The following is a 71,098-nucleotide window of genomic DNA, read 5'->3' on the forward strand; positions in this document are numbered from 1 at the left end:
TCGATACAGACGTGGGGGTTTATGACATCACTTGGTCCGATGAGTGAGGAGATAAATATTTAATTGGGTCAAGTTCCGAAGAGGGAAAAGAAATATTATATAATCATAATTACGCAGATACATAGTAATACATATACATGTATGTGATCAATGGATGTTAATTACCCATGTTTATAATATAAATGAAGTATGTTAAATCTTTATTTGTAATTTCCAATGAAACCCCATCTCTCCCAAGTAACTTTTTTTTTGTTTTAAGGATAAATTTTTTACTTTAATTTCTTAGTTCTATGCTACTAGAATATAAGTTACACAACTTAACTTATAAGTAGGGTTTAAATAAATCAAGCATTCATAAATAAGTTTAGTGTTTAGCTTGGTAAGAATTTATTTATGTTCATTTAATAGACACAAAATCAATTAAATAAACAAACTTGAATAGCTCATTAAACTAAACAAACAAGCTTGAGTCCATTAACGAACCAAGTTTAAGTCAAGCTTGAATTTAGAGCTCGATGTCCCCAGGGCGTAGCACAGATGGGGAGTGCATGGTTCTGTGGCTAAAAGATCCAGGGGTCGATCCCCGGGGTGTCATTGCCTGGGGTTAACGTCTCCGCCATGCACTTTCCACCTGTGTACCTGCATTTACCTCCCTCCATATCTGTGGGACCGGCTCTAGGGGGGCCGCTGATGTGGCGGTTCCACATTTTTTTTTGAATTTAGAGCTCGATAATATCTAAATAAATTAAACTCAAGTCAAACTTCAAATAAACCTAAATTTATAAAAAATAAACTAAGTCAAGCTTGAACAATTATTTTAAAGGCTTGGCTCATTTTAACCTTTCTCTTAAAGCCTTTAGGTCAAAATTGATTTTCACTTATCAGTTGATTGATTTTACTCATTAGCCAATTGATATGGTCTTTAACACTATTTTTGTCATTAAACGATCTCTGAGCTTTCTGAATTTTATCTAATTTTGTTGATAATTCAAGCATCAGTTGACTGATCCATACGAGCAATTGATTAATAGTGATCAGTCGAATTGGCATGCTTCTGTTCAATTATTGATCAATATCAGTCGATTGATATCAACCATCAATTGATTGATGTCATCAATTGAGTCAAACAATCAAATTAACTTGCTTCTGTTCAGTTTTTATCAACATCAATCGACTGATATCAACTATCAGTCGAATGATGTCATTAGTCGAGTTGAACATTCGAATTTTAAAACTTTTGGTCAATTTTTAAAGTCATCAATCGACTGTTACTGTAGCACGATTGTAGCAAATCACTATAGCAAAACAATGTCCATGATTTATTGTAGTAGCACTATAGCAACACTATAGTAGCACTGCTATAATTTTAAGATTTTGGAGGTTTTATGTCCATTGGTCAATCGATATACCCTTTCAATCAACTAATACCTTTGTTTCAGCTTTATAAAAGTTGAATTCTTGTCTTGTCCGGTATGCAGTTGACATCAACCTACCAAAACTTCTTTTACTCAATATCTGGTCAACTTTGACCTATCGAGACTTCTCTTTGCCTAGCATATGATCAATCTTGACCTATCAGGGCTTTTCCGTTGCCTAACATACAGTTAACCTTGACCTGTCGAAACTTCACGACTCATGTCAACTCCCTGTTGGACTGCCACCAATTAATCGTGACCGCTTGCACTTTTTTCTTATGTCAATTCCATGTTGGACTTTCGATCTTCAAGTGGCTGGTCAACCATGACCCACTTGGTATTTTCATCTCGTCAAGTATTTGATAACCCCTAATCTACTTGAATCCTTCTTAACCAACTAACATATTGATTGACTGTCAACTATCCGGTCAGCCTTAACTTACTTGACATTTCAATAAACTAACATATTGATCAACATCAAAATCTCAACTTAAGTCAACTCAAGCTTGATCAACTTGATCAACCTTGACCAAGGGTTGATTGCGCGAACACTATATTCAAAAATAAACTATTTGTAGCGCTCTAAGAAGTTTATTAAGTCATTCCATTTTGTTAGAATTATTGTTTAAGTCATAGAAGGCCTTGTAAATGTCACAACTGTTGGGTCTTTGACGCCCGCTAGAAGGGGGTGAATAGCTTCCAACAATTGTTAGTCGTAGTAGAAACAAAAATACTAACAAACAAAAGGAAAGCTAACTTTAGAAAATAATAAACAATAAAGCAAACCAATACACGTTCGTTTAATGTGGTTCGAATATTAGGGCTCATACTCCACCGTGTGTCCGTAAGGTGGACGAAACCTCAATCCGCTAGTGGATCAATCCTCGACAAACTTCGGCTAGCTCGCATAGCTTCTTGTGTGTGGAGAAACCTCACCACAACTCACACAAGACCACACTAGATCACTTGAGTACTTGGAGACTCTAATTAGGATTAATCACCACTAATTTTATCAGCCTTAGTCAAGCACCCAGAGTTCTTTTAAATAGAGCTCGAGATGAAACACCTAGTTGTGTTTCCTGCCACCAGTCGACTTGTAAAATCACCAGTCGACTAGTCCTATACGGAATTCAACCGTTATATACCAACGGCTCGATACTAGTCGACTGATGGAAGTACCAATCGACTGATGGAAGTACCAGTCGACTGATTGAAGTATCAGTTGACTGCTACAGTAACTTGCTATAGTACCAATTTACTGTTTTCACAACCGTTAGACACAGAAATATTTTATGCCCTGGCCCAATCTATTGGTTTAGTTATCAGTTGACTGGTATAACCCTAATCCTAGGGTTTTGACCCTCCCGAGTACATTGACTCAGTACTCATCCTTGCCCGACCAACCTAGACCTAGCTTTCTAGTCTCCTCCATCAGCCTCGCGTCCCTTGGACGCCTCCTCATCCTTCACGCCTTGCCTTCTGGAGTTTCCTTCGGCCTTATCCTAGCTGTCGAGTCTTCCCTTGCCAAGAGGCTCCTCACATCCGGGACTTCAACTATTGTCAAGTCACACTTTGACTTACGATACCAAGGCTACATACTTCGACTTACACCGCTAAGATCACACTTGGACTTTCCTTGTTGTTCTTGCACACTCATAATACATATCAAATACAATAATAAATCTAACTTAAACCTTTGCCCAAACATTAAAACCTAGATACCTAGATTGCTTCAACAATCTTCCCCTTTTTGATGTTTGACAACCCTTTCAAGTTAGGGAAACATAAATGCAATAATAATACAAATAAACATGCATATCTACTCATGCATAAGTCATGGAACCTAACCCTAGGCTCCCTGGGTTTTCTTACAAGGGTGTGTAGGTTTCCTACTTAAACTCAACACTTCTTCCACTTTGTCATACATCAAAAAGAGCTCCTGCAATATCTCAATTATTAGACTCTTTAACTTTTAATAACTATAAACATCATGTATTAATCCCCTATAAGATTATATACATATTCACCATCCTTTTGGTCATTTCTTAGTGTTAAAACACATTTTTAGACTGTATCAATCGACTACCATTAATCTTAGTCGACTGTTCTCTTCAAAATGAGCTTACAGAGATATTTTATGCTTGTAAACGGTGTTACCAGTCGACTAGTAACTGTATCAGTCAACTGGTACACTATTTCAGTTAAAAATAATATTTCTGACTCAACTTCATAAATGTACAAGAAATTCCACAAATCTCTAAAAATTTTCAAATTTTATGAAAAGGTTTGTTTTACCAATGTCTATTTGGAAAAAATATATACAAAAATATATTTATCACAGATCTCAAGATTGACATTAAATCCAAAATTAACTAAATTGCTCAATTGAACTTTGACTAAAGTCTCAATTTTGGCTTCCTCTTGATGTATCTTCTCATACTAAACCATAATGCATTACTAGCATTAATTTATATGGCATCTATACATCAAAAGCTAATTTTCATGCAATATGAACCCAATTCATATTTCCATGCATGATATCATCCCAATTGTGCCAACCCATTAGGTTAGAGACTTAAGTCTGTCTCCTAACCACTTGATACATTTGATAACCCATCTACCATGGGTACCAGAAGCTCTTCCTAACTTTAGGAATTTTAATCAGTTCCCTAGGTGACTCATCTACCATGGCTACACCCACATGGTGTACCTTAGAAGACTTCTTCTTCTTAACTTTGGGTACCTCATCCTTTTCATAATCATATGCAACCCTTGTATATTTCTTATCATGGACCTTGGATGATTCTCCCTTGCCCTTGGTCATTCCTTCCTTGCCATTGTCATGTATCATCCTAGCACCTAACCTCCTCTTGGCCTTGGAGGGACTCAATTTGATATTTTTGGGTCTTTAACCACCCAAACACATATCAAGTCCTTTGTGTCCAATAATAAACTTATCTAGGACTTTCTCCATTTCCTCAAGCCTTGACTTCAAGACTTGATTTTCCAACTCTAGGATTCTAACCCTAGAGTCAACTTGTCCACCTTGGACATTCCGAGACCTACCCACCTCCCTAGGCATATGTCTCCTCTTCTTAGGATTAATGCCTAAGTTTTCAACCACCTTCCTCTCCTTAGGCAAGGTAGGTTGTTTCTTGTTAGGTCTAACCTTACATGATTTCCTAGAGTTATCTACTGTGTTAACCCTATTCCTATCATTGTACCTAAATTCATAATTATGCTGGGTACATAATTTCCAATATTCCTAACAAGCATGAAGGAATTTGAACTTGGATTAAATTTTAAAATAGGATTACCTTCCCTTTTACCTTTGAAGCTCCTACTTGACTTGAGTTCCTCTTCTTTTTCCATTTCTTCAAGTGCACCAATTTCTTGAGCTCTCCTCTCCTTGGGCACTTCGTGTGATAATATCCCCACTCATCACATATGAAACACCTAATGTGATTCTTCTTCTTGACTTCATCTCTACAACTCATGTTAGTTCTTAAAATAACTTTAACGGATTTAGAGATTACCTCCTTTGCCTTTTTGAGTGAAGGATACCTAGTCTTGTAGTGCCCCATCTTGCCACACTCAAAGCATTTGATGTGGTCCTTTGTGTTCTTCTTGGTAGTTGAGGTGGAGGATTAAGCTTCCAAGATCTCTTCTTCCTTAGATTGCTCTTCTTCCTCTTTACTTGAAGATGTGAATGGTTTCACTTCTTTCTCCCTTGAAGATATGGATGATACATTCTCATTTTCCTTCTCCTCCTCGAATGTTGAGCACGTGTCAATATCCTATTGGTCCTTCCCTTAGACCAATGAACCCTTCTCCTTGGGTTCCTCTACTCCTTAGAGTTGTGTAGTATCTTCATGGAGCACAATCACCTTGCTCCAAAGCTCATGAGCACTCTTGTGCTCACCTATATTCAATATCATATTAGGAGGTAATAAATTAATTAAAATTCTAGCTACCTCCTTATTCATCTCTGATTACTCCCTTTGCTCATTGGTCCAATACTAAGATCGGAGGTGTTTTCCCTTCTTATTGGTTGGAGTCTTAAATGACTCCTTCAATGTCATCTAATGGTTTCAATCCATTTGGAACCATGCCTCCAAGCACGACTTCCAGTAGTCAAAGTCTTCACGCTCATATGGAGGTGGGATTCGATGTCCCATCCGAGAGGTCCCTCCGACTCCATCTTCTTTTCTAGCAGTTGCTCCTTTGGCGATTAGTCCAACAAAGAGCAACCAAGCTTTGATACCAATTGTTGGGACCTTGACGCAACATAAACAAAAATACTAACCAACAAAAGGAAAGCTAACTCTATAAAATAATAAACAAGAAAATAAACCAATACATGTTCGTTTAACGTGGTTTGGAGATTAGGGTTTCTACTGTACGACATGTCCATAAGGTGGACGAAATCTCAGGGGGCGTTTGGTTTAGGGGAATAGGAGTGGGGAATGGGAATGAGAATCATTGATTGCCATTGTTAATGTTTGGATTATAGGAATAGGAATACAAATAAGGGAATGAATCCTTGAAATTGGGTAATAACTCATTCCCATGTACCTCCCCTTCAATGAGCCATTACCCTATTTTCATCAATCAAAATATTCCTTTATTCCAAAAATGCCCTTGACCTAAAACTAAAATTTTCTCCCTTAATATCAAATATCAAAATATATTTATTTATTTTTTCTTTTATATCACTTCTCTCTCCTTGTTCTCTCTCATCATATTTTCTCTCTCATCATATTTTCACACACTTTCTCTCTCCTTTATCTCTCCTATCACACTCTCTTTCCTCTCTTTTTTGTTTCTCATTACATTTTCTCTCTTATCATATTTTCTCTCTCCTCAATCTCTTCCATCGCACTCTCTTCCTTTTTTTTCTCATAATATTTTCTCTCTCCTCAATCTCTCCCATCACATACTTTTTTTTTTCTCATCACACTTTCTCTCTCCTCAATCTCTCTTATCACACTCCCTCTTTTTCTCTCTCATCATACTTTCTCTCTCCTCAATCTCTCCCATCACACTCATTATTCTCTTTCACTTTCTCTCTCATCATACTTTCTCTCTCCTCAATCTCTCTCATCACACTCTCTCTTCTTATTTTTTCTCATTATATTTTCTCTCTCTTCATCCTCCCCATCATACTTTCTCTCACATCTTATTTTCTCTCTCATCTTCTCTCATCATGCTCTCTCCTATCACACTCTTTTTTCTCTCATCATACTTTCTCTCTCTTCATTTTTTTTATCATCACACTTTCTCTCTCATCATACTTTCTCTTTCATCATTCTCTTTCATCATATTTTTCTCTCACATTCATCTTTCTCTCACATCTAATTTTTTCTCTTATTTTCCTTTAAGGGTAAAAAAGGAAATTTTGATTTATTCCAATAGAAAATATGTAACTAACCAAACATTACTTTTAAGAGTAATATTCATGCTCATACTCATTCCCATTCCACACTACAATGATTCCCATTCCGATTCCTATTCCTAGGAAAGAACCAAACGCTCCCTCAATTCGTCGGTAGATCAATCCTCGACAAACTCCGGCTAGTTCGTGTAGCTCCTTGTGGGTGGAGAAACTTTACCACAACTCGCACAAGACCACACTAGATCACTTGAGCACTTGGAGACTCTAATTAAGGTTAACCATCACTAATTTTGTCAACCTTAGCCAAGCACCCCGAGCTCTCTTAAATAGAGCTCGAGAAGAAACACCTAGCTGTGTTTTCCGCCACCAGACACCTAGTAAAATCACTAGTCGACTGGTCGTTTGTGGAATTCGACTATTACATACCAACGACTCGATACCAGTCGACTGATGGAAGTACCAGTCGACTGCTATAGTAACAATTACTATTTTCGCAACCATCAGACACATAAATATTATGTGCCCTAGCCCAGTTGACTGGTCCAGTTATCAGTCGACTGGTAAAACCCTAACCCTAGGGTTTTGAGCCCCCGAGTACATTCACTCAGCACTCGTCCTTGTCCAACTAACCTAGACCTAGACTTCTAGCCTCGTCAATCAGCCTTGCATCCCTCGGATGTCTCCCCGTCCTTCACGCCTTGCTTCTGGAGCTTCCTTCGGTCTTGTCCTAGTTGTCAAGTCTTCCTTTGCGAAGATGCTTCTCACCTCCAGGACTTCAACTATTGTCAAGTCACATTTGGATTTATATTGTCAAGACTATATACTTGGATTTACACCACCAGACTTCTCTTGGACTTTTCTCTGCCAAGATCACACTTGGACTTTTCTTGTTGTACCTGTATCCTGCATACTCACAATACATATCAAATACAACAATAAATCTAACTTAAATATTTTCTCAAACATTAAAATTTAGGACACCTAGATTACTCCAACAACAACTACTATATGACCCTAAACTATCTAAACTTCAAAATAGCTTATTTGTTGTGTTTCCTACAACCTATGAGGTAGGTCTTCATGTATCTTTGGTTTTAAATTTTGATCAATTTAGCTCCATATAATAATTTTGAACAAAATTACTATATCAACATAAACTACTTAAATTTCAAAGTTATTATTTTCCTTAGATATGGCAAAAGGTGATTCGATCACCCCAGCGCCCACCAATTCGTCCCTAGGCCAACACGGAGGAGGTAAATCACGGGTGGCTATTAGTCATTAGTACAAATGGCTAAAAAATGAAGGAGATTATGCTCGGTCACGTCGAGTTTTAACCTCAAGACCTCATGTGACAACACTCTATATCTTAACTATCGTACTACCCCGAATAGATATGTCATCCGATTGTTGTCTGAGTTCTAGAAGGTCATGTTGTAACTTTAATCAAAATTGTTACATGAGCTTACATTGCTCAATTTTCAAAGTTGATTATTCCTTTGTTGTAATCTCTAGAGTCTTTGAGTCATTTTGCACATGCTATTTCGTCCTAAAAGACCGTATAATTATTTTAACCAAAATTATTATATGAATCTAAACTACATAAATTTTAAAATTGACCCCTTTGTTGTATTTCGCAGAGCCTCTTGAATCATTCAACGTTGATCACTTATATATGTTGTTAATGTCTTAAGAGGCTATATAGCAATTTTATATATATATATATATATATAAAAGCATTTTTGTATTATTTGGAATCATTTACAGTGCATTATGTCTTCAATTTACATTGTTTATCAATTTAGCTCTATATATATAATAGTTTAATAATAAATTTCAATGAGTTATAGTGCTATATGACTTCCAGTGAAATTGGGTTGCCCTTGGAGGTATGATTAAGTGATAAGGGTTAGGGATAAGGGTGTAGTGGTTGGGTGGATTGTTGGGTGCTATTTGAAATTCTGTTCTGATTCTCTTATATAAAAATTTGTACAAGCACAGAATTTTTCCTAGCAACCCATGTGTTCTATAGAAGTTAAACTTGGATTGCAAACGATGCTTCACATTATTAATTCAAATTTAACTCATGTGTTCTTTAAAATTAAATCATATTACAGAAGTTGATTAAATATCTATTTCAAGGATTGACTTTCAGGTTAAACATGGCGAGGCACTCGGCCTTCTTGGATATGAGATCATCCACCACTTCCTTGACAAAGTCTTTCAAAGAAACTGAATATTTAAACTCCTTACATTAAACCCTAGGTTTAATTATAGAGACAACAATCGAAGCACAAAATCGATAGTCTTTTGTGTTGGTATTTCAGGATCCATACAAAGAACACAAATTAATTACGCAGTGGAAACAAATAAATAGTTATACCTTTTTTTGTAGCTTAAAGACCTCATGATCTTCTATTGTATTCCTCTCCTCTTAGATGTTGTGTGGACGACAATCTACCAAGACAACACCACCCGAACCTCTCCTTTGCTTCTAAAAGTTTCGGCCGCCAAAGGGATGCTATAATAGGAAACCTCCTTCTCTTCTTCTTCTCCTCCAAGCAACCGGCCACCAAGTGCTTCTTCTCTTCTTCTTCTTTTCCTTCGAGTCGTGACCACCATAAAAGAGATGAGCGTCGACCCTAGGAAGAAGAAGGGAAGAAGAAGTAGATGAATGTCGTCGGCCCTAAGGGAAGAAAACAAAGAGAGAAAAGGGAGAGGAGGGGACGGCCACCAAGGGAATAGAAGAGGAAAAAGTTAGGTTGTTTTTGAGGCACCCTCTACCCCTCTTTTATAATCCTTGGTGATTGCTAAAAAGGAAAGTTTTAATAACAAAAATTAAAACTTCCTTTTTAATCCTATTGTGGCCGGCCCTTCATTGGGCAACAAAGAAGGAAATTTTAAAATTAAAATCTCTCTTTTAAATCTTTTTTGGATAACTATACAAGGAAAGATTTTAAAATAAAATTTCTCTTTTAAATCCCTTCATGGATGGCTATAAAAGGAAAGTTTTTAAAATTAAAATCTCTCTTTTAAATCCCTTTGTGGATAGCTATAAAAGGAAAAATTTTAACAAAACAAAAACTCCCTTTTATTCCTATTATGGCCGGTCCAAAAAAGGAAAATTTTAAAATTAAAATCTCTCTTTTAAATCCCTTTATGGATAGCTATAAAAGGAAAGATTTTAAACATTAAAACTCTTTTTAATTCTTATGTGGTCGGCCCCTTGTTTGGGCACCCACCAAGCAAGGCTTGGCCGACCACATCTTGGACACCAAGATGTTCTTGGTCGGCCCTATCATGGATTAGAAGATGGGTTTTGGTGAATGCGAGGCTTTATATATAGAGACTACAACAGGGACCGAGAGGAGGAATTGGTTTTGACCTCCTGATGGCCTTGAGCTTCTTGTGTTCAACCCGAACACCCAACTCAAGTTCATTAATAATAACTCATACCACTAAAGAGTTATTATTGAACTACCTCACCAATCCAATATTACATTTATGGGGTCCTTCTTATCATGAGTGCATTAATCTCCCTGTGTTTAAAATATCGAATGTCCATTAATTAAATGAGTTACTGACAACTCACTTAATTAATATCTAGCTCCAAGAGTAATACCACTCAACTTTATTGTCATGTCGGACTAAGTCCACCTATAGGGTTTACATGACAATCCTTATGAGCTCCTCAAGGGGACATCATCAATCTAGATAATTAGGACACAGTTTCTATCTATAATCAACAACACACCATATAAATAATATTATTTTCCAATTTATCGGGCCTATTAATTTAACGAATAAATCTCACCCATTGATAAATTAAAGAAATAAATACTAAGTATATGTGCTTGTTATTATATCAGGATTAAGAGTACGCACATCCATAATAATAGAGCTTCTGTTCTTTTATGTAGTCAGTATAAAAAGAAATAACCTCAAATGGTCCTGCTCAATACACACATAGTGTACTAGTGTAATTTTATAGTCAAGATAAATTAATATCAAATTACACTACAATCATTCCAATGGTTTGTCTCAATCCATCTTGGTTGTGAGCTTATTATTTATAATTTATAAGGAACTAATAACATGATCTTCTGTGTGACACCACACACCATGTTATCTATAATATAAATTAAATGGACAACTGTATTTAACTAAATGCATATATTTGATCAATGTGATTCTCATTTCAAAATAAATGTTTATACAAAAAGCTAGGCTTTTAGTATACATCCTAACATAGATTAAAATTTAGTAGAGAGTTTCATCACCCCTTACGAGACATTTGCCACTTGGACTTCTCCACTTTACCTCTCTCCCTCCTAATGATAATCGTTGTTGGAAGAACAATCTGTTGTCGGAGATTTTCGGGGACTTAGTTGAATTTAAATTACATGAAATAAATTCAACTTATCTATTGAAATGACCTGAGCTGATAATCTCAAGCTGCTAGCTGAGGCTGGTATCTGCCAAGTGTCGAACAAAGGCTGCATAGTGGTCGAGCAGGCTAGCTCCCGAGCAAGCTTGAGACTGGTCGAGCGTAGTGACCGAGCGAGCTTACAGCCGGTCTGGTGAGCAGAGAGACCAAGTGAGTTGAAGGTCGGGCGGGCAGCTTAGCTGAGCGAGCTTAGCAATCAAGTGTCGAGCGAGATCAAAGTCGGTCGGGTAGATGGACCGAGCGAGCTTGGCGATCGAGTGTCGAGCGAGATCAAGGTCAGTCGGGAGATAAACTGAGCGAGTTGAAGGTTGGGCAAAGCAGACAGGCCGATCGAGAGGCTGGTCGGGCGAAGCAGACAAGCCGAGCGAGTGGATAAAGAGACTGAGTGAGTTGACCGAGCGAACTGGAGGGCGGCCGGGCGAAGAGGCCGAGCGAGCTAACCTACCGGACGAGTTAGAGGACGACCGAGCGAAGCTTAAGGGTGACCGAGCGAAGAGTCTGATTGAGCGAAGTGGTCGACCGAGCGAGTCGAAGGCTTCTGCTGAGTGAGTTGGAAGCTGAGCGACCGGGCAGGCGAACAACATAGGAAAGCAATCGGTCGGGCAAAGCCTAGAATGCAGTCGAACGAGTGAACTGAGGCCTGCGATGAACATAGTTTCCTTGAAACAGATTCATCCCACCTTCGGCTGTACTTCGAGGCTTTCTTGGGTCATCTGTTTCCCAGGATACAACGGCTAACCGAGATTCCCACCAAGCACTGGTGATCACGGCGAACTAAGTGGTATCCGAACTATCATGGGCACTCCGCCGAGCAAAAGTTGTACGACAGAAGAGGAGGGAACGTAGGTGGAGAGATTTTGCTGCTTTTCTATGCGCGTAACATTTTCCCTGTGGTCGCGATCTCCTTATATAGGAGCTCAGACCAATGGGCAATGTTAATGATCGTTTAATGATCATTATTTGTCATTTGCGTAATGCCAACATTTCACTCGGCTGCATTAATCTTTCTTTAATGCATCCGTTACACAAGCAACAAAAAAGTTTACGTGATAAAATGTTAGTTGTTCTGCTTCGGCGAATTCTGTCCCGATCGGTCCGACATTTAATACGCGCGGGTCGTGCCCGCACATGAGTCAACATAGTTCAGTACAATTCGGACTCTGGATTTGCACCCCCTACGCACCCACGCATGAGAGAGAGTCTCTCCCCATGCATTTGTTCACATTCTCAATGCATATGAATCAATATAAACCAACCTATTTACCTTGGAGCTCCCAATATGGGACTAAAGTCTCATTCACAATGGAACTTCATGCCTCTTCCACCTCTTCTCCATTCACAAATCTCCAACAATCGGAAGTCTGAGCGATAATGTGGTGGTTCCAATTTTTCGAGTGGAAGTGGGCTCTTTCTTCTTTCAGCTGCAAGAATTATATGTGGCCAAATAATAGATTTAGAAAATTTAGATATCTTCCTCTGGTTGGTTGTTCCATTTAGAATCATTATATATCTTTCTTTCTTAAATGACCATAAGCTAAATAATAAAATTAGGAAATTTAGATATCTTTCCATTGTTGCTTAGTTGTTCCATTTAAAATTAATCCTATCCAAAAATTGAAAAGACAGCTAGCTAGATGCGTAATTCTAGTGTTGTCTTGAAAAAGACTCCGTATTGTCTTATAAAATCGAGAGCGTTAGTATAAGGCTAGGGAAAGAATCCCTAATGTTGACCCTTCCACGCTTATGTCTGTCGTCGGTTCAGTGGAGAAGAATAGTAGAAATGAGCAATAACAAAAAGCATGTAGAATAATGAAATATCGTCCATCTCGACCTATGAATGGAGATCCCTTTTTCTAGTGTCACTGTAGCGTTTATACATGCATCCCAAAACATGTGCACATTTTTCAAAGCGTTATAGGAAAAGACAAGTTAAAAAAATACCTCTAACACATTTTCTTAAACGAGCACGTAAATGTCTGATGTGACAGACTAGAAGCTTCTAAAGTACTATTTCCTTGCCGGAGATTCTTTGTTATCGGTCGCACAAAACTTCTAAAAGAGTACAATAAGACCGGTGTACGGCTTCTTCTGTAAGCCAATCGGCCTTTGACCGGTTGGGAGGGTGTCCGTTAGATCTTATAGGGTGCAACACTTGACTCGACGCTCACTCGACCTATTTTTAGAACTGAGCAAAGGAACATTGAATCTGGTCGGCCCTAAGCTCGATCGACACCAGCCGCGGATCGGAAAATTCATTATTTATCGACAAGAATAGCTTGCTAGTCCCAAGTTGTGCTAAATTCAACCGAGTTGGATGTCCGATCAAACATTCATATCCGACCGACCGTGTAATCCAATCGCGAAACGCATAGTTGTCACCTGTACCTTTGACCTCTTATTAACTTTATCCGCCATGTCAGCCGATCTTTACCGCTTTGACCCATTTTTAGTGGGCTCATCTTCATCGTCGCATCAAGAATCATTGTATGTTGTTCTTTCTTCCAACTTCCTTTTAAGATGACCATAAATTATGTAGGCCAAGTATATGAAAGATTGGTGGCTCAATGAAGACCAAGCTATTATCTTTTGGGGGGCTATAAATTTCCGTCATTCGACTACGTACGCTGTATATCCATGCCTGTATTTGTTTAGAGAGGAGAAAACAGACGAAAACCACTACGTACGCTTTCAATTCTGATATTTAGTTAAGGTACAAGATGTAATCAGTGAAGCTATATATTCCCAATCCTTCATCTAATCTATCATTCAGCATCCATTTAATCAATTTAAGCCGGAAATAAGGAATTAAGCAAACAGACAGCAATGGCTTCTCCTCTGTTTCAACTCATCACCATGTTGCTCGTTGCAGCTTTAGTGCTCGTCAATCCAGCCGCCTCCCACCGCCCGCTCATCGGAGCCTGCCACGCCAGCGGCTACCTCCCCGGAAAGTCCGGACACTGCGACCCCGGATTCGACTCCGACTGCTGCCAGCCTGGCAAATCCTACCCGCAGTATCGCTGCTCGCCGCCCGTCTCCAGCAGCACTCGCGCTCAGTTGACCGTCAACTGCTTCCAGGAGAACTGCGACGGCGGCGCCCCCTCGGAGTGCGACGGCCAGTACCACAGCGACAAGGACATGGTGGTGGCGCTGTCGACGGGGTGGTACAACGGCGGCAGCCGCTGCCACAAGATGATCAGGATCAACGGGAACGGTAGGAGCGTGGTGGCGAAGGTGGTGGACGAGTGCGACTCTGTGAATGGGTGCGACGACGACCACGACTTCCAGCCGCCCTGCCCCAACAACGTAGTGGACGGTTCGCCGGCGGTGTGGGCGGCGCTGGGAATTGATACCGACGTGGGGGTTTATGACATCACTTGGTCCGATGAGTGAGAAGACAAATATTTAATTGGATCAAGTTCCAAAGAGAAAAAAGAAATATTATATAATTATAATTTCGCAGATACATCATACATAGTTATACTTATACATGTACGTGATTAATCGGTGTTAATTACCCATGTTTATAATATAAATGAAGTATGTTAAACCTTTGTTTGTAATTTCCAATGAAACCCCTTCTCTCACGCAACTTTTTTTTTTCAGGAAAAATTTTTTACTTTAATTTCTTACCAGTCCTAGAATAAGTTGCACAACTTAACTTACAAGGCCAGATTCCACTAAAAAACAGCGGAGTAATAGATAGGACCATTTGTAATTATAATGAGATCGTGGTCAAATAATTGTGATTGTTGGTTTTTAGGTTTATTGTTTCCTATGTTATAGTTTAATTAGATTGGGTGGATGGTTGAAGGCCACCCAGAGGTTATCACCCACTCGGCGTCGGGTAGTCTAACCATTTGTCCACCGTCAATGGTCTCTGGGCGACCTTTAGCTACCCGCTCCGATCTAAACTATAACTTAAGGGACGATGAACCCAAGGAGATATTGCAACCAATTACGATCAGATCACAATCATCATCCAACCGTAATTACAAGTAGTACATCCCCTGATCCACCTTTTTATAGACCAGAGGATCTGATCTCCTTATAAAAGCCCTCAGGACATGGCATAAGTTAGCTATTACAAAACAGATATTATTACAATTGATAAAAGATTAAATCTCGATAAAAATAAGAAAAATGTCCTCCACGTATGATAGAATTGTCAAATTAAGTAAATTTTTGATCGAGCGTGGTGGCGAAGGTGGTGGACAAGTGTTACTCTGTGAATGGGTGCGACGACGAGCACGACTTCCAGCCGCCCTGCCCCAACAACGTGGTGGGCGCTTTGCCGGCGGTGTGGGCGGCGCTGGGAGTCGATACCGACGTGGGGGTTTATGACATCACTTGGTCTGATGAGTGAGAAGAATAATGTTTAATTGGATCAAGTTGCACTTTTGGTAAAATTGCAGCATAGGCCCATATTTATCAAATTCCACAAGTAAACACTCATTCATGGTCCTTAACATTGATCCAATCCTTTCATGTCATTATTTTTCAATTCTAGGCCTTTTAGATTCATATAACAATTTTAAGCAAAAAATATTATATGAACTTACGCTACTCTATATGTTAGGAACGGTGCAAGTTAGAGGTACACGAATAGTTTCAATTGTTCTTCTTGATTGTATGCTCGTCATTTGAGTGCACAGTATAAAACTTGAATCAAATTCGACGTCACATGTATAACACTAAGATTTTAACTTAGAATTCACCTCTTAAGGCGACTAATATAAGGTCTAGTCCTAGCGAGTTACTATCACTAAATATTTTCTTTCTTGAATACCTTCCAGAAGTGGAGAAGCCTCTTACAACGCCTATTGTTTACAAGAAATACAAAACAAAACAAAATAAAGAAACAAATACAAAACAAAATAAAGAAACAAATACAAATCAAAGTAAAACACTTTACAATTTGAGAGAATTTTGCTTTGTATGCTCTTGTTGCTTGGAATTGTCTCTTGCTGGTTTGGTAATGCAGTAACATTTTGTCCTCGAACCCTCAAAAAATCTGGCCTTGAAAATCTTCTCAAAACCTCTCTTTTAAAGCCTTTAGGTCAAAGTTGATTTTTGATTGATTTTGCCCATCAATCAATTGATATGGTTTTTGACACTGTTTCTGCCATTGAACGATCTCTAAACTTTCTGAATTTTATTTGATTTTGTCGATAAGTCAAGCATCAGTTGACTAATTCATCGAGCAATTGATTAATAGCAATCAATTGAATTGATATGCTTCCATCAGTCAATTGTTGTCATCAATCGATTGATGTCATCAGTTGATTGATGTCATCAATCGAGTCGAACAATCAAATTGACTTATTTCCATTGGTTCGGATCAACATTAGTCGACTGATATCAACTATCAGTCGAATGATGTCATTAGTCGAGTCAAACAGTCAAATTTTAAAACTTTTGGTCAATTTTTAAAGTCATCAATCAATTGATCGAATGTTACTGTAGCACTATTATAGCAAAACAATGTCCACGATTTAGTGGAATCATACTGTAGCAACACTGCTAAAATTATGAGATTTTGGAGGTTTTACGTCCATTGGTCAATCGATACACCGTGTCAATCGACTAATAGCTTTGCTTCAGCTTTATCAAAGCTGAATTCTCGTCTTGTCTGATATCTAGTTGACCTCAATCTAACAAGACTTCCTTTGCCAATATATGGTCAACCTTGACCTATTAAGAGCCTAACATCTGATCAATGTTGACCTATCAGGACTTTCCCATTGCCTATCATCTGGTCAACGTTGACCTGCCGGAATTTCATGACTCATGTCAACTCCCCATTGGACTTTTGACGACCAAATATCAAATTAACTGTGACCCACTTGTACTTTTTTCTTTTGTCAATTCCATGTTGGACTTTCGATCATCAAGTGTTTGATTAACAATGACCCACTTAGTCTTTTCATCTCGTCAAGTATTCGATAAACCTTAATTTACTTGAATTCTTCTCAACCAACTAATGTATTGATTGACTGTCAAGTATCTGATCAACCTTAATCTACTTGACATTTCGATGAACTAACATATTGATTAACATCAAAATCTCAACTTAAGTCAACTCAAACTTGATCAACTTGGTCAACCTTGACCAGGGGTTGATTGCACGAACACTATATTCAAAAATAAACTATTTGTAGTGCTCTAAGAAGTTTATTAAGTCATTCTATTTTGTTATAATTGTTATTTAAGTCATAGAAGGCCTTGCAAAGGTCACAACTACTATATGATCCTAAACTGTCTAAACTTCAAAATAGCTTATTTGTTGTGTTCCCTACAACCTATGAGGTCTTCATGTATCTTTGGTTTTCAATTTTGATCAATTTAGCTCCATATAATAATTTTGAACAAAATTACTATATCAATATAAACTACTTAAATTTTAAAGTTGTTATTTTCCTTAGAGCCTCTAGAGTGGTTATATGTCATTAGGACTGTTGTCTGAGTTCTAGAAGGTCATGTTGTAACTTTAATCAAAATTGTTACATGAGCTTACATTGTTCAATTTTCAAAGTTGATTATTCCAGTTTTGTATTCTCTAGAGTCTTTGAGTCATTTTGCACATGCTATTTCGTCCTAAAAGACGATATAATTATTTTAACCAAAATTACTATATGAATCTAAACTATATAAATTTTAAAATTGACCCATTGTTGTATTTCATAGATCCTCTTAAGTCATTCAACGTTGATCGCTTATATATATGTTGTTAATGTCTTAAGAGGCTATATAGAAATTGGCCAAATCTACTCTATATATGACTTTATACCTGTCAAATTTTATAAATAAGCCTTTTTGTATTATTTGGAATCATTTACCGTGCATTATGTCTTCAATTTACAGTGTTTATCAATTTAGCTCTCAATATATAATAGTTTAATAATAAATTTCAATGAGTTATAGTGCTATATGACTTCAAGTGAAAGTGGGTTGCCCTTGGAGGCATGATTAAGTGGTAAATGTTAGGGATAAGCTTCTAGTGGTTGGGTGGGTTAAAACTCAGTAGAGGGTTTTATTGTCTCTGTACCCTCGCCCAGGCATTTGTCACTTATGTTCTGTTTACTTGGGAGAGTGGAAAGCAAAATTAAGAAAAAGTTTCTACGGTGGAAAAGTTTCCGTCGTTTACTTCATTAAAATTTTTCGAAGGAAAAGTAACGTAATCCATCAACAGATAATTTTGGAGCCAAAATCGATCACCTCAAAATCGGACGGAAAGCAGCAGATGGAAAAAAAAATGACGCATGTACCCCTTTTGTATTCACAAAATTACATCATATACAAAAAAAAATGACGCATGTAGCCTTTTTAACTCACAAAATTACATTATGTACCAAAAAAATGACGCATGCACCCTTTTTTATTTACAAAATTACATCACAAGTATTCACCTTCCTCTATCAAGGTAAACAAGTGTGCAAAGGAAAAGATTTCTTCACCCTTTCTTTTCCCTTCCTCCAAAGATAACTTTCTATCGTTGATTCCTTTCTTTTCCTCATCCACACTCTAGAGTAAACATAGCCTTAGACTTCCCCATTTTACCTCCCTCCCAATGGTAATCAATAGTCTGCGGCGCTAATGTGGCAGATTTATTTATTTTTTTTAATTTTTTTTCAAGTGGAAGTGGGCTCTTTCTTCTTCCAGCTGCCATAATTATAGGTGGCTAAATAATAAATTTAGATATCTTCCTCTTGTTGCTGGTTCCATTTAGAATCTTGTTATATCTTTCTTTTCCCTTTAAGATGACCATAAGCCAAATAATAGAATTAGAAAATTCAGATATCTCCCTATTGTTGCTTAATTGTTACATTTAAAATTGATACTGTCTGAAAGTTAAAAGAACGGCTAGTTAGGTATATGACTCTGGTGTTGATTGAAAGAAGACTTCATACTATTCTACCAAATCGGGAGCGTTAGTGTCGATCCAGGGAAGGGATCCTCAATATTGGTCTTCTGATGCTTAAGTCAGTCCTTAGTTCAGTGGAGAAGAATAGTAGAAATGAACAATAGCGGAGAATATGTAGAATAATGAAGCATCACCTACATTTGTCTGTGAAGGGAGACATCCTTTTATAATGCCGCTGTAGTGTCTGTACACACATCCCAAAACATGTCTATATTTTAATTTCCAAAGCGTTCTAAGAAAAGACAAATCAAAAAGTGTCTCTGACATCTTTCCTTAAGCAAACACGCAAATCTCTGATGTAACAGACAAGAAGCTTCTAAAGTACTATTTACTCACTAGACATTATTTGTTGTTGGTGGCATAAACTTCCAAAAGAGTACGATAAGACGAGTGTACAGGTTCTTTTGTAAGCCAATCAGCCACTGACCAGTCGGGAGGACGCCCAACACTTGACTCGGCACTCACTCGACCTATCTCTGGAATTGAGCAAAGGAACATTGAGCCCGGTCGACCCTAAAGCCCGATCGACACCAGCCACGGATCAGAGAATTCACTATTTACCGACGATGATACCTTGTTGGTCCCAAGTTGCTACGCTAAATCTGATCGAGCTGGATGTCTGACTGGTCATGTAATCCAATAGAGAAACCCATATTTGTTACTAGTACCTTTGACGTCCTATTGACTTTATCCACCATGTCAACTAATTTTCACTACTTTGATCCACTTTTAGGAGTTAATCCAATCCAAAAGTCGAGATGACGGATGCTGGGAATGTGGCACTCCTGTTGATCGCGTATAGACTCTGCTCGAACTTGCAACTACAACTACGTCAGTGTCGGGCCAAAGAAGGGGTCCCCGGCGTTAGCCCTCCGACGCTCAAGTCAGTCACCGGCAATGTGAAAGCAGCGGAGCAAGAAGGAAAGCAAGTGAATAGTAACAGCAACAGTAATATGTGCATACCTCCGCTAAAGCTTAGACCCCCCTTTATATAGAGCTCATGTACCACCTGTGCACACTTCCTAAGGTATACACGCTACTCAAAGCTTTCTATGAAAAGACGTGTCAGTAAAGTGTCCCTAATACAATACCTTAACGAGCCGAGTATATTTCTGAAGTGACAATAGAAACTTCCGCCATACAATCTTTTGTCTGACCATGCCGCCGACCATGTCATCTGTCAACGACACTAGCTCCCACGATGATCTCACCAGTTAATGTCTGTGTTGTTTACCGGGTCGAGCGGGACGGCCGCTCGGCTTGGGTTTCATCTGTCTATTCAGCTGATGCGCTCACTACCTGGCCGAGCGAGATAGTCGCGCGACCGTTATTTCCACTGCATGGTTGCTAAGTGTATCCCCATACCAAGCGGGAAGGCCGCTCGGTCATAATATCGATGTTCCGGGTGATTTGCTTGGTTGTTCCGCCTATTGATTGTAAGGCTGAGCGAGGTAGCCGCTCGGCCCGCTTCTGCAGATACCTGACGTTTGTCCCTTTGTTGAGCGTCGGGTGTTCGGCGTGTGGCCAAGTCATGAGTGATGTTGGGTTGGACTTTCTTTTTCCCAATCAGGCAACTCACTCGCACGACCGGTCAATGACATAGGAACGTTGACTTCCTTGACTTTGATCTTCCACCATGACAATTACCTTCCATAAGATGGGCTCCTCCTTATCACCGCATCAGGGGCCATCTTCATCGTCGTATCAAGAAACATTGTATGTTTTTCTTTCTTCCAACTTCCTTTTAAGAAAACCATAAATTATGTAGGCCAAGTAAATGAAAGATTGGTGCCTCAATGAAGACCAAGCTATAATAATCTTCTGGGGGGCTATAAATTTTTGTCATTCGACTACGTACGCCATATATCCATGCATCTATTTTTTAGAGAGAAGAAAAAAAAAGGAAAACTACTACGTACGCTTTCAATTCTGATATTTAGTTAACGTATAAGATTGAATCAGTGAAGCTATATATTCCCAATCCTTCATCTAATCTATCATTCAGCATCCATTTAATCAATTTAAGCCAGAAATAAGGAATTAAGCAAAGAGACAGCAATGGCTTGTTCTGATTCTCCTCTGTTTCCACTCATCACCATGTTGCTCGTTGCAGCTTTAGTGCTCGTCCATCCAGCCGCCTCCTACCGCCCGCTTATCGGAGCCTGCCACGCCAGCGGTTACCTACCCGGAAAGTCCGGACACTGTGACCCCGGATTCGACTCCGACTGCTGCCAGCCTGGCAAATCCTACCCGCAGTATCGCTGCTCGCCGCCCGTCTCCAGCAGCACTCGCGCTCAGTTGACCGTCAACTGCTTCGAGGAGAACTGCGATGGCGGCGCCCCCTCGGAGTGCGACGGCCAGTACCACAGCGACAAGGACATGGTGGTGGCGCTGTCGACGGGGTGGTACCACGGCGGCAGCCGCTGCCACAAGATGATCAGGATCAACGGGAACGGTAGGAGCGTGGCGGCGAAGGTGGTGGACGAGTGCGACTCTGTGAATGGGTGCGACGACGACCACGACTTCCAGCCTCCCTGCCCCAACAACGTGGTGGACGCTTCGCCGGCGGTGTGGGCGGCGCTGGGAATCGATACCGACGTGGGGGTTTATGACATCACTTGGTCCGATGAGTGAGAAGACAAATATTTCATGGGATGAGGTTCCAAAAAGAGAATTATTATATAATTATAATTACAAAGATATCTAGTATACATGTCTGTGATTAATGAGTGTTAATTACCATGTAAACGATATAAAATGAAGTATGTTTTCTAAGTGTTGTATACTAGATTACCAAAAAAAAAGGGATCCTCAGTGAAGACATGAACACAGTTACAATGACAAGAGAATTAATCCCAGTTTAGCTGCTGACACTTTACATCAAGAACAAAATAACCTACTGATGTCCAAACACTAAAAGGAAGCATCATATGCTAAGAGCTCGTGGTGCTCGCCCTCTCCTAATGAGCCATTAATTTTCCTTCGGTTCAGTTGCATCAGGATCAGTAGAAACGTCCTTTGTTCGTGCTTCATGATCAGCTGGACTGCTAGTTCCTTCAGTGACTTGAGCAGCTTGTTCTGTTGCATTGGGTGCACTAGCATATGGCCCTTCATCTATTGGTGGCCCAGACACGTTCTTCTTTATTGTACCCACCTTCACATACTTGCTTATGAACTTATATTCCCAGTCCTGGAGGGCCTCGAGCTCAAAGGGACCAAGACCAGAGAGATCACCAGTCAAATCCTTTGGTTCGAATGACATCTTTGCTAATGCTCTACTGGCGTCTTTACCGGCAAAGAGTGCATATGGTCCACCTGGTCCATAAAACATCCTGGGGAAGTGAATGTCAGAGATGTGTGAGAACAGGAAGACTTGTAATGGCAACCATGTCAATAATGCATAGCAATATGTTTTTTGATAATCTCAAACAGATGTACCAAAAAAAAAATGTTAACAAGAATACTAAGACAGCAAAGGTATGGCAATTGTGATTGCTGCTGGAAGCAATTGTCAATATCAAAATTGTGCCTTGGTAATACAAGATGTTCGGAGAAGTTTACACAAAGAATAACAACTGTTGTAATAGATTGAATCCGCCAAAAGTTTTGCAACAAGAGTCTTCTATTGCCAACCATTGTTCTTAGAACTGAACTCAACCGACTGAGGACTGTCATCCAATAAGGTCCAGTTTAAAATGGAAAACTGGAGAAGTTAAAAACCTGATCAAAACTAGGAGAAGCAGATCAGTTGAGCCAGCTTTTATTTTATTATTTTTTTATTGTTTTTTTAACGAAATTTAATAAATCTGGATAAAGTGGTTGGACAAATAAACCTTATGGCCCAGTCCCTCTACCACTTTGACCATAGCTCCCGTTTTAAAAACATTTCTGTCTACAAGTAGATTTACCATTCATTCTCTGGATACATTGTCATTGATAAAGAAAGCATATAATCTACCGCTATCAAGATGATAATCCATTCTTAACTAGTATATTTTATACAGACAAAAATTTATACAAGTAGGTTCAAGAATGGATTACCGAAATTTATTTATGAAAGTTGAAGTTGAACAAAATGGGGGAGAAAAAAAAACCTAAATATAGGAAGTCATCACAATTCAACAATTTTCTTCAGAAAATGTTTTGAGACAATCCCATGATAAGATATCTGACTTCTAACAAGGCATGCTATTCAGAATTCAGTCTTGCTGAACCTCAAAAAGCTTTCAAAGGTTGTATTTCCAATGGCGTTACACATTATCATGTACTCAATTCTATCTTTTTGTTTAGAAGTAATTATTCAGAGCTAAAATGTTGGTTTTGTTTAGCCCAATTGTTCCAATCCTTCAGCAACGTAATTTAGGAAGAACAAAGTATTTATGCTCCAATAGAAATCTTTTGGTAGCATCCCATGTGCAAACCATCCACTAGACCATTATGTAAATGATCAAATCTAAAACGATCATACTTTGGCACAATTCCAATAACAACTTTCTTAAATCAATCATGTACTTGTCTGGTGATCATGCAAAATTCATAATACACATGTAATCACATAGTTATTTTTATAGAATGTAACTAAATATGTTACAGTTGTGAAAATAATGACATAAACATTCATATAAAAGTACAATAATTGAGAGCTACGATTTATTGATTTGTTTTTGTCAGTTTGATCAAAGTCACTAAATTGATGCTTCTGAGAATTTCTAGCACCACTACATATGAAACACCACAAGATTTCAAAGTAACACGAAAAAGAAATCAAACGGAAGGATAATCATGGAGAAGAAATTGCTATAGACCAAATGATAAACCGAATTACGTAATGATGGATTTAAAATTTCGTTTTAGAAACAAAATTTAGAACTCTTCAAAATCTTAGATTGACTGTTAAAAAGGGGGAACGGAAAAAAGATAACACTCTACGAAAATTGAACCCTAGCTGAACGAAACTGATTTTAAGAATTAAATCTCAGATGCTACAAGTAAGGATAGACAAAGGGTAAGCACTGAGGATTACCTGCTCTGAGTGACGTCATAGATCTGGCCCTTGATAGCCATCAGAAGCGGTTTCTTGGGGTCGGATCCGTCGTAGGCAAGGAGCTCTTCTTCGGCGACCTCCCCGAGCTGCACTGGCGGCTCGAGGGGTTCCCGTTCCGCCACCTTGCGCTCGTGTACGTGCTCCCGCTGGGCCGCTGGCTGGGTGTCGAAGAACCCCGCCACCGTGAAGTAGATCGCCACTGCCAAAGCCAGCACCGTAAAGAACGAAGCCGGCGAAAGCCCTGTGTACGCCTCCACTGTCTGCGTCAGCGTCTCCCACGCCGCCGACGCCGCTGCCGCCATCGATGACACTATTACCCACTGCCCTTCGTCTACCCTCTCCCTCCTCGAACGCCTCCTCAAATCCCAAGCACTCTGTCGACTGAGCCGTCGGGCAGGATTCCTTCTTCCTACCAAACGTCGCCACATGGCAAAAAATCCGATCTGTTCCCGAACACGTGATCCGCTATGTGGACGGATATGTTGATACGCACGTGGAGCTTTGTAGTTGGATGAGAGATAGTGCTTGGAGTAACCTTTGTATCTCATCCAATCTGATCTCGGTAGACTATCAATCGGTAGACTATCAATCGACTGTGGAGGTTTTCTCTATGTACTCTCCACAAAAGAGAATTATTGATACGGTGCATGATAATAAAGTTGGGGGAAGTGAACAAGTGGTCAGAAGTTAAAAAAATATGACGGTCAGGAGTCAAGGGGATGTGTTGGTCAGGAGTAAAGATGATGTGGCGGTCAGGAGTCAAGGGGATGTAGCGGTCAGAAGTCAAGTGGACATGGTGGTCAAAAGTCAAGGGGGCATAACAGTCAGAAGTCAAAGGGATGTAGCAGTCAAGAGTTAAAGAGACAAGGTTAGCACAGACCAGGGAATGCAGGTCATGAAATACAGGGCCGGAGGCAGGTCAGGGGATATGCGGGTCAGGGAATGTTGGACGTAGGTCAGGGGATATGCGGGTCAGGGAATGCAGGTCAGGAAATAAAGGACCGGAGACAGGTCAGGGGATATGTGAGTCAGGGAATGCCGGAGGCGAAATACGGGCCCATATGCAGGTAAGGGAATACGGGTCCGGATGTACAAAACAGAAGAGGGCTACATATGCAGGGCAAGATTTACAGGGCTGGATCTGCAGGTCAGGATTTATAGAGCTGGAGATACACAGGTCGGGATTTATAGGGTTATATGCACAGGTCAGGATTTATAGGGCTATATACGTAGGTAAGGGAAATTTAACCAGGTCGATCGGGCGCTATATGACAAACAAGCCAGAGAATCGTAACCACTTGTCAGATAATAGCTGTTACATGTCAGGGAATATTTCAATGGTTAGAGGCCTCTTGCTAACGAAATGCTCCCCCAACCGGTGAAAGGAAGCCACGTGTCATTCGTCGCCAGACAAGCCCTGACACCTGACATTCCCTGACACTTGTCAGGTTCCAGAAGTACTCACTGACATATAAAAAGGGAAGCTCTCTCCCTTACGGAGGTAAGTTCACTCGTCATTTTGCACTGGTCCTTTACTTTTTCTTCCGTTTACTGTTCTTCTGGGGAAAAAATACCTAACTTGAGCGTCGGAGGGCCTGCTCCGGGGACTTTTTCCCTGGTTCTTGACCTCTAACGCCCTGTGTGCTTGTCCGAGTGTGCGCAGAGAGCTTTCCACTCGGCCTTCATCATCATCGCCCCGTCATCCGCTCGTGGGAACGCTTCCCCAAAGTACCGCCCCGTCAGAAGGCCTCAGTCGTCTTCCATCAACCCCAGCGACAGCAGAGCCGGCCTCTATCTAACTCAGCTTCCGGACGAGATCAATTTGGTGTCGTCTGTGGGAACACATCTACCTGTTTCGTAACGTGAAGATGGAGGAGTCCAGGAGAATCAACGTGACCATGACTGCGGGAGAATATGAGTTGTTCAAGGTGTTGGTGTAATCGACCTCCAAGGTTTTAATGTCCGACAAATATATTTAAGAATGTTTAATGGAGCTTGATCATGGCTAGGCAAGGATGAGAAATCAATTGAGTCTTGGAAAGTCCTAGTTGTAGGCTAGGCAAGGGAAATCTCGGTATATCGTGGAAGTTAGGTGGATAGGTCTGGAAAACCTAATCCCTGGGTAGCCGAATACTGAGGCAAGGGAAATCTCGATATATCGTGGAAGTCAAGTGGATAGGTTTGGAGGACCTGATCCCTGGGTAGCCGAATATTGAGTCTTGGTGAGTGAAGCCAAGTGAAGGAAATCTCGGTATATCGTGGAAGTCAGGTGGATAGGTCTGGAGGACCTGATCCCTGGGTAGCCGAATACTGAGTCTTGGTGAGTGAAGTCATGTGAAGGAAATCCTAGGGGAAGATAACCTTAGGTAACAAGAAGTCTTGGAGGAGTGAACTCCAAGCTAGGTTGATCGGACCAGCGGATTTCGATAAATCTAAGTTTAGGTTTACCATTGTATTCTATAATATTATTGTTGTTGGCTAATATAGTATTGCAGGAAAAGTCTTAGTGGATCAGGTGATCAAACACTCAGCAGGCAAAAGTCCAAATAAGTCTAGAGGACCAATGTTTGGCAGGTAAGTTGAGGTATGCAACTGGAGGAGCGACAATGAGGTATGGTTCCCGAAGGGAACAACCTAAGGTCGCTGATCCAAATGAAGAAACCGAGAAGGTTTCCAAGTTGATATCAAGACAATCCTAACTGTTATACTCATTCATTATATATTACTGTGCTAACCTTTGTGTTGCAGGGACACTTTGTTTAACATTGTGTTATAGGTTTGGTTGGATCGGTCGACCGAATGAGGGGATCGGTCGATCGAACCATGATGACTCAGCACAGCCAGTTCATCAGCAACGATGAGCAGCAAAAGGAAAAAAGAGTTGATCGGTCGACCGAACCCATGGATCGGTCGACCGAACCAATCAGCTTTAATGGTGCATTAACTATTGATCTCGACAAATCACGATGAATAGGGAAGGAACCTGTTCGGTCGATCGAAAAAGGGGATCGGTCGACCGAACCCTTAATGAGCATTGATTGCCGAAGATCGAGCCAGCGCCAGACTCTAGCCAGGAAGGAAGGGAGCTGGTTCGGTCGACTGAACAGAGGGATCGGTCGACCGAACCTCTATTACACCTATAAATTGAGGCTCGAAGTCTGAAGCTGTACAACACTTCTGATCATCTTAAAAGCTCTTCTTTGCGTACGGATTGTGCTACACGTCTTCATCAGCTCAGCAAGTCACTCCGTCCGGAAGTACCGACCAAGCTACATTCTACGCGTACTACTTTCGGTATAATTTTTGTATTACACTTAAATTTAAATAAGATAGTAGGGTTGTTATTATCTTATACCTTTTGTATTTGTACGATCTGCTTCTTTCCAAAGGTTTCGGAAAGAAGGGTTATAGTGATTGTCCATCGGTGCGGTCAAGGACCGCGGACCTTCGAGTAGGAGTCGAACTAAGCTTTGAACGAAGTAAACAAATTTGTCTATTCTTTTACTTTCCGCTGTGCACGACTCTTGTTTCAAAGTTAAAAGTAAAAGATTTTAAAAGTGCGATATTCACCCCCCCCCCTCTGTCGCACTAATTCGATCTATCACAAGGAAGCTAAAAGGCGAGCTACTTCCGAAAACGACCACGCAAACTACCTGAAGTCCCTAAAGAGCCTATTACCGTCTCAGATCGGGGCTCTAAAAAGAAGCAACCCGAGGAATTTCCCCCGACCTTCTACCGGAACCCGACCTGGGGTATTACCAGCCAGGGCCACACGGACAGAGTCTCAAGAAGGAGCAACCACCGATTTCTATGGCCAAGAGCTCTTTTCCTTGAGATTCCCGGAAAGGGAAGGCTATAGTTCTTCGGGAAGAACCCCGCACTGAGCTTGATGAGAAAGTGCCTTTCTCCCCCAAGTATACTAGAAGAGAAGTTACCCAAGGGGTACAGACCCCTGACTATAAGGGAATATGATGGCAGCAAAGACCCTGAGGACTATCTACGAAAATTTAGAAACACGACGCTACTACATCAATATAGCGACGCTGTCAAATGCCGGGTATTTCTAAATACTCTATCCGGCTCGGCACAAAAATGGTTTGATGGACTGCCGCATGGGTCCATCACATGTTTTCAAGATTTCAAGACTGTTTTTCTGCGCCATTTCGCCAACAGCAGGAAGTATCAAAAAACGGACCACTGTCTCTTCGCCCTCAAGCAAGGGTCGATCGAATCATTGAGGAGTTATATCACGCGCTTCAACCAGGTAGCTCAGTATGTCCCCTCGGCTACTTCAGAGATACTCATGAGCGTCTTCTCCCATGGGCTTGTAGAAGGAGAATTCTTCAGAGATCTCATTCGGGATCCAGTAAAGAATTTTGATGGCATGTTGGAAAGGGCCGCTAGTTACATCAACGTGGAGAAGGCTCAAGCAGCGTGAAGGAAGGCTGACCGAGCGCCCTCTACCAATAACAAGCAAGAAAAGCACGTGCCTCAACAACCGACCCAACCGCTTCCTCGTAATAGGGAAGTTAGACCTTTCTTCCCGCCCGGGCAGGATGCCCGGCCGACACCACGAGTTGCAGCAATTCATGCTCCCCGGCCTGACCCCTGGGGGCCGCGGTACTGCACTTACCATCGGTCTCATACGCACACAACTAACGATTGTTTTCAGTTCGCCCGTGATTCTCAGCGTGCTGCTGAGCTAGGCTTACCACCTCCTGAGCTAGCTTCCCAAGTGCAAAGAATGATGGAAGATCAACGAGCTACGGTAGGTCAATCGGGTCGGCCCCGGCCTGACCTGGCAGGGACAAGTACTCAGCAACCTAGTCGTGGGGGGAGCAAGGAGAAGCCTGTGAAGTAGAAAATCGGGGCAATGTGGCCATCCGGGAGATAGGTATGATCTCCGGAGGGCCTATAGATGGGGACTCCGGTAGGGCACGCAAGTCCCACGAGTGTCGCTTGGAGATTCACATCGTCGGATGCAGCCAGGAGTAAGCTGCTGGCCCTGTTATCATCTTCGGGCCGCAAGATCTCGAAGGACTGGAGTTTCCTCATGATGATGCCCTCGTTATCAAGGCGGTCATCGCTAACAGTCGCGTAGCCCGGGTTTTCGCAGACACCGGAAGCTCGGTCAATGTATTATTTAGGACTGCATTTGAGGAAATGCAAATTGATGCCAGTGAACTTCAATCGGTGGCCACTTCTTTATACGGGTTTACTAACAATGAGGTTAAGCCCATGGGCCAGATTAAGCTGGCCATATCTCTGGGCAACGAGCCATTAGTGCGCACTAGGAGGAGCACCTTCATAGTGGTGGATTCTCCCTCATCTTACAACGTCATCCTGGGCAGGGCAGCGTTGCATGAGTTCCGGGCTGCTGTTTCTACCTTCCATCAGAAAATTAAGTTCCCCGTGGGTGATCGGGTCGGAGAAGTTAAAGGAGAACAGCTAGTCTCTCGGAAATGATATGTGGATACGGTCAAAGTGGAAGCATGCAAGTCCCAGAGGACTCAGGATAGGGGTGTCCTCGTCATCCAAGAGGAACCTCTTCCTATAGTAGAGGAGCTCATCCCCTGGGAGGAGGTACAATTGCATCCGGAACGCCCAGAGAGCCTCACACGTATAGCTGGAGACTTACCTTCCAATCTTAAGGAAGAATTGATCCAGTGCTTGATCCGAAATCGAGACATTTTCGCCTGGTCTCCGGAGAAATTACCGGCGGTCAAACCTGAAGTAGCAGTGCACAAGCTACATCTCCTGGCTGACGCTTGGCCAGTCAAGCAAAAAAAGAGAAATTTCTTGGCCGATCAAAATAAAATCATCCGGGCTGAGGTGGACTAGCTCAGAAATGCAGGTCACGTCCGAGAGGTACAATTCTCGTCCTGGCTTTCCAACGTAGTCCTAGTAGCAAAGTCCAACAATAAGTGGAGGGTATGCATAGACTTCCGGGATCTTAATCATGCTAGTCCCAAAGATTGGTATCCTTTGCCTAGGATCGATCAGATGGTAGATTCAACTACTGGCTGTGAAAGAATATGCATGTTGGATGCTTATCAGGGGTACCATCAAATCCCCATGGCCGTAAAAGATCAAGAGAAGGTCAGCTTTATCACGGCAGATAATACTTTTTGTTATACTGTCATGTCTTTTGGTCTTAGAAACGTAGGAGCTACCTATCAGAGGATGATGGACAAGATCCTCCTAGCGCAGATTAGGCGTAATGTGGAAGTCTACGTTGACGATATACTCATCAAGTCTCCTTTAGCCGTAAACTTAATTACCGATGTGGAGGAAACTTGTGGAACCCTCCGACAATATGGACTGAAGTTGAATCCATTAGAGTGTTTGTTTGGAGCCAAAGGAGGGAAGTTCTTCGGATATCTGGTTACTGAACGAGGATTGAAGCCAATCCAGAAAAAGTTCAGGCGCTTCGAAATAATGCAGATCCTGTAGAACTTAAAGGAGACGCAGAAGCTGGTGGACAGGATAACAGTCCTATCCAAGTTTATTTCTCGATCGACGGATAAAGCAGCGCCCTTCTTTAAAGTGCTCAGGAAAACTTCCAAATTTCAATGGGATGAGGAGTGCACTTTGGCTTTTGAAGAACTGAAAAAGTATCTGGAGACCTTGTCGTCCCTGTTCAAGCCCAATATTGGAGAGTCGCTCTGGGTCTACCTGTCAGTCACCCCTGAGTCCGTGGGGGCGGTGTTGGTAAAAGAGCAGGACAATGTATAACGGTCAGTATACTTTTTTAATCATCTATTGAAGGGGGCAGAGACTCGATATACCGCTTTGGAGAAGTTAGTTTACGGATTGGTTCTCATGGCACGACGCTTGAGACCTTACTTCTTGGCGCACCCATCACGATATTGACTAATAGCACCATAGGTAAGGCACTCACCAATGTCGAGGTCGTCGGTCAGCTTATCAAGTGGGCAACAGAGTTAGGAGAATATGATATAAAATATTAACCCCGCACGACTATTAAGGCGCAGGCCCTGGCAGATTTTCTAACCGAGATTCATCAGACTGATTCCGAAGAGACTTGGAAGGTATATGTGGATGGATCAGCTACTCAACGAGGAAGCGGCATGGGGATTCTTCTGATATCCCCTCAGGAGGATATCTTGCAGTTAGCCGTTCGGTTAAACTTCAGAGCTACTAACAATGAGGCTGAGTACGAGGCTTTGTTGGCAGGGTTGTAGGCAGCTCGGCATGTGGGAGCTGCTCGGGTTATCATCTATTCGGATTCTCAACTAGTGACCCATCAAGTAGTGGGAAACTTTGAGGTCAACAGTGATATGCTGCAAGTATATCAGGAGGCTTATGAAAAAATGAAAAAAGAGTTCACGAAGGTCACGGTAACCAAAATTCCCAGAACGGAAAACGACCGAGCTGATGAGTTAGCCAAGATGGCTAGTTCTCTGACTACCTAGGTATTGGATAAATCAATAACACAGACCTTCCTCATAGCTAAGATAGATCTTCAGAATAACATGGAGGATCCCATTGATTGGAGAGCGCCAATTATTAGTTATCTGCAACGAGGTATCCTGCCGACCGACCCTGAGGAAGCACGACTGGTTAGGAAGAAAGCTCGCACATACACCATGATAGGGTATCAGTTATATAAGCGGACATTTTCCAAGCCTTTACTCAAGTGTTTAGGTATGGAAGAGGCAGATCATGCTTTACGAGAAATACATCTAGGATGTTGCGGTAGTCATGCTGGAGGTAGAACGTTGGCTCACAAGGCATTGGTGGCTGGCTATTTCTGACCTATTTTACAGAAGGATGCTCAACGGCTAGTGAATACCTGTCTGTCCTGTCAAAAACATCAGAATCTAACGCATCGTCCAACTACTCTTCTGAGAACCTCCATCATTTCGTGTTCCTTCGATCAGTGGGGTATGGACATCGTGGGACCTTTTCCTATGACACCCAGTCAAAAACGATCCTTGCTCGTGGCTGTAGATTATTTTTCTAAGTGGGTGGAGGTAGAGGCGCTGGCCAGAATCACGGAAGGAGCCGTTATACAGTTCTTATGGAGAAATATCCTTTGCCGGTTTGGCATACCTCATAAATTAGTCTCGGATAATGGAAGACAGTTTCAAGGGCGAAAAATCCAGGCCTTGTATCAGGGGTTTGGCATAAGTTAAACATTCACCTCAGTAGCCTACCCCCAAAGGAATGGCCAGACAGAAGTTATCAATCGAGAAATAGTGCAGGGTTTGAAAGTTAAGTTGGATAATGTTGGAGGGGATTGGGTGGAAGAGCTGCCAAGTATTCTTTGGGCCTATCGCACCACTCCTCAAGAAAGTGCAGGCCTTACGCAATTTCATCTTGTCTACGGCAATGAGGCAGTGGTGCCTATAGAGATCGAGGTGCCCTCCGTTAGGAGAATGTTATATGATGAGGAAAATACCGAAGACAACTCTCAGAGCTGGACTTCATTAGCGAAATTCGCGAGCGGGCAGCAGCGAGACTAGAGGTCTACCGACAAAGGATGAGACAGAATTACAATAGAAGGGTAATCCCTTGGTTCTTTAGAAAGGGGGATCTGGTCTAGAAGCAAGTGAAGTCTGTGGGGGATGTGACTAAGTTAGCACCTCAATGGGGCGGGCCTTATAAAATTGTTAAGAAATTGGCGTCAGGTGCCTATTACTTACAAGACCCCCGAGGTAAGAGGCTAGATTGACCCTGGAGTGCTAATTATCTTAGGCCCTATCGTACTTAACTAAGCCCTTTGTAAGGATGGCAAGAATAAAAGTAAGTTTAAGTATAGCGGGATAGGCAAGGTCGGGAATATTTACCCGATCGGTTGATAATAGGTATCATCCCGATCAAGAATGGTATGCCAATCCTTTTCAAATCAACAAACTCTAAGGCACTTAGGTGCTGGCACATTAAGACTTAGTATGAGGATAGTCATAAATAGGATAAAATGTTTAGCACAAGATTATCGAGATACAGTTTGCATAGTTTATAGATACATGTCACTTGAAAGCAGAGAAAATCTCATCAGGTATTTCTCTCAGGATGCGCCGATGATCTAAAAAGTCCTCGGGAGGGATAGAGGTCAGGTACCCTTGCTCGTACAGCTGCCTAAGAGCCCCTGCTGCGCTATAAGCGACTGTCGACACGAAGCGATCCCCTACTTGGATACCAAACTCCCTAGAGTGCAAGTATGCTTCCCGGCTCTGCCTGCATCGCTCACTCTCTCCTTCTCTATAGATTGTCAAGGCTGTGGTAACCCCAGATGTGGTTGAGCGAGCTTGGGATAATTCAGCTTGAGCTGCACGAAGTTCCGTGGCCCGAGATTCCAAAGTCTTGCTTTGTTCTTGTAGTAGGGCCTCCTTGGTTTGTAGATCCTGAGTTAGTTGGTCCAAGGCTTGCTTGTGCATAGTCTCGATCTTACTTTTTTCCTCCTGGAGGCCCTTGATTTTCTGGTCGACCTCTTTCATAGATTGCCTATGAAGATTGTTCGTTCTCTTCAAGGTTGCTATCTCCGCTCGCAGTATATGACCAGCTGTCGATGGATCATTCAATTGGAGCTCCAATTCATCTACTCTATCCTTCAGGGCTTTATTGTAGTGGCACGTAAGATGGAGGGTTTGATTTAATACCATAGATTCCGCATGAGCCTGGGTAGAAGAATGAATCTTTAAGAAAGGCAAAAGGAAAGCTTTAGGAGGAGTAGTTAAAGATTACCCTGATATACAACTCAGAAAATCTATCCATCCGAACAGGTATAGGTAGATCCTCCATTTGCTGTACACTTTCCTCCCACAAAGTAGCTAGCTGACCTCTCATGGTAAGAATGCTAGTAGGGGCACTCTGCTGGTTCAACATTCCCATCTCTGAAGGTTTAGTAGTCTGATAGTGGTGATAAGAGGAGTGTTGTGCAGATAAAGGTGTTGGATCGAGAAGCGCTAGAGGGGGGGGGGGGGAATATCGCTCGTGGTTATTTTGTTCGATTCATACACTACAACAAAAATCCTCATAGACATCAGTGGAACAACAGCGGTTTTAAGCAAAAACCAATGTCTTTAAGTATTTTACACCGGTTTTTCCAAAAATCGGTGTCTATGAGCGCAGATTTTCGCTCATAGACATCGGTTTTTTTAGCCGATGTGTATGAGCACCTTTTTTTCATTAATAGACACCGATTTTAATCGTAGTTTTTAAAACCCGGTGTCTATGAACCAAAATTCTGGCGGACTTTCTTAGCGCGCTTTCTTTTGGGCTTCTTCTCACCCACCATAAATCGAAACCCTAATCCTCCGCATCCTCCTTTTAGGAGTTACCATTTGAAAGACGAGCAATGGATCTCTCGACGGCGATGTAGACGGCGACAGTCGTCGGCGTTGTCGTGGTCTACTGGTTCGTGTGGGTGATGGGCTCGGTGGAAATGAAAGGCAAGCGGACAGTGAACCTTAAGATGGGATCGATCGTGCGAGATAAGGTGCAGGACAAGTACAAGCAGTACTGGTCCTTCTTTCTCCGCTCCAAGGAGGGCATTGCCCCTCGCCGCGTCCGACGACGATAATGTCCCTGTCTTCGTCAACACCTTCTACAACCTCATCACAGACATCTACGAGTGGGGATGGGGGCAGTCCTTTCACTTCTCGCCCTCACTTCCTGACCGCTCCCACCAGGAAGCCACACGCATCCACGAGGAGCCCACCGCTGATCTGAGAGATGGGGATCTCATCTTTCAGATCGTCCAGAGTCAGCAATGGTAGCACCTCGTCATCCACTTCATGTATCTCAAAAATAGGGGCATACCTACTCAGTCCCAGTTCCTTGAGCCATGACCGCACTCCGCCATCCTCTTCAGAATGGCAAAACCCGTTCGGGTCAATCCATTCTACCCCATCCATATCTGAAGGGGCTTCCCCTTCCACAACAGGACCAGTGCCCCTACTATCCGAAACCCTAACCCTTCCCCTGGTCCTCCTGCGAGACAGGCTATCAGACCCTTCCGTAAACCCATCATTTGCAGCATCCTCTCCGCCACTAGTTTTGAAATCTGCGTCTTCCATGCCTTCATCCGCCTTCAAGACCCAGTTTGATTGAACCCGCCTTGCACCCCGCCACGACTTCAGATCACGCCGGACCTTAATTACTCCCGGCACGAGCGAGTCGAGGCTATCGTCGACAGAGAGGAGAACTCCGTTGTCGGGCAGAGTCGGAAGCAGAGGAGGGAGGGTGCCCGGCCCGTCGTCACCGCGAGAGTCAAGTTTGGCAACAATCTGACAAGTCTTGGAAGGCAGTCTATGGTGGAAAACACGGGGCTTGGCGTGATATCCGGGAGCTGAAAGCTTCCACTGTTTAGGCCGCTGCATTAGGGGATCCGAGGGAATGGCAGCGGGCTGGTCGCCAATCTCCCCAAGGCGCACGCTAGGGTGACGCTGCCGCTTGGTACCGGGTAAAGGCGCGGCCAGTACATCAATCAGCTCGGTCGCGCCGCCATTGGACAGTGGCTCCGACAGTTGGAGATCCTCCATCGAATCGAACGCCGGGCACTCCGCCGCTGTCCGTTCGTCCTTCTCCATCCCAAGATCTTCGCTCAAGTTCTGACCTTTTTCCTTAGAACTCCCATCATCCCTGATTCGCTTCGTGCCGTTCTTTGCCGCAGATCGTAGATGCCCATCCGGAGTTGGAGTTGTTCATGGGAATGGATATGGATGCTTCAATCCATGACCAGGCCCGGGCTCGGATAGAGAAGCTCTTGGTCGTGGATTCGCGCGGCAGCAAGTTGAAAGCTTACACTCATGTCAGAAACTTCCAGTACATCAAGTCGGTGCTTGGCGGCGTCGATGAGAACCTACTTGACGTTGGGGTGAACGACATCTTGATGGACTTGGAATCTCATCCATGCAGGTTATTGTTCAATTGCACTTCTCATGTTTGATGAATTGCCGAAAAGAACTTACTTTGAATCTAATAAGTTGGTAAGCTATTTAACAGGTGGATGACTCTAAAGGGGATTTAGTGTGCAAGGTGATGGACCTTTGGATATGCGCATGAATCCTCAGGTTAGAGTTCTTAGATGAACTATTTTACTTTGATTATTGAATTAGGATATAAGGCAGTGTGAGTTTTTCACCCTTGCAGTAAAGTAGAATGAATGTGATTTATTCAGTAGGTTGCTTGCCTAATTACTACTTGCCTGTAGGAAAACTAAATCAGCGATTAAAGGTGATTAATCATCTCTAGTTTAAGCCATTTTGTTCTCCAAAGAAAGTATCTTTCTTCTAGTGCTCTGTCAAGCAAATGAAACATTTAATAAGAGTGTTGATGCAGGCAAGTTTGAAAGCTGAAGAGATATTGAATTCTTGGCCTGCTGCGGAAGTGGGAAAGGTACTACGTGAATATGGAGAAGAAAGCAATTGGCAATTTATTCAGAATAAAATTGTTAAAGCTCGTGCACAAGGGGGATTGCATACTACAGATGAACTTGTGCATCTTGTGAGAAGAGCATCATCCAAGTTAGGAGGTATGGTTTTCCACTGACCGAACACACTTGTTTTCTCGCTCACTCAGCACTGCAACCTCTTTGGTATCAACTAATGAGAAGAACCATCTTTATTAAAGATAGCAGAGTGTTGTTTCTTGGAAAGATTTGTTTAGCATGTTTGTTTAGAGTTTGGCTAGGCCATGACTCAATACTAATCTTAATTTGATTGTTTAAATGTTGGGCTCCTGTTTCATAGCAAAAGGTTCATTTTGTGACTCGAAACTAAGTTTTTTTTTTATTGTTTAAGTGTATTTTCTGAATTTTGAGAACCAATTTTTTTTTGTACATCTACCATCAAGTATGACCCTACTTTATTAGATGCTATCATGTTTCTTTTTTTGCTTCAATTGACAATATGGTGGTTCGCAGAATTTGGAGTGTGGACAATCTGTTAAGGTTGTCTTTAATCAGATTTCGATTGTGCTACTAGAGATTCATAAATGAATATTTGTCAATCTAATCAGCTGGTTTGGCTTAAGAATAAGATCAGTAATAGCCAACCAAAGTCTAGTAAAAATGCCCTCAAAAGTAACTAGAGTGGCCGAAAAGAGGGAATTAGAATTGGAGAAAGAGATGGAGATTATTAAGGATATCAATGTATATATTAGTCTCTTTCTCTCTTTCCTAACAACTTAGCTTTTAGGATAAATAGTCAGCCAATCAAATTTGAGAGAAAAAGAGAGGAGAACCTTCACTAGTGCAATTGGCGACCATGCACCACTCTTGTTGTCCGCTGTGCTGTAAGGCAGAGTTGACGGATGTAAGTGAGATATGTTAGGATCTTTATGTTCTTGAATTTGGGATCGTTTCCAAGGTTTTTCTGAAGTAAAATTGCTACTTAGGATCTCAGTGTCCTATCATAATCGATGTTTCTGAGTTTTGTGACCTAGTGCCCTATGATTACAGTAATTGGCTAGTTTGCATCAAGAAAATTCCCTGCTCTTGATAAGAAAGAAGACCATTAAATAGCTTCCTGATTGTGAATACTTCATTACTTGTAAATTAACCAGATATACATTTTTCAGTTGATCTGTTACAGTAAAAGCCAGTAATAGAAACTACTTAACCATCCAAATCTCCTGTACAGAGATTTAGACCCCCCCCCCCATCTTCATGCACATGGCTAACTGTACTGATGATGCAACATAGAAACAGGTAATTTGCTGCAGTTCCACTTAATTAACACTTTCACTGCATATCAACCCACCTTGTGTTTGCCTGCTTCATTGATTGCGTGGTGATGGTGAATTTTATAGCTTTTGCTCCTTATTGTATTATGCCTATTAGCCATGTGTATACAAAGGGCACAGTTGCATTCTTGCTTATGAGATTTGGAAGATGGCATCAGAGGTAGTACAATAAATAGTATATCTCTTCATTTGCTTGTTAACTATGAACATTTTCTTTGTTCTTCTATGCTTCCTTCACTGGATTTGTTGTGTAGTCATATTTCTTTGTTCAACCATTATCATGCCTAGTAATTTGTTGTATGATGCTGTCGGTTCTTACCAATCTCTACACTTTAATTAGAAGGAGCAAATTATCTATGTTATATTCTAAGCAGCATATACTAAGTGTCATATATGAAAGTTTTACATTTTACAACGATTTTTTTGTGCTAAATTGCATATGTATATGTGTATCGGTGTGTATGCGGATGCGCGCAATTATCCTTCAATGAATTAAGCATTATGAACAATAGTCTTCCACAGCAGCCTTTAAAAACTCAGTATTTTATTTTATTTGATACATGTACACATTTGTTTTAGTTATTTGACATATGGTGGATTATTGGGTCCTGATCATGAATTAACTTTGTATAAAGTATTGTAGATTATCTTTGTTGCAAGTATCAATTAGAAAGGGACTTTCTTTGGTTTAGATATTTTGCATTCCAAATTTAGTTTATTGGTAGTTCTCATTGCAAAATCAGACTGAAAAGCTTTCAAAATGCTTGATTTGAAGTGTTAGAAGGATAAAGATCAGAAAAACTAGACTGGCCTCGTTAGAGCTAGAGCAGATATTTGGAAAAAAATAAATAAATCAAAATTGCATCTTTACCATTTCCAGCTTTCAAAATTGCATCTTTACCATTTCCATCTTTCAAAATTGCACCTTTACTAATATATTATTTATGTGTTTTTACAGTTTACAAATCTCAAGTACTCCAGAGTTGAAATTGATGAAGTGCGGTTCGAGTGGGCTGAATGCATGCTAGATTACATTTGAAGTGCGGTTCTACCTTGATGTGTTGTTAAAAGAATGTTCTACCTTGATTCTGATATCTATTAGCTTTTGATGTAAAAAGAATGTTTGAGTATTTTATGGATACTGTTGTAAGAAGATTATTTATGTAATTTGTGAATATTTGTATATTTTATGGATACTGTTGAATGAAGAATATTTGTGTAATTTGTGAATATTTGTGTATTTTTTTTTGTTACTGTTGGTTTTTCATTGTTTCGAAAATCAAATTTATGCTGTTAAAAAAATACCCATATTACATCAATTTTCCACCGTTGCAAAATCGGTGTTATTAACTAGTATTACATCGGTCGTATACTGCTGCCAAAACTGGTGTTATTAACATATAATATTACATCAGTTTTACACCGTTGATGAAACGGTGTCGTTAAGTGATACTACACCGGTTAATAACTGATTCGAACACCGGTGTCGTTAAGTGATACTACGCTGGTTTTAACCCGATGTCTAAAGTGGCAGACCTTTTACATCGGCTTCATAGACATCGGTCGAAAATGTAATAGACACCGGTGGAAAATCGATGTCTATGAGGGTTTTTGTTGTAGTGATAAAACTATCGAAGTTAAAACACGCAGTGGAATAAAAGAGAAAAACAACACAAACACAGGGGAATTTACTTCGTTCGGAGCCTAGATCGACTCCTACTCGAAGGCCCGCGATCCTTGATCGCTTTCCGTGGACAACAACTATAATCTCGATAAGGTTTACAAGTATAACAATTTACAGCTTAATTTAAACTAGAAATCTTATACCGACAACAATGGATGAGAAAGCGAAGCTCCGGGTCATCAGTGTTAAGTTGCAGCACTTCCGGGTCGTCGATTTAGCATCACGTAGCAAGAGGATCACTTGAAATGTGTTGTCCTGAGCTGCTGGTCGAAACCCTCTTATAAAGGGTGTTCAAGGCGCCTTGAAAGCCATCCAAGGTGCCTCCATGCTGGCCGAGTCACACGCTGCGATAAGGGCTGAACTGGTTGAACCTTATCAGGTTCAAGGCGCCTTCATGCTTCCTCAAGATGCCTTCATACACCGGTCCAAGGCGCCTTGAGCCTCCTTCAAGGCACCTCCAAGCCTGCTTCGCAGCCAGCTCATCTTTTGCACCCGAGGCGCCTCCAAGCTCCATGGAGGCGCCTCGGACACTGTTCATCCGAGGCTTAACCTTGTTCTTTCGTACCTGCAAGACATGTTAGTTCCAAAACACAAACATATCCTGCAAAACAAAAGTTAGCACATATAATATCATAAATATGAAGTTTGACAGTCATCGGATTGTCCGGGTCTGACTTCGGATTTTCAACTGGAAACCCTAGGTCGACCCGACGCCTATTGTTCCCTCTACGGGGAATGCGTCCTCACCTACTCCACTCAAGAGATTTACCTGATGCTAGTGCGATCCTCTAGATCGACTGGACTTTTGCTCGGTGCTCGATGCTTCTGGACTTTCTGCTGGACTTCCGCTTCCCGGCTAGTCCAGTCTTTCACCTGGTTCGCGACACCAAGACTTTCCACCTAGGGTTACCCCCCCCCCCCCAGGACTTTTGCCTGAAGCACTCGACCCACCAAGACTTTCCGCATAGGGTTACCACCCCCCTATGACCTAGGGTTACCACCCCCTAGGGTTTTCACCTTGCCTAACCACAGTTAGGGCTTTTGCCTAAGTACACTTAGGACTTTCCTGCAATCTCATTCAGACCGTTAGATCACCACACATCTTAACTTTGAATCCTTTGTCATTATCAAAACTTAGGCTGATCTTTGGACGCGCGGTTCAAGGTGTTAGCTGCGGGGACTTACGATTGTCATGGTAATACGAAAAATAGAGTAGAATGAGTTAAAGTCCAGTAAAGCTTACCTAAAGACCGGGGCAGCTCGGAGGAAGAGAGGCGACTCAGCCTAAAAAAGGACAACACGTCCTCGGTCACCAGTCTTAGTAAGTCTAATCTCCAACACATTAGTTCAATTGAGTTCTCTGTGCAAAGGGGATCAGTGGAAAAATCTCCCAAGTGAGATACTGCTGGTAGTGATCGCTGCCACCGAGTGGGTCATTCTACGTCATAGGGGAGTCGAAGGAAAAAATATTTATCCTTCCAGTTTACGTCGGAGGAGAGAAGGGAGCAAAAGAAAGTAGTGCGAGTACGAGCTTGAAGACGAAATAGACCTTCATTTTGTTGACGAGGGCTGAAGAAGTAGTTAAACAGGCAGGCAAACCAAGTTATGTCGCATACCCCACACAGGATCACGAATCCGCACAGAATCCTTATCGAGTTGGGGGTTAGTTGGCCCAAAGGAATCCGGAAATAGCAGCTTACATCGGAGAGCAGAGGGTGAACGGGGAAACAGAGTCCTGCTATGAATTGTTCCTTGTAAAAGGTGATACAGCCTGCAGGAGGAGTAGAAGCCCGGTGTAATGAAGTAGGAATGATGATGTGTGTCACGCCCCAAAAGAGTCTCTGCCAGAGGAAATTCCGATAGCAGTTTCCCTGTACGGGTGACAATCTGAACCATTTCTACAGACATAATATACCTCAGCCATAGGCGGCTGGAATATACACACAACCACGCAGTTATATGTAAATCTAACAGCCCACTCGGCTATACCAAAACTAAACACAGCAGAAATACAATGGACAACACATAAAAACTAAAAGCGAAGACTACTAGCCGGCTAGGCTTACACCACACAACAAAACACCACTCCAGAAACAAAACCAGAACACAAAGCTAAGTACACAAATTTCATATACCAAAATAAAAATAAACAAAAGCAGAGACAAGTCTTCTGATGTGACGTGGGGACCGGCAGCCAGGATACTCCAAGCGACTCCATAAACAACCTGGTACCTGAAAAAGATAGTGTCCACGGGGGTGAGTTCAACAACTCAGCAGATACCTAGTTGACATGTATAGTAAACTATAACAAATAGTAATAACTATGGAGTTCAGTCTCCTGGACAAAAGCTGGAAATGCACAATAGAAAAAGGCTGAAGAGAATTGTACTTACCAGGGCCACCTATCAGAATAGTCAGGTCGTCAGATCGAGATTGTCATAAATCTTGTATGCATGTCAATCATATGCATCCATCCAAATGCAACAAATAAATGTAGCAAACACAAGCAATAAATGCATCATGCATATGATGCCAATGTCATGGTCACCCCTGACGCCAGTCAGCCATCTCACACATCATGGTGAGATCGAGTGGGTAGGGCTGTGACAACCGTGCACTCTGCCATCACTGCTCCTGATGAGTGACCAAGTGGACGGAATGCTGTCAGAGTACACCTATCCTCCTACCCCAAATCATAAGTGGGGGTGCTCAATGCTCTCATCTCCCTAAGCCAGTCCAGAGGAGGGATTCCTGTCGGCTACCACGCTGCGTCACACTACTCATGAGCGGACCAACGGAGCCAAACAGAGCAAACTGTCTGCCAACTATCACGCTGCGTCTCTAAACCAACGGAGCCTAACAGCAGAACTGCCACACACCTGCCTGATATACCACTAACCCATGAGTGGTGGTGTGTGCAGATCTATGTAACTGGCAATGTGCTCAATAATAATGGAGTCAACTATCGCACAACATGTGGCAAAAAGGCGATTCACTTGCCCCCAGCGCCCCTGTCAACCCGTCCCTAGGCCAACACGGAGGAGGTAAATCACGGGTGGCTACTAGCCATTAGTGCAAATGGCCAAGACATGGGGGAGGTTATGCTCGGTCACGCCGAGTTTTGACCCCAAGACCTCATGTGGCAACACCCCATGTCTTAACCATTGCACCGCCCCGAGGGGACAACTATCGCACAACATGCAATCATGCGAGATAGTACATGACACTGAGCATAAAGAAAATATCCTGAACCGCATAGCAATATCCATATATATACAAAATGTGTACTATAGGACAATGAACCAAATCAAAGGTACATAGATCAGATGAGGTATAAAAACCTAGATCCTGAACATAATAAACACATGGTTGTGTCACTACCCCTATAATCATGTATAATCAGGTAGGTACTAACATGAAGTGTATAATAAGTAAACAAAACAAGCATGTAACAGAAATCGGGTAGTGACCAACCGAAGTAAAAACGAACATAATCATTACTAAAGGTTATAACCTACTAAACATATCAACATGACATTATCAAAGATAAGTCAAGGTACCCGCCTCAAATAGCAGGTCCAATCCAGTCAAATCCAACGTCGAGATGCTCATCTCGAATTAGAGTCCTTTAATACATGATATACAGATTTAGCTAATTACATATAAATTAATTAGCTAAATCAAATCTTCAAACCTATTTAGGATAATCATAATCGAACACGACTATTGATTAACCTCCTATTTATCAACCTACTACAACATGCATAACCATATAAAATAATCAAATCCAACCATGATCTACATCTAAGATCAAAACTTACATTTAACTAATCAATCACACTAATCATGTATCAACAAGTAATCCAATTTATCCCTAATTCCATAACTCAATTCACAGCCAAAAAGATTGCTACCGGAAGGATGTCCTGCCGAAACCAAGGCGAGCTGTTGGATCAAAGAGCAACCCACAACACACTATACCTCTACCTCACAGCCCTCCACAACCAATAATTGTTGCTGCTGGAACAGGGTGAGCTGGACCAAGAACACCACAGCAACGTACCATAACACACAACCCTACAGAACAGAGCCTCACTGTTGGAAATCTAACGGATCAAGAAGAAGATCAAGACTAGGGCTCGGCAGAACCTGGTGGCCGGTGACAGTGAGTTGCAGAGGTGCGGCGGCGGCTGTGAACCCAAAACTAGGGCACGGGCTCAGTAAGGGAAGAGAGAAGAGATGGTCGGTGATGGTCGAAGGGCTTACAGTGGATTGCGGACGACTATTGTCGCTAGGGAAGAGGAAAGGGGGCTCTGCCCAGGAATCAGCGTTAGGGTTCGGGCACAGAGGAGGAGACACTTCGGCGAGGCGTCAACGGTAGGGCGCCGGCGCTGCTCCGTGCGGCCTCAAGTGATGGCAGCGCCTGGCGTGGCTCGGGAAGGAGGAGAAGGAAAGGCTGATGCTAGGGCTGAGGTGAAGAAAGGGTAGGAGATGAAGAAGATCGTCTCGGGAAAAATTTGAGAATCGGGAGAAGGGAACCGTCGCGGCGCCAGTTAGGGCACGGGAGGAGAAGGAAAGGCACGCGGGGGGAGAAGGAAACAGCGGAATAAGAAAATAAAAAGAAAATAAAATAAAATAAAGAAAATCAACATTTCCTCGCTAAAACGGGGTAGCCTAAACAGGCTTTCCCGGACCCAGATTTTATCCTCGTAACTGAAGTCATACGATTTCTAAAAAATTCCCAGAAAATTTCTAAAAATTTTGAAAAATTTCCTTATCGTTATTTTCCATTTTTCGGTATTTTACAATGTGCATATATTCCGAAATCTCATAGTTGAAGCGAAGTTCATCCAGATCCAAACCGGAAAAAGTGGACATTCCAGGGATATGAGGAAGCACAGGGGAAGTCATGTGGAAGACAGGCAGAAAGAAAATCCTAATCACAATAGCTGGCTGGAGCGAGAGGAAGACGTGGGTTGCAAAAAGTTTGAAGGATTGAAGAGGAGGATATATTTATAGCCAACACTTAGAAGGGTAATATGGTCAACCATTATCCAACGACCCACAATAAAGGCGGTTCAGGTCATCAAAGAGGAGGAAGTTGTAGGATCTTCACAGAAATTGAGAAAAGAAGGTGAAGGGAGGGAGAACGTGTCAGAAAAAGCAATGGCACGAAGAACGAGGGTAATCATGAGGGATGGTAATCTGGGGAAAGAAAGCAGCTACAGTCAAAGCCCTCGGACATCTTCACATGTGCTATCTCTCATCTTTTAAAAGCTAAGCTAAAGAACAGACCGGGAACTGGCACAGGTAAAAATTCAGGTCTGTGATGCTGGTCGGGACATCAACGGGATCGAAGCAAAACCTAACATGTGTAGTGAGGAAGCCAACTCTGTCGACTTGATCAGAATATCCGCAAGGTCACAGGGAAGCTTCGGACAGGGAACAAGTAAGTTTTGTTTAAAATCATAAGTATACGAGGAATGTTGAAGCAAGAAAGATCCAGAGAAAGGGCGTGCTCTTAGCAGGTCTTAAAAGTAAACCAAAATAGAAGCAAGTGCATAATATACAGGCACTAGGATATGTCCCGAAGAAGGCTCTTACATTTAGACTTAATTCTTGGTAAAGAGGTAGAAGAGAGTTCAAAGTCCTCGTCCTTTTCAAAGGAAGGGAAAGCTTTGTTAAGCAGCTCCTCTACGAGGCGCTTTCTGTTGAGAAAGGCGTCTGGAGGAGCAGAGCACAGGAAGCCTTGCTCCAATAGTTGGCGTAAAGCACCTACGCCACTATAGCAGATCATCAGGTCCACCAAGAGACCGATTTTCCTCCCAAAAGCGGGGGATTTGACGTAGGCCAGCCTGTAAGCCTTCAGGCGGTTTGCTTCCCCTGCTCTGTAAGTGGTTAACTCCCCCTTTACTTTGTCAGCATCTGCTCGCGCCAACGCCAATTCTTGTTGATTCTGGGAGGTATCTGTTGAAGCAATCTAGGTGCCCTAGGTTTTGATGTTTGAGCAAAGGTTTAAGTTAGGTTTATTGTTGTATTTGATATGCATTGTGAGTGTGCAGGATATAGGTACAACAAGGAAAGCCCAAGTGTGATCTTGGTAAAGGAGGAAAGTCCAAGAATGAGTCTTGGCGATGTAAGTCCAAGTATGAAGTCTTGGCAATGTAAGTCCAAGTGTGACTTGGTAATGGATGAAGTCCCGGAGGTGAGGAACCTCTTGGCAAAGGAAGACCCGACAATATAGACAAGGCCGAAGGAAGCTCCAGAAGGCAAGACGTGAAGGATGGGGAGACATCCGAGGGACGCGAAGCTGATGGAGGAGGCTAGAAGGCTAGGTCTAGGTTGGTCGGGCGAGGACGAGTGCATGAGAGATTGTACTCGGAGTAAAATCCTAGTTTTAGGGTTTTACTGTAGCAGTTACTGTAGCAGTCGACTGGTGCATGGACCAGTCGACTAATGCACTGTAGCAGAGAGCCGTTGAGAGAGCCGTTGGGCTGGCACCAGTCGACTGGTGCATGGACCAGTCGACTAGTAACGGGTAAATCAGGTTGCTGATTTGTTCCAAGCTCTATAAGAAGGAGCTTGGTATGGCCGGCCAAGGTGACGAAATTAGACTTGGTTAAAGCCTAATTAGTAGTCACCAAACGTGCTCAAGGTTCTCTTGTGTCCAAGTGTTCTTGGTTGGTGTTGTGGTGAGGTTTCTCCACCCACAAGGAGTTGCTTGAGTAGCTGGAGTTTGCCGGGGGTTAATCCACCGAAGGATCGGGATCGTTCACCTTACGGACAGCCGTGGAGTAGGAGCAAGTTATCTCTGAACCACGTTACATTGACGTGCATTGGTTTGCATTTCCTTTCTTTGTCTTTAGCTTTCATATTCGTATTTAGTTTCGTATTATTCCGCTGTGCAACTAACGAATACGTAGGAAGCCATCGATTTGGGTGAGACGCTATTCACCCCCCCCCTCTAGCGGGCACATCGATCCCAACAAGTGGTATCAGAGCGAGGGCGCTCTTCTACGGGCTAACCGCTAAGAGAGCAAGAAGCTAGAGGAAGAAGAAGATGGAGTCCGAAGGACCGCTCGGATGGGATATCCGAATTCCACCTCCGTATGACAAAGAAGACTTCAATTATTGGAGGAAGCGATTGGAGGCATGGTTCCAAATGGATTGGAACCAATGGGTTGTCTTGAGTGACCCATTTGAAGCTCCTACGAACAAAAAGGGGAAGCCCCTCCGACCTCGACATTGGACCGAGGAACAAAGGGAGCAAGCGGAGGCGGATAAGGAGGTAACAAAAATTTTGTTAAATCTATTACCTTCTAATATCATTGTGAGTATAGGTGAATGCACAAGTGCATGTGATCTTTGGAAAAAGATCATTGCCTATCATGAAGACCCGTCACAATTCCAAGGAGTGGAAGAGCCCAAGGAGAAGGGTTCATTGGTTCAAGAAGAGAAGGACCAATTGAATGTTGACACGATCTCAACATCCGAGGAGGAGAAGGAAGATGAGGAGGTATCATCCACATCATCAAGGGAGGAAGAAGTGGAACCGTCCACATCTTCAAGTGAAGAGGAAGAAGAGCAATCCAAGGAAGAGGAGATCTTGGAAGCTCAACCCTCCACCTCAACTACCAAGAAGAGCACAAAGGACCACATCAAATGCTTTGAGTGTGGTAAGATGGGGCACTACAAGAGTAGGTGTCCTTCGCTCAAGAAGGTAAAGGAGGTAAACTCTAAACTCACTAAAGTTAATTTAGAAACTAATGTGAGTTGTAGGAAAAAGAAGAAGAAGGAGAAGAAGCACATTAGGTGCTTTACATGTAGTGAGTGGGGTCACTACCACACAAAGTGCCCAAGGAGAGGAGAGCTCAAGAAATTGGCGCACTTGAATAAGTGGGAGAAGAAGAGAGCTTCAAGGGTAAGGGAGGTAAACCCTAATTTGAATGCTAATTCAAATTTAAATCGTTATAATGTTATTTATCATGAAAATAGAATGTATGATAAACCTAAAGACAAATATATACCTCCTCATGCTAGATCTACCATACCTAAGGTTAGGAAGGTAGATAACTACTTAGGCAACAATTCTAAGGACTTTAGATATAAGCCTAAGGCTAGCAATGCTCATAGGAATCAACAAAAATCCAAATCTATGGATTTAGTAAGGGAAAACCAAGTCTTAAGGTCAAGACTTGATAACTTAGAGAGAACCTTAGCAAGAATGGAAAACTTGCTTAAGGGGCAAAGTGAACACAACCTTGGAAAAGCTAGACAAGAGTCATCCAATGGCTATAGAGGTTTGGGATACAAACCCAAAGCCAAGAAGGATGTGACTTCCTTTCATAGGGTTCCATATAGCTATGGAACCAAACATAGGACTAGTGGCCAAGCTAAAAGTACAAGGGAAGTTGTCCCTAAGAGTACTTTTGCAAAGACCAATGTGACTAAGACTTCTAATAAGTCTAATAAAGTCACAAATAAGGTTACAAGGGGAGTTAGCCCTAGAAGTGACCTAGTGGAAGTGACCAAGACTTCTAAGAAGCCTAGAAAGGTCCTTAGGAAGGTATCTAGGGAAGTTATCCCTAGTGAGTACCTAGAGCATCCAAGAAGCACCAATAGGTTTTGGGTTCCTAGGAGCATAGTCTCTACACCCTAGATGGGTTTAGAGAGTGTCAACTCCAATTGGAAGGATAGTTAACCCAACCTTGATAAAAGTTGATACTTGAAAGTATTTTCAAGGTTATTGTTAACCTTTGAAAATGAAAAGGATTATTAAGTGTACTCTTTAAGAAGAGTAAATTGTGTCAAAATTTGAGGATTTGAGTTTAACTTAAATTGACACAAATATGAAAATACAAGGAATACAAGTTGGGATCTTGGTCTCCTTTTGATGGGTTAAGGGAGATTTTTAACCTTAATCCAAAGTAATCACTATTTGGAAGAACAAAGTATGTCAAATCTTAAGGAATTGAAATACATGTAAATTGGCACACTTGAAAAGGATTAGAAATTGCTAGTTGAGATCTTAGCATGTTCTTAAAGGATTAAGAGAAAAATTAAGTCTCAATCTAAATGTTTGATCCTTAAAGAGAGTAATATGTGCCAAACAAATATTTGATGATTGAATTCTTAATTTCAATTGGCACAAATAGAAAAGGGATAAAAGAAATGCCGAGTTGGGTTTTGGCATTCTTTCAAGAGATAAGCAATCTAGGCTTAATTTTAAGGTTTTAGCTAAGGTTTAAGGATACTTAGATTATCTAGGTATATTTTATTTATGCTAAAATACCATGATTGATTGCATATTATATGTCATGACATCATGTGTTGCATTCATTTTATTATGAAAAATATAAAAATATCATGTCATGTCATACATACATCATGTAGCTATAGCATGCTTTACTTTTGAAAATTGCTTATTTTGATGTATGTCATTAATCATCATGTAGTATGTCAATTTCCTTATAATTAAGGACAAAAGGCATTTATTATGTATGGAAGTGCCCCAACAAGAGGGATCATATGAAGTGACATCCTAGATGGATAATCATGATTTTTAGAATGCCTAATAGAGATGCATGATCCCTTAGTTTAGGGCAAGACCAAATATACATCTCACAAAGAACTATAAGGTAACTTGTATGTGTTTTAATACACGTTAGATACAAGTGAGATGTTAAGATGGTGAACTAAACTCAAGATCTTGATCTAGTGCATCTTGTTGAGTTTTAGGTTCATCAAAACACATAGTTATGTGTCTTCCAATCATTGGGAAAGCTAATGTACAAGTCATGTGCATTGAGCCCAAAGAACGTGGTTGGATATTGGTTTTGAAAAAGATTTCAAAATACTTTTGAAAAACCTTGGTGAAGACTATCTTTTGATAGTAATCATCATTGGAAAGTTAGACACAAACTAGGAGAAAACATTGAAGTTTTCAAGAGTTTTCAAATTTGTGTCAATCTTTGAAAATAGGAAGTATTTTCATAGAAAACTATTTTTCCCTGATAAAGTATCCTAAATAATATCTACATGAGTTTTCATGATGAAAACAAGTATGGATTGGTTAAGAAAAATCAAAGTGAAGTTTCGGTTGAGGTTTAGTTTCATTATTGAATTTTAAACATCAAATTTCGAGTTTTGATTTTCCTAATTATTTAGAAATCCTAAGTCATTGTTGATGCAATGATAGAAATTTGACCATATTTTTAGGGGGAGTTACTCTTTGAAAACATAAAAATCTTTTCCAAGACCAAAAGGAGGTCAAGTGTTAAGGTAGCACATGACATTGGTATGAGAGGTGTTACCAAGGATAAGAGTGTTGGTGCAGGAAGCATCCGACGATCGAACCTAAGTTTTGATAATGGCAGAGGGATTCAAAGTTAAGATTCTCTGTTATCTAACATGTTGAATGAGTATTTCAGGAAAGTCCTAACTGCGGTTAGGCAGGTGAAAACCCTAGGGGGTGGTAACCCTAGGTGGAGAAAAGTCCTAGCTGCGGTTAGGCAAAGGGAAAACCCTAGGGGGTGGTAACCCTAGGTCATAGGGGGTGGTAACCCTAGGTCATAGGGGGTGGTAACCCTATGCGGAAAGTCTTGGCAGGTCGATGGCTTCAGACAAAAGTCCTAGGGGGTGGTAACCCTAGGTGGAAAGTCCTGGTGTCGCGAACCAGGTGAAAGTCTGGACTAGCCGGGAAGCGAATGTCCAGCAGAAAGTCCGGAAGTATCGAGTGCTGAGCAAAAGTCCAGTCGATCTGGAGGATCGCACTGGCAACAGGTAAATCTCCTGAGCGGAGTAGGTGAGGACGCGTTCCCCGTAGAGGGAACAGTAGGTGTCGGGTCGACCTAGGGTTTCCGGTTGGAAATCCGAAGTCAGACCCGGACAGTCCGGAGACTGTCATAAACATTTCTTTTATTCATACTGTTATTTTGTGCTAATTTTGTGTTGCAGGATATTGTTTGGGACTAACAAGTCTTGCAGGTACAAAATAAGGTAGTTTTCCCTCGGATAAACAGTGTCTGAGGCGCCTCCATGGAGCTTGGAGGCGCCTCGGGTGCAAAGGATGAGCTGGCTGCGAAGCACCATTGGAGGCGCCTTGAAGAAGGCAGAAGGCGCCTTGGAAGGCGCCTTGAGTGAGGTTTAAGGCGCCTTGAATGGATGAAATTCGACCAGGTCAAGTTTGATCCACGCGGAAGACCAGGCAGCATGTGTTGGAGTGTATACTGAAAGCCTAAGCTTTGTAAACATTCATTATGAATAAAGAATCACATTTGGTCTAATTATCTACATTTGTTTGTAGTTGTTCATTTAATTTATATTGTAGATAACATAGTATGTGGTGTCACATACAGAAGATGATGTTATCAGTACCTTATAAATTATAAACAGTAGCTCACGACTAGAATGGAAAGGAACAAACCATTAGAAGGTCGTAGTGTAATTAGGTATTAGTTTATCTTGACTATATAATTACACTAGTACACTCAGAGTGTATTGAGTAGGACCATTTGAGGTCGTCCTTTTATACTGACTTTATAAAGGAACAAAGACCTCAGTTATTATGGAAGTGTGTGCTCTTAATCCTAATATAATAACAAGCACATATGTTTGATATTTATTTCTTTAATTTATCAATGGGTGAGATTTAGTTCGATGAATCAATAAACCCGATAAATTGGGAAATGGTATCACTCATAGTGTGTGTTGTTGATTATAGAAGGAAACTGTGTTCTAGTGATACTAGGTTGATAATGTCCTCAAGAGGAGCTCATAAAGATTGTCATGTTAAACCCTGCAGGTGGACTTAGTCCGACATGATAATAAGGCTGAGTGGTACAACTCTTGGACTTAGATATTAATTAAATGAGTTGTCAGTAACTCACTTAATTAGTGAACATTCGATATCTTAAACACAGGGAGACTAACACACTCATAATAAGAAGGAGCCCAAAAATGTAATTTGGGATTGGTGCGGTAGTTCAATGATAGTTCTCTAGTGGAATGAATTATCATTGATAAAATTAAGTTGTGTGTTCGGCGCGAACATGGGATGCTTAATTTTATCGGGAGACCAAAACCAATTCCTCCTCTCGGTCCCTATCGTAGCCTCTTATTTATAGAGTACTATACCCACATATACCCACCTTCTATACCCACCTAAAGGGGTGGCTAAGCTAGCTTGGGAACCAAGCTAGGGCCGGCCTAAGCTTGGGTTTAAGGTGGCGGCCTAGCTTGAACCCAAGCTAGTAGGGCGGCCATAATTAATTAAAAAGAAATTTTAATTTTAATGTTTATTATTATGTGGAAGATTTAATTTAAAGAGAATTAAAATTAAAATATCTCTCTTGTAAAAGATTTACAAAGATTAAAGAAAGAGATTAGATCTCTTTCCTTATTTGTAGATTGGAGAGATGTTTTATTTTCTCTTTAAAATTATTCACATGTTAATAAAATTAAAATTATAGATATTTCCTTTTATTAACCATGAAGAGATTTTAAAGAGAAATTTTATTTTTTAAAAATTTCCGGAAACAAATAAGGAAAGTTTTAATTGTTGATTGAAACTTGTCCAATTTGCTTCCTATTGATTTGGCCGGCCATCATTGTTTAATTGGGGAAATATTATTTTATTTTTCTCAATTAAATCATGTCAAGGAAATTAAGGAAAATTTATTGTAATTAAATTTCCTAATTTACCTAGGCCAAGGAATATAAAAGAAGGGGTGAGGGTGCCTTCACAAGATACAACATCTATTATTCCTCTCCCTCTTTTGTTCCTTGGTGTGGCGCCATCATCTCCTTCTCTTCCTCTTGTGGTGGCCGAACCTCTCCCTCTCCCTTGGAGTTCTTGTGGTGGCGGATACTACTCGGAGAAGAAGAAGAAGGAGAGAAAGCTAGCATCTCTTGGAGCTTGGTTAGTATTTTGGTTTTTCTCCTTGGTAAAGCTTTTCTTTTGTGGCCGAACCTTGCTTGGAGGAGAAGAGGGTGGTTGGTGGTTTCTCATCTTGGAAGATCGTTGCCCACACAACGTCCGAGGTTAGAAGAGGAATACGGTAGAAGATCAAGAGGTTTTTTCTACAAGGTATAACTAGTAATTTCTATTTCCGCATCATGCTAGTTATTTATGGAAATAATACCAAATACAAGAGGCTTACGTTCTAGTATTTTGAATATATTTTTTCGAAGTTGTGTTCTTTTGTTTCTTTCTTTTCCTTGTGATTTGATTGTTCTCTTTGGTTAACCTAAAGTTATTTTAGGAAATTAAATATTAGCTTTCTATTAAAGGTTTTGTCTAGTCAGTGGTGGTTGCTCCCATATCCAAGAAGGTCATGTGCCTCGTCACGTCAGTACTGGGAACCTTTTATGGAAATTAATATTTAATGGAATTAATAATTTAAGGAGACTTGGGTCGAACGTGTTAAGTTCCGCAGGAGATCGAAGTCAAAACCTAAAAGAACAAATAGATTAAGTTTTGGATCAAACGTGTTAAGTTCCGCAGGCGATCCAAAATTTAATTTAAAATAACACATGGTAGCTAGGAAAAGGTTCAGACCTTTGTACAAAATTTTTGTACAGTGGAACCTATAGGTTTTCCGAGTAGCAACCAACAGCATGGAGGTGCCTTGAACAGCCTTCAAGGCGCCTTGAACACCCTTTATAAGGGGGTTTCGACCAGCACTTCAACACAACGAATATCAAGTGATCTCTCATCAACGTGCTGCTCCAAAAGACACTCCGAAGTGCTGCTACAAGTGCCCGATGACCCGAAGCTTCAAATTTAGCATTTCTTGTTGTCGGTATAATACTTATAGCTTTTATTTGTACTCATAATTGTAATCTTTTAACGAGCTTATAGTTGTTACCCACCGGAAGCGATCAAGGATCACAGGCCTTCGAGTAAGAGTCGTCACAGGCTTCGAACGAAGTAAATCTCTGTGTCCTTCTGTTTGTGTTTGTTTGTTTTTAATTCCGCTGCTTTAATTACTCTAACGCTGTTTTCGATTCCGATACATACAAAATAGCCACGAGCGCTATTCACCCCCCCTCTAGCGCGTCTCAATCCAACAAAGAGAGAGTCATCCAAGGCCAGTAAGAAGGAATATGCTAGGGTAGCATATAATTATAGCAAGCATGAGGTGTCCAAGATTAAAAAAAAAGAATAAATTAACCAAAGACAAGGTGTCTAAGGTTAAGAAGGTGAGTTTAGTAGGCCAAGTGTCAACCGAGGTGTACCGAAGTGGCCTAGCCATAGTGGATGAGTCACCAAGGGAGGTGACTAAGGTTAGGAAGATCCTTTGGGACCCATGATAGATGGGTTATCAAATGTGTCAAGTGGTTAGGAGACAGATTTAAGTCTCTAACATAGTGGGTTGGCACAATTGGGATGTGTTTCGTGCATAGAAATATGAATTGGGTTCATATTGCATGAAAATTAGTTTTTGATGTATAGATGTCATATAAACCTATGCTAGGAAAGTATTGTGGTTTAGTATGGGCAGATACATCAAGAGAAAGTCAAAACTAGGACTTTAGGTCGAAATTTAATTGAACCATTTAGCTAGTTTTGGATTTTGTGTCAATCTTAGAATTGGTGATAGATACATTTTGTAATATATTTTTCCCAGGTAGATAAGGGTTCAATAGACCTCTCCACAAAATTTGGGAATTTTTGGAGGTCTATGGAATTTCTGGTGTATTTCTGAAGTTGGTCTGAAAAGGTTGATTTTTGCAGAAATAGGGTACCAGTCGACTGGTGCAGATACCAGTCGACTGGTAACAATGTTTTTGAGCACAGAATGCCTCTGTAAGCTCATTTTGATGAGGGCAGTCGACTGGTTCCGATACCAGTTGACTGGTTCCGATACCAGTCGACTGGTAACAGTGTATTTCGAATACAGAAGGTTCTGTGAGTGGAAATCGAAGGGGGCAGTCGACTGGTACCTAGTTCAGTCGACTGATACCAACCTAAAAGTGTTTTTCACCATTGTTCTTGACCATGTCAATTCGTTTAAATGTATGAGATCCATGGGGGATAAAAACATAAGTTTAGGATCAATTTGGATGACATGTTTTCAACAATTGGGATATTGTTGGAGCTCTTTTTTATGTATGGCAAAGGGGGAGAAGTTTAGGTTTAAGTGGGAAACCTATACATCTTTGCAAGAAATCCTAGCTCGAGGGGGATCTTAAGTGAAGGGGGAGCGATTGTTTAGGCTAAGGGGGAGAAGTTTACCTTTGCGGGAAATCCTAGCTCAAGGGAGAGCTTAGGTGAAGGGGGAGGCCTAGGGATTTAGGTTCTATTATTTATGCATGAGTTGATTTGCATATTTATCTGCATATGTATTGCATTTATGTTTCCCTAACTTAAAAAGGTTGTCAAACATCAAAAAGGGGAAGATTATTTAGGCAAAGGGGGAGAAGTTTACCTTTGCGGAAAATCCTAGCTCAAGAGAGAGCTTAGGTGAAGGGGGAGCCTAGGGATTTAGGTTCCATTATTTATGCATAAGTTGATTTGCATATTTATTTGCATATGTATTGCATTTATGTTTCCCTAACTTAAAAAGGTTGCCAAACATCAAAAAGGGGGAGATTGTTGAAGCAATCTAGGTGCCCTAGGTTTTGATGTTTGGGCAAAGGTTTAAGTTAGGTTTATTGTTGTATTTGATATGCATTGTGAGTGTGCAGGATATAGGTACAACAAGGAAAGCCCAAGTGTGATCTTGGTAAAGGAGGAAAGTCCAAGAATGAGTCTTGGCGGTGTAAGTCCAAGCATGTAGTCTTGGCAACGTAAGTCCAAGTGTGACTTGGTAATGGATGAAGTCCCGGAGGTGAGGAGCCTCTTGGCAAAGGAAGACCCGACAATATAGACAAGGCCGAAGGAAGCTCCAGAAGGCAAGACGTGAAGGATGGGGAGACATCCGAGGGACGCGAAGCTGATGGAGGAGGCTAGAAGGCTAGGTCTAGGTTGGTCGGGCGAGGACTAGTGCATGAGAGATTGTACTCGGAGTAAAATCCTAGTTTTAGGGTTTTACTGTAGCAGTTACTGTAGCAATCGACTGGTGCATGGACCAGTCGACTAATGCACTGTAGCAGAGAGCCGTTGAGAGAGCCGTTGGGATGGCACCAGTCGACTGGTACATGGACCAGTCGACTGGTAACGGGCAAATCAGGTTGTTGATTTGTTCCAAGCTCTATAAGAAGGAGCTTGGTATGACCGGCCAAGGTGACGAAATTAGACTTGGTTAAAGCCTAATTAGTAGTCACCAAATGTGCTCAAGGTTCTCTTGTGTCCAAGTGTTCTTGGTTGGTGTTGTGGTGAGGTTTCTCCACCCACAAGGAGTTGCTTGAGTAGCCGGAGTTTGCCGGGGATTAATCCACCGAAGGATCGGGATCGTCCACCTTATGGACAACCATGGAGTAAGAGCAAGTTATCTCTGAACCACGTTACATTGATGTGCATTAGTTTGCATTTCCTTTCTTTGTCTTTAGCTTTCATATTCGTATTTAGTTTCGTATTATTCCGCTGTGCAACTAACGAATACATAGGAAGCCATCGATTTGGGTGAGACGCTATTCACCCCCCCCCCCCTCTAGCGGGCACATCAATCCCAACAGTATCCTCTTGGGCTTTGAGAAGATCTGTTTGCAGGGACTTAATGGTGGCCTTGCCCACCTCCCACTGAGTTTGAAAGGTTTTCTCTTGGTCAGAACTGGCGGTCAGCTGCGCTTGGGTATTGGTCAGGTCTTTCTATAGGGTTTCATAGGCCCCCTGCAGTGTTTTCAATTTTTCAGAGAGGGAGGCCAGCTCTGATTCTTTCCCATCCAGATCATCTAAGATTTGAAGGCGACGCTGCCCCTTTGATTGTAGCTTGGACTCGCTTGTCAGCAGGGCAGCTTCCAAAGTTTTTATCCTTTTTGAGGCGGCGTTGGCAAGACCTCTGGCGGACCGAGTAGATTCTCCCACCGCGTGAAGGTAGGAATTTAAAGGATCGTCAGAGGCCTCAGGGTCCAGGGGAGCGCGAGGAGTTAGCGGCAGTTCCAATTCCCGAACATGAGCCTTCAACGACTCGTTCTCCCGCAACAGATCTGTAGCAACTTGGACCAAACTCAAGCTCATGGAGCAAGCCTGTATAAGATAAGAAGAGTCAGAATTAAATTCAAAAAGCCAGATCAGGAAAAGAGAGACTCACGGATAGTATGTGTTGAGAAGCCAGGTCTATCCCTTCCAACACGAAGCCTCCCTAGAATTGTTCATTGGGCAACCACCAAGAGGTGGCTAACGCCCATGCAGTTGAACCTGGCCGCAAATGGGAGGGGTACCACCAGCTGCAACTGAAGGCGATCCTGTAGTAGAGGGCAGATGCCAAGAAGATGAGAAATCATATTTCTTCCTGGACCGTTCCCTGGCTCGAGAAGGAGCTGAGGGTGAGGTAGTGACAGGAGGAATGGAGGGGGTCGCAGAACTCTCGGGCTGGTCTCGGGTGAGAAGGTCAACTTGCTCAGGGGCTAAGATATGGACGAGAGTAGGTGCTGAGACTCCCACGGCAGGGACTTCTACAACAAGAGGGGACTCCCGGGCAGGGGTTTTAGTTTTGGCTTTAGAGGCTTTAACAGAAGCTTGCCCGAGGGGAGGGAGCGAAGGAGAGGATTGGACGGAAGGGGTGACTTTCTTTCGTTTGTGCTGAAGGCGCAAGCGCTTGTCTGGATGAGGAGATGGAGCTCGCTCCTCCTCAATCGGATCCAGGGAGACAGAGCAAGCTTCAGGAGCAGGGTCCTCTAGGAGGAGTGGGGAGGAGCTCTCAGCTGGATCCTCTGTTGTTGAGCTTGCGAGAACAGTCGAGGAAGTGGCCAGACCTTTCTTAATTTCCTCACCCACACTCTTCAAAATGTTATTGAGCAACTGGGTTGAGCCAATTGAGTATGCACGAAACATGACAGCCTCTGCAAGACAAGAGGAAGATACCTTAGTTAGCGAAGGCTGGAAGAAGAAGAAGAAAAGCCTTACCAAAAGGAGCTCCTATGTCTGCGGAAATCGGACTAAGCCCAAAGAGGTGTAGAAAGCCTTCCTGCAATATCACAGATAAGAGAAGGTGCACTCCGTGCAGTTTTTCTAAAGCTACGCTGCAAATACGTTGGTGTTTATGCTCGGGTAGCTCAGAAGGTGGAGGGAGGTTGGAGCGCCATTGGGTTGGCCCAATCATTGGCTCGGGCAGCCTAATGAAGAAGAAACGAGATTTCTAACCTTTATTGGAAGAAGACATATCAAAGAACTTATAGCCTACCTTAGATTGCACCATAAATACTCCTGATTCAGATCGTTTGAAGGAGTAAAAATGGTGAAAGAGTTGGACAGTTAAAGGAATTTGGTATACATGGCATAGGATGATCATTCGGCACACAACACGGAAGGCATTGGGGGTGAATTGGGAAAGAGGGATTCCAAAATATTGACTTAATGAGGAGAAAAATGGATGGATGGGAAAACAAAGACCTCCTAGGCGTTGGTCCTTAAAAAGGCTCATGAAACCTTCAGGGGGAGAAGAGGGATGTTCATTTGGCCCGGGAGGTTGGAGTTGGAAATCTTCAGTAAGGTGCAGACTGGCACGAATCATGGACAGGTCGCTAGTATCCAAGTCAGAAATGTAATATGAGTACCAGGGCATCTCCTTACCCTCAGCCATGATTGTTGTAATGAAGTAGCAGGCGACGAGAGGAAGATCGCTAGCAGCAAGCAAAGGTGAAGAGGGAGACCTAAAAAGCGATAGCAAGGAAAAGTTGGAAGTTCGAAGGCAGGTGAAACGATGAAAAGGCGGCGGCGGACTGCCTTTAGGGTTTATAAACAAGATCTCCTAGGAAATATCGAAGAACGAAGCGGGTGGCTTAGGGAGCAAAGCGCATGATGGCTGTCAGATCGGAAAAGTGAAGGGCATCGGGGAGCGTGCTTAAAATTGATTATCAAATGGTATAAGCCATAAAGTTATGGGACACGTGTCGCTTCTCGATGAAGGATATTTATGATGGATGTGACAAGGAAATCATAAGGAAGAATATGCGTACGGAACCATCTCACCACTGGAAGACCATACGTCCGAGACTGGAAAGGCCATGCGGTTACCTTGGGAAATGGAGAAGAAAGACGGCGGGAAGCGTCGATTCAAATTATGCCTCTTCATTTCTCTGTCTTGCCTCGAAATTAGAGTAAGATTTAAATATCTTTTATTTTATTTCTAACACAAGGTATTTGGTGACTGCAACAGACCTTCAAGGCAAGCCTGATCATTCATTCCTGGTCAAGTCACCAATCCGGACCCTAAGGAGTCTTCCCAGTCATGTATTTAGATAAATCCTGACCGGGGTCCCAAACTCTCGCCCCAGTACGGGTTATAAGTGAGCATGCTCTCACGCCCAACGACCTTCCCGGTCGGTGTCCCAAACTCTTACCTCAGTACGAGTTATAAGTGAGCATGTTCTCACGCCTAACAATCTTCCCGGTCGGTGTCCCAGACTCTCACCCCAGTGCGAGTTATAAGTGAGCATGCTCTCACGGCTAACGACCTTCCCGGTTAATGTCCCAGACTCTCGCCCCAGTGTGAGTTATAAGTGAGCATGCTCTCACGCCCAACGACCTTCCCGGTCGGTGTCCCAGCCTCTCGTCCTAGTGCGAGTTATAAGTGAGCATGCTCTCACGCCCAACGACCTTCCCGGTCAGTGTCCCAGACTCTCGCCTTAGTTCGAGTTATAACTGAGCATGCTCTCACGCCTAACGACCTTCCCGGTCGGTGTCCCAGACTCTCGCCTTAGTACGAGTTATAAGTGAGCATGCTCTCACGCCCAGCGACCTTCCCGGTCGGTGTCCCAGACTCTCGCCCCAGTGCAAGTTATAAGTGAGCATGCTCTCACACCTAACGACCTTCCCAGTCGGTGCCCCAGACTCTCTCCCCAGTGCGAGTTATAAGTGAGCATGCTCTCACACCCAATGACCTTCCCGGTCGGTGTCCCAGACTCTCGTCCCAGTGCGAGTTATAAGTGAGGATGCTCTCACGACCAATGACCTTCGCGGTTGGTGTCCCAGACTCTCGCCTCAGTGTGAGTTATAAGTGAGCATGCCCTCATGACCAACCATGGTTCAGAGCGACACTCTGGAGTTTCGCCCCAACATGAATCACGAATGAGCCTGATTTGGCAAGCTAGGGCCTGTTAGCCTTTGTAAGAAGAAAAATGCTCGATAAGTACATCTTTACGAAAGTTAGTTATTAAATTCTCTATAGGGAGTCGTATTCGAGGGCATATGCAAAGGAAAACGAAGAAGTGCAGGTCATGATTAAAATATTCAAACAATACACAGGATATTCATAGCAAGTCCATTTTTATTTCACACAAGGGCACAAGGGGAGTTTGGAAGAACACCCTTTCATACATTAGTTGTCTGCTGACTCAGAGGGAGCTCAAGTTTTTTCTAATTCATCTTTGAGTAGCTTGATCTGGTTCTACTGGTGGGCAATGGTGGTGTCCTTGATGCTGATTTGTTCTTGAAGTAAGGATAGGGAATCAACATGCTTATTTTGTAGATAGATCTGGAAATGAGTTTGACTCTCCAGGTCAGTATAGGCCTTGTGCTTCAGAGCCATTTCAGCGCGAGCTCGAGATTTGGCAGACAACCATAAAGCTTCAATTTCGTGGCTAAGGGAAATTTGAAGATCCCGGTCTTGCGTCATAGAAACCAAGTCCCGGTCCTTTTGGTTTAGCTGAGCCTTGAGTTGGTCCAATTGTTGGTGAAGATGTTGATACTCGGCCTTATTAGGGTCCAAATCCATGACCTCAAAGTACAGGAAGGAAGAGAATATGGCCTTACAGCTAAAGATCCAACCTCCTTTTAAAGAGGGGATATTGGACAGTTAATAAGGCACTGTTTCCTAGCGTGAGTGGATAATTAAAGGGGGTTCGGAAGCTGAAGCGACTAAAGGAAGACTTGGGTCTAGTCAGTCAAACTTGTGCCTCATTCGACTAGACTTGTGGACGAGGCTTGTGATACGGTGCATGATAGTGGGGCCCGGGGAGGTGAAACAGTGGTCAAAAGTCAAGGGGGCGTGGCGGTTAGAAGTCAAGTGGGTGTGGCGGTCAGGAGTCAAGGGGACGTGGCGGTCAGAAGTCAAGGGGACGTGGCGGTCAGAAGTCAAGGAGACATGACGGTCAGAAGTCAATGGGATGTCGCAGTCAGGAGTTAAAGAGACAAGGTTAGCACTGGCCAGGGAATGCAGGTCAGGAAATACAGGGCCGGAGGTAGGTCAGGGGATATGTGGGTCAGGGAATGCCGGAGGCAGGTCAGGGGATATGCGGGTCAGGGAATGCCGAAGGCAGGTTAGGGGATATGCGGGTCAGGGAATGCAGGTCAGGAAATACTGGGCCGAAGGCAGGTCAAGGGATATGCGGATCAGGGAATGCCGGAGGCAGGTCAGGGGATATGCGGGTTAGGAAATGCGGGTCAGGAAATACGGGCCCGGATGCAGGTAAGGGTATACGGGTCTGGATGCACAAAACATAAGAAGACTACATACGTAGGGCAAGATTTACAGGGCTGGATCTGCAGGTCAGGATTTACAGAGCTGGACATGCATAGGTCGGGTAGGCCGGGATTTATAGGGCTATATGCACAGGTCAGGATTTACAGAGCTATATACGTAGGTAAGGGAAATTTAACCAAGTCGATCGGGCGTTATATGACAAACAAGTCAGGGAATCGTAACCACTTGTCAGAGAATAGTTGTCACATGTTAGGGAATATTCTAATGGTTGGAGGCCTCTCGCTAACGAAATGCTCCCCCAGCCGGTGAAAGGAAACCACGTGTCATTCGTCGCCAAACAAGCCCTGACACCCGACATTCGCTGACACTTGTCAGGTTCCAGAAGTACTCGCTGACATATAAAAAGGGAAGCTCTCTCCCTTACGGAGGTAAGCTCACTCGTCATTTTGCACTGGTCCTTTACTTTTTCTTCCGTTTACTGTTCTTCTGGGGAAAAAGTACCTGACTTGAGCATCGAAGAGCCTGCTCCGGGGGCTTTTTCCCTGGTTCTTGATCTCTAACGCCCCGTGTGCTTGTCCGAGTGTGCGCAGAGAGCTTTCCACTTTGCCTTCGTCGTCATCGCCCCGTCATCCGCTCGTGGGAACGCTTCCCCGAAGTACCGCCCCGTCAGAAGGCCTCAGTCGTTTTCCGTCAACCCCAACGACAGCAGAGCCGGCCTCCGTCTGACTCAGCTCCCGGACGTGATCAATTACGAACCCTCTTTATTTAATGCCTTTCTCCATTTTCGTTCTTCTTAACCCTTTTTCCGTCGTGCATCAAGCGAAGTAGTGATGATCTATTAGTGTTGAATTAATTTTATTGCTACGTTGAAAGAATGCATATATTCTTTATTTAATCCCTCAAGAGACAGTGATCTTTGCAGCCTCGTCTAATCAAGCATTAAAATTTTCACTAGCAAATCATGAAGAGTCTGGCCTGATAATAGGTGGCCTGAGATGCAAGGTAATGTTCTAAATTGTACAAGTTAGTTTAATTTTGACACCAATCTCATTGCTCCTCGCTTAACAAGATTCTTTGTATATAGTTAGTTCAAAGCTTGGGATTCTAGTTTCCCATTTAACTCTTTTGCTGCTTCGCTTTCAAACGCCTTTTTACTGATGCATGAACAAAAAGAACATCGTCAATCCATGCGACAATGTTGAATGCCAAGCTCTCCAACACCCTCGAGTAGCTCTCAAGAATTGCGTGCCCCAAATCCTGCAGGTTGAATAAAGGGAGACTGTGAGCATAGGATTCTCATAATGCATAAAGTATAGATGATAGATCAAAGTGATTCTCTTTACCTTGTTGTACTGGATTTTGCTGGTGTCAAGAGTTGTCTGTGCCAAGCCAGGATGCCTTTGCTTCAAAGAGAGCAGTAGGATCTCAGCTCTGCTTGCGAGCATCTCGTTCTTGTTTTCTTCACCTATTAGATCTTTGACCATGCCCCAGGAGGATTTGGATGCCTGCGTGCCTGCCCTGCGCCGCCATACGAACATGGACGCTTCTAATCTGTCTGCCATCTCGAGTGCTTCATGCTCCGAGGAAATCTCTATTTGATCAAGAAGACAGTCTGGTGAAAACTTGTCTGCTGTAGACAAATGGCGGTATATTGAATCTCCAATGCAGGCTCGGGTACTCTAAAAGTGCAGTAGTAAGTTCATCAGCATACTCAAGAGAGGTTGTCACATTTGGATGCCAATCTCAAGATGACAGGAGTTATAATCACCTTTGGAAGCACTGCTATGTATGATTCTGGGACATCCATCTCAGCCAAGACACTGCTGTTGATAGCCATGGCTGCTTTGTGAATCTGGTTGGTGCACTCGCGCTTCAGTCGAAGCTCTTTCTTTGCTTTCGCAGAGAGGCCAGAGGATGGAACACAGGGGATGGGTAGCCACCACTTGTCTTCGGTCCGCTCGACTACCTTACGGAAGGACCTTGTCGGCGTACTTGCTTGCTTGCCTTCTTCGACATACCAGAACTCAGTCTTCTGAAAGCCTTCCAATTGCTCCTGCACAATTTGCTCAATTCAATCTCGCATTCAAAGACTCCACTTTGTTCAAGGTTGAGGTCTTACAAGAAGCATGGCATCCAACTTCTCCAACGCAGGCAGATTTATGCTGATGTCTGATCTTGACTTAGTTCCCATCATCTGAAAATCCAAGAAGAATAAGATGCTATAAATGAAACTTAACTGCATGGAGATTTCATAGTATCTTGGTTGTTAGTAATTCTCACTTCAATACTGGTTCCATCTGACAATGTATGGGAGCAAGGATAGAATTCTACAATGTGATCACACACAGACAGAAGGCAGTCCATCTCTCTTCTCCACATAGTCCTCTTCTCCACTGGCAGTGGTTCTAGTTTGTAGAAATGGCCAAAAACTGTAGCTGCAAGTTAAATCATGAGACTGAATTAGGATCATTTTGTTGAAGTAAAGATATGATATTACAAAACAATGAGAAGCCAAGCACACATTCTACGTACCATACAGATTTGTGATGGCATTTGAAACTGCGACAGCTGGGCAGACTCCTTTTCCTCCTCCAGACATGTCCTCGCCCAGCAAAAGCTTTGAGAATTTCTCTTTGACCATTTCAATCTCTGCAAGCCTACAACAATCAGAACTGATAAAGAGAGATCTGTAAGAGCATCTGAGACAGTGTCTCTCTGTTCATATTACCCGATGCTGATGTTGGATCGTATTTACTGATGTGCTTTAGCCTTGATAGTTTAGTAAAAGCCAAGGAGTCAGGTCTGATCGGCTTGGACATTGGCCTTCCAACAGGCGGGAAATCATAAGAACTGGATTGCTCATTGCTGTGCTCGGAATAAGAGGACATGCTAGATGTTGTGCGGCTGTAGTCAGTGGAATTGGAGATCGGCGCGGAGGAACTTGTGTCTGTGTTCAATCTCCACAGCTGTTTGGACGAGGGAAGGTGCCTATCCATCTCAGAATTCTCATCAGATTTTCTTGAGGATCCGTTCATCTTCAGATTGCTAGAATTAACCTGCTGTCAGCACAAGTTGCGCATGCTTAAGACAAGGAGTTCAACGTCTCAAACAATCAAGAACAAGGCATGAAAATAACAAACAAACTAGAACTATGCAACATTTCATGGTTCTAAAGCAAATTATGCTGGGACGAACAAGAAATTTACTGCTGAGAAGGGAGTGAACTTGCCTGCCGTATCAAATGTCTACTGCACTGCAGTGTCTGGAGATGAGTTCAGAAACTCCCATCACTACGCTTCCATCTTGCATTCTTGGCTGTCAGAGGAGGAAGGAAGAATGCTTGTTGGCCTGAAGATTAATTAATTTGTTGCCATCAGTTTGTGGTTGTCAAGAATCGAAGTTTTTTAAACGTGTTGCCACGATATGAGTTTAAAATAACCATTTCATGTCCTTAGTCTTCATCAACAGATAGTTAATCCGTGTGCCGGCCTAAAATAGTCGCCAAGAAGCCAATCTTTAAGCATATAATTCAATGTTCAAAGTCACACTTCTAATTGCAAGGGTTCACACAGGCCAGCAAGTTCTTCGCTCTCTCTCTTTTTTTTATTTTTATAATTATTGGTGAAATAAAGAAAAAAAAAACAAAATTTGACTCTTTAACATTCCTCCTGCACTAGAAACTAAGCTTCGGAGTTGGGTTTTTTCTTGCCTCTTTATTTTTCTAAGCTTGCAGTATAGATTTGTTAAGAATTCAGGTAGATCATGAGCACATTGTGGCCTGCCATGATCTCATATGTGATTGTTTGGTGTTTGGATGATGAATTGGCTGCCATCCATTACCTTTCTTTTTTCTTCTTTCGAAAGAAAAAGAGGGTGTGGCAATCATTGTGTATTATTTAAGATATACACCGTATATATCTGCAACATAAGACAAATGAAGGATATACGTGTGAACCAGATGTGTCGAATAGATTAAACTACTCATGAAAAAAAATATAGTGAGAGGTAAAGACATGAAATTGTATATGGTACCTCATTATTTATATACATCTGTTTTTTTAATCATTTTCCATCTTCTTTAAATTTCTGTCCATGTAAATGGAGCATCGTTTACAAAATAACGATCCAGAACTGCCATATCGCTCCTGGTTAGCGTAGGTTCGTTTTTGGCGATGGAATTGGAATAGGATCAGTGGGATTGGTAGAATCAGAGCAAGATTGATGAGATTGGTAGAATCAGAACAAGATAAGTAGAATCGATACAATCTTATGTTATAAACAATTCTAAGTATTTTATGTTGGGGGTTGCTGTTGCATGAGTTTTAAGATATTATAATTTTTTATTCGAATTGAACTATGAGAACTATAAAATGTTTCAGAGGTTTATAGTTGGTTATATGGTTTACTTATAATCACCCAGTTTCAAATTAAAAAATATCTTTTTTCGGAGATCCAGAAAATTTTTAGTCTTTTTTTGTTATCTTTTAGGCTATTTTATAATTTATGTGACTTTTGCAAAATTAAGATTAGGGTTTTGAGACTATTTAAATATCTATTTAATTATTTTTAAGTCAATTTTTTACTAATAATATTTTATCATTTATTTGCCCCAAAAGTTTTTAGATGTATATTGCCTACTATTCTGTGGAATCAACATGTCATTAGAAGATTATATCTGACATTCATGTTTGAATCAAATGATTCAATAGCTTCTACTATGTCAACTGCTTTGTTGGCCTTTATTGGGTCATCTTGTAAATCAAGAAAGTATTTCTTAGATTGAATGTGATTATTGTTATTGTATTAGTAGAAATGTTATTATTATTGTGATATGAAAATATAAATATTATTCAATGTTATTATGCTAATATATATATATATATATATAAAATGAATACAAGTATATGTATATGACTTTTTTTAATATTTTTTCTAATTATTAATCACATACGTGTCATAAAATTTTAAAGATTTTGGATAAGATCGTATGATTTTACTATCTAATTCTAATCGATAATCTTAACCTTAAAGTAATCCTACGTGGAATCATGAAGTATACTATCTGATTCTAATCGATAATCTTAACCTTAAAGTAATCCTACGTAGAATCATGATTATGTAAACTATGAAATGGAGTTTCAAAGTCCTTGTGTTTTACTAAGCCCTACAGGTATTCAAGAGGGAATTTGAGCTTATATAGTCATAATTTTTTAATTACACTTTGTGCCATGTCATGCTAAACCACTCGAGTCAAGTTGAGGTTTGAGTCGTGAGTCGTGAGTCGTGACATGTAATGCCAAACCAAACCTAGCACTAATGCTCAAAGGTTTACTTAAAAGGTTGTGTTATTTTCCTATCTTCTTCATTAGTTTTTATTTGCGTGATTATTGATAGCTAGTGTTTATACTACGCACAATTATTAGAATCACCCTTAACAAATATACAAATTGTGTCCAATACTCAATAAATTGTGTCCAATACTCGATAAATATACAAATATCCTTAGATTGTAACTTAAGGAGAAGCTGATTCAATTAAATTGTGTCCAATACTCAATAAAAAATACAAATAACAGATTTGTTGAAAGTTTTGGCAATTCAAAATTGTGAATCATAAACTTTTATTAATAAATGTTTTAATACAAATTTAAACTCAAATTCAACTTTAACAAGTTCCCCGAGCCAGAAGCCAAAAAGTTGGAGAGATCACAGCTCATGTGAGGACCGCAGGCTCACATGGCCTTCAATTGGCCAGCTGCTTTACTCCATTATGTTAGCAAGTGCCAAAGTCCCCAAAATCATGTTCTCCAAATGCCCCAACCTTGTATCTCATGCTCCTAATAATTATTGATACTGTTCGAAAGTTGAGTCAGATAAAGGTCGATGAAGGTAACGTCGGCAACGATTTTGACACATCCTATATGTGTGCGTCAGAAATTTAGATCCCCACGTGGAACCAAAGGTCTGTGATAACGGAACCGATGGTACTTAATTGCTCTGTTTCGCTAACGGAGGAGAATGCTTGCTCACATGTCGTCCATGAACTGGACAGCGGTGAGGACGCTGGTGAGGAGGAAGCGTAGGTGCGGAAGGAGTCGAGGGAGATGGCGGGCGAAGCGATCGAGATAGATGTAGGCAACGACGTAGCAAGAGGGGCTGCAACCGGAGTAGCGGAATATACGTTGCAGGTAGTGGCGTACAGAGATGGACGGTTTGCAGCTAGATAGCGTGGAAGGGGGACGGTGACACGCTGTAGCCGTCCGCCTCGTTGTGCTCCGCTAGATGCTGGAGGATGGTGGAGAGGATGGAGGCGGTGCTAGGGATTGCGAGGGCTTGGTCGGCGATAGGTTGCGCTGCCATGGCGTGGGTGTCTCTTCTTGTTGGCTCGTGGGTGAGGTAGGGTTGTAATTGAGTCGAGGCGAGCTCAAGCTCATGCCAACTCGAGCTCAAGAAAACTACATAAGCTCGAGCTTGATCGAGCTCGAGCTCAAGCTTGACTTGGAAAAATAAATTAAAAACCATCTTATTGAAGATTTGAACCATAGATCTCAAATACATCAAATGATATGCTCTAGCCACAAACTCTTCCTTAACTTATTCTTTATTTTAAAAGTAATAATAATTTTAATTATTAAAATATTAAATTAACTTAGCTCGATAAGGCTCGATGAGCCCTCGAGCTAGTGTTAAATGAGCTCGAGCTAGGCTCGAATGTTAAACGAGCCGACTCAAGCTCGAGTCGAGCTTTGACCGAGCCGCTCGCGAGCGGCTTGGCTCATTTGCACCCCTAGGGCGAGGTGGTTGGAGGGGCAATGTAAATAAGATCTTAATGTTTAGTTAGATCTGGAGTGATTTTATTGTTTTAATTAAGGTATTTAGACTTCGCCCGCCCGATTAATCTAAGGTTGGCTGTTGACGGTTGACGGTTGACTTTATTTGTTCACCTATTTCATAAATTTGGAATATTAGTTTATGCATACTGGCCTTCAAACGATTTAACATTTTTTAGTTGGAATTAGATATCCAACCTAGATCGATTACTTTTAGAGTTACCGGTTTGAGTCGATAGAAGTTTTCCTACCGGTAACTAGAATAAATCGAGAATTACTCGTAGTAGGTGACCTATCAACCTAGTATTTTAGGTTAATCTTCTATTAAGAGAAATCTATTCATTAATTCATCGAAATTAAGACTCAATCCTTAGATGTTTGAAAATTTGAGAAGGGCTCTATGTCCACTACAAAAAAAAACAGCATTGCCGACGAAAATTTCTGTCGGTATATGCGTATAACGACGGACCTTCGACGGAGATTTTTTCGTCGGAAATATATTTGACGGAATGTGATTCTCGACGGAAACAAGGGTTTATGTCGTTAATATTTTACCGACGGAAATATACTTCCGTCGGTAATGTTGCCGGAAACACTGTTCCGAAACCACGAAATATGCCGACGGAAATTATATTTCCATCGGGAAAAAATATATTTTAATGTGAAAATTGTATACATTTCCGACGGAAAAAGATATTCCGTTAGAAAATTCCGACGGAAAAAACTATTCTGTCGGGAATGTATCGTACTGTTTTGTTTCGATAAGTTCCGATGGAATTCTTTTCCGTCGGTATTCCGACGGAAAGCAAAAAAAAACAGACAGATTCTATTTGTTTTAGTCATCATCCATATATACATTTTTCAAATATATAAACAACCATCACAAACGATGGTATTATACAATCCACACATCAAATACAATAAAAATATCAAATACAATTCACACATCAATATATCTTATAACAATCACACACAAATAAAATCAACAAAAAATAAACACAATCCATATCTAACTCAATCTAGAGAATATATAGATGTAAATATCCATATCAAAATTTAAGTTTACAGAATACATACCACACTAGAAAGTAATCCAAATAATACAAGAACGCTAAATGATAAAGAAAATCCTATAAAAGTCAAATACAAAATGATCATGTTGATGTTTAAATAAACCGTTTACATATATATATATATATATATAACAAATTTGATATGAAATGATACCTGAAAAAAATGAGCATATCATCCAATGAAGAGCCAATATGTAAATCCGACCGAACGTGACTCTTGAAATATATAGTAATAAAATATTTAGAAATAAATATATTATAATATTAAAATAGAATAAATATTTTATCATGATCAATATATGATAAATAAAAATTAAAGTGTAGATGACCAACCCTCACAAAAATTAATCATCAAATGCCTGATGGATCTTGAATCTCCTGTGACTCAAAATCATGTGATTCCTGAGTGAAATTAGCCACGATCTGGCGCATCTGGGTCATGAGATCATCATTGCTCTTGTCACGTTTGGCTCTCTTCTTCTCCTCATCAGCTCTCCACTGATCCATCTCAGACATCCTATGATCCATTGATTTCAGTTGAGTACGCAATTCTTGATTTTCACGTCTTAAAGACTGCATCTCACTAGAAGAAGAGAAACTAGCACGACCTACTGAATTCCTCAAACAATCAAATGCAACTTTGGCTTGAGAGCCAAGGCCGTAGAGGGTGGAGTTTTTTGTCCTTCCACCGACAACATCATAATAAATCTGATTTAAATCGTCGGTGGATAAAGACTGTGACTCCCCCCCCCCTCTGCTGATGGCTGAGATGCTTGAGCCACCCTTTCTATCATTTGTTGCTGCATAAAAAAATTATAATATCCAATTTGATCAGTATTACTAAATACTAATATAGATAGAAGTGAAAAAATGTAATAAAGTTAATAATCTTATGTGTAGAGTCTGAGATCGAGAATCAACAAATGATCCATTCTTCTTCTTATGAGTCTTGAGAAAGACCTCCATACATGTGGGCTGTCGGGCAAGCTCACGTTCCTACATTCCAAAAATTTAAGGGCAAAAAATTATACAAGTTTGGTAATAAATACAAAATTTGTTACAAAGTATAACTTTAAATTATACTCACCAAATCCATAGTATGCTCAACAATAGATCTGGATCCTGACGTATGTCAAGCGATACCGGTGCTCGGGCCACCTGGCTCTGTATTTTTATTAGCTTTTGCCTTTTCAGCATTTGTTTGCCACCTTTCTACAGCCTAGGTGGTCGTCCATGCACTTCAAATCGTCTCAGAAACATACAAAGGCTTAATGCCCTTCTTTCTCATATAATACATATAATCTCTGTATAGTTTAGCACAGTAAGTATTCCAATGTAGCTTTAAATTATTCTTCTTGCCCGTCCACCCATGTGTATCTTTTCTGTAATTATAAGTTAAACATTTAGTTTAAATGATCCTACATTATAAGTTACCAAATATATTCAATTTACTTACCACAAATTCATTATAATAAAATAGCTTCATCTCCTGGTCTACATGCCTCCATGTAGTACCAGAAGCGCAAACTCGTTCCTTGAATTTGCCTGTGATATATGTGGCAACTCGGTGGTCATCTGGAGTGAATCTGCATGAAATAAAATTAAGTTATGAGAAATATATTATAAATAAATTTATATATGAACTTGAATTATTAATAAGAAAAAATACTTACGAGTCCCCGACAACAGTAAGGACCTTGTAGCCACGGGGTGCCACAGGCTGTTGCTCTGTCATAATGATATCTGTAAAATAATATTGAAGACATCATAATAAGGTTTAAAAACATGATAATATAAATACAAAACAATATGGAAATATAACTTACTGACTAATCAACATTAACAGTTTCTATGTCCTTATCGCTAGAGTTAGATGAGCTTAGTTTCACTTCATCCTCACTGTTGGACATCTCTCCATCATTTATCTCTTCATATATAAATGCTACTAACATCTACAAGTAATTGAGAAGTAGATGGGTGTTGTAAATCAACTGAGTGTCTCTCCACTTCATCATTCTGAAATGCATCATGGTTTTGAGCAGTGATTGTG

General features: G+C 41.6%; 7 protein-coding genes across 7 annotated transcripts in view; 4 read left to right on the forward strand and 3 right to left on the reverse strand.

Moving 5' to 3' along the window:
* The window catches only part of LOC121982583 (putative ripening-related protein 1), a 759-nt gene extending 580 nt beyond the window's left edge, over positions 1–179 (forward strand). The window contains exon 1 of the mRNA XM_042535726.1: positions 1–179. This exon is cut by the window's left edge and continues 580 nt beyond it. Within this exon, the coding sequence (XP_042391660.1) occupies positions 1–47 (47 nt within the window). The 3' untranslated portion in view covers positions 48–179.
* A 13,859-nt stretch (positions 180–14,038) lies between these two features.
* On the forward strand, positions 14,039–14,695 carry LOC121982584 (putative ripening-related protein 4). Its single transcript, XM_042535727.1, has one exon. The coding sequence runs from the start codon at positions 14,081–14,083 to the stop codon at positions 14,645–14,647; it is 567 nt and encodes a 188-aa protein (XP_042391661.1). The 5' UTR covers positions 14,039–14,080; the 3' UTR covers positions 14,648–14,695.
* A 6,541-nt stretch (positions 14,696–21,236) lies between these two features.
* Positions 21,237–21,840, forward strand: LOC121982794 (putative ripening-related protein 1). Its single transcript, XM_042535858.1, has one exon. It carries the CDS (start codon positions 21,237–21,239, stop codon positions 21,810–21,812), a length of 576 nt encoding a protein of 191 aa, XP_042391792.1. The 3' UTR covers positions 21,813–21,840.
* A 128-nt stretch (positions 21,841–21,968) lies between these two features.
* LOC121979289 (membrane steroid-binding protein 1-like) lies at positions 21,969–24,616 on the reverse strand. The gene is made up of 2 exons (XM_042531262.1): positions 24,202–24,616; positions 21,969–22,510 (listed from the first exon to the last, which is right to left on the reverse strand). The coding sequence occupies exons 1-2, from the start codon at positions 24,522–24,524 to the stop codon at positions 22,150–22,152; spliced, it is 684 nt and encodes a 227-aa protein (XP_042387196.1). The 5' UTR covers positions 24,525–24,616; the 3' UTR covers positions 21,969–22,149.
* Positions 24,617–34,856: 10,240 nt separating this feature from the next.
* On the reverse strand, positions 34,857–35,780 carry LOC121982800. The gene has a single exon (XM_042535862.1). It carries the CDS (start codon positions 35,778–35,780, stop codon positions 34,857–34,859), a length of 924 nt encoding a protein of 307 aa, XP_042391796.1.
* A 122-nt stretch (positions 35,781–35,902) lies between these two features.
* LOC121982801 (ribosomal RNA small subunit methyltransferase H-like) lies at positions 35,903–37,189 on the forward strand. Its single transcript, XM_042535863.1, has 6 exons — positions 35,903–36,108; positions 36,212–36,263; positions 36,309–36,321; positions 36,374–36,426; positions 36,532–36,696; positions 37,115–37,189. Exons 1-6 carry the CDS (start codon positions 35,903–35,905, stop codon positions 37,187–37,189), a joined length of 564 nt encoding a protein of 187 aa, XP_042391797.1.
* A 24,965-nt stretch (positions 37,190–62,154) lies between these two features.
* LOC121979290 (rop guanine nucleotide exchange factor 2-like) lies at positions 62,155–63,799 on the reverse strand. The gene is made up of 6 exons (XM_042531264.1): positions 63,679–63,799; positions 63,427–63,581; positions 63,266–63,340; positions 62,915–63,199; positions 62,490–62,825; positions 62,155–62,403 (listed from the first exon to the last, which is right to left on the reverse strand). The coding sequence occupies exons 1-6, from the start codon at positions 63,785–63,787 to the stop codon at positions 62,263–62,265; spliced, it is 1,101 nt and encodes a 366-aa protein (XP_042387198.1). The 5' UTR covers positions 63,788–63,799; the 3' UTR covers positions 62,155–62,262.
* Positions 63,800–71,098: the final 7,299 nt, after the last annotated feature.

Source organism: Zingiber officinale, chromosome 5A (assembly GCF_018446385.1).
Source record: "Zingiber officinale cultivar Zhangliang chromosome 5A, Zo_v1.1, whole genome shotgun sequence".
In the NCBI taxonomy this organism is placed as follows: Eukaryota; Viridiplantae; Streptophyta; class Magnoliopsida; order Zingiberales; family Zingiberaceae; genus Zingiber; species Zingiber officinale.

Excerpts from the sequence above, each read along its gene's own strand:
- LOC121979290 (XM_042531264.1), bottom strand. The coding sequence starts at position 63,787 with ATGGTCAAAGAGAAATTCTCAAAGCTTTTGCTGGGCGAGGACATGTCT. Across the intron at positions 63,341-63,426 it reads CAGATGGAACCAGTATTGAA|ATGATGGGAACTAAGTCAAG; the intron begins GTGAGAATTACT and ends TTGGATTTTCAG. Across the intron at positions 62,826-62,914 it reads ACATAGCAGTGCTTCCAAAG|AGTACCCGAGCCTGCATTGG; the intron begins GTGATTATAACT and ends CTGCACTTTTAG.
- LOC121982800 (XM_042535862.1), bottom strand. The coding sequence starts at position 35,780 with ATGGAGAAGGACGAACGGACAGCGGCGGAGTGCCCGGCGTTCGATTCG.
- LOC121982801 (XM_042535863.1), top strand. The coding sequence starts at position 35,903 with ATGGATATGGATGCTTCAATCCATGACCAGGCCCGGGCTCGGATAGAG. Across the intron at positions 36,109-36,211 it reads TTGGAATCTCATCCATGCAG|GGGATTTAGTGTGCAAGGTG; the intron begins GTTATTGTTCAA and ends ATGACTCTAAAG. Across the intron at positions 36,427-36,531 it reads AACTAAATCAGCGATTAAAG|GCAAGTTTGAAAGCTGAAGA; the intron begins GTGATTAATCAT and ends GTGTTGATGCAG.
- LOC121982794 (XM_042535858.1), top strand. The coding sequence starts at position 21,237 with ATGGCTTGTTCTGATTCTCCTCTGTTTCCACTCATCACCATGTTGCTC.
- LOC121982584 (XM_042535727.1), top strand. The coding sequence starts at position 14,081 with ATGGCTTCTCCTCTGTTTCAACTCATCACCATGTTGCTCGTTGCAGCT.
- LOC121979289 (XM_042531262.1), bottom strand. The coding sequence starts at position 24,524 with ATGGCGGCAGCGGCGTCGGCGGCGTGGGAGACGCTGACGCAGACAGTG. Across the intron at positions 22,511-24,201 it reads TATGACGTCACTCAGAGCAG|GATGTTTTATGGACCAGGTG; the intron begins GTAATCCTCAGT and ends TCACTTCCCCAG.